This window comes from Heterocephalus glaber, unplaced genomic scaffold (genome assembly GCF_053883595.1).
Source record: "Heterocephalus glaber isolate CG9 unplaced genomic scaffold, H.glaber_assembly_v1.0 deba00001561, whole genome shotgun sequence".
Lineage (NCBI taxonomy): Eukaryota > Metazoa > Chordata > Mammalia > Rodentia > Bathyergidae > Heterocephalus > Heterocephalus glaber.
In genome coordinates this window covers 12030259-12091206 of record NW_028258349.1, presented here as the reverse complement: position 1 = coordinate 12091206, position 60948 = coordinate 12030259, and the positions used below count along the sequence as shown (strand labels likewise).

Genomic DNA, 60948 nt, shown 5'->3' with positions numbered 1-60948 from the left:
AGCAGTGCATTGTTCACTGCACCATTGTTATGCAGTGCATGGCTGTATATAAATAGAGAAGATAGGTGACTGAGGCAGGAGAATTGCAAGTTTGAGCCCACCCTGGGCAACTTAATGACGTAGTGAGACCCTGTCTAAAAATTAAAATTAAAAATCGCTGAGGATGTAGCTTAGTGTGAAAGCCCTGGGTTCAATCCCCAGTACCACAAAAAACAAACAAATAACTCCCCCCACCACACACACAAAAAGAATAGAGAAGAAGTATGTACCAAGCTCAGATGGGATTAGGGAAGGAGGAGAAGGGGATAAGGCAGGACTCCCCAGAGGTGGCATCTGATTCCAAGGAAATTGGAATGCCCAATGGGACTTTTTCCTCACAGGCCATGGCTTCTGCATGGGACATGAGATGGGAGACAGGACAAGAGAACAGGCTAGCTTTCTAGGGGCAGCTGAGCCACGCTCTGTTATCTGCTTCAACCCAGTGAGTGAACATCTGCTGACAGCTTCTACATCAGTGCGGGCAAAGCTGCCCTAGGTGGTGGGCAGGTACAAGGTAGGTTAGCACCTCTAGGCAGGATGACATTGGTAGCCATTAAAATGAGCTTGTAAATTAAAAGAGGATGATGTATGCAGCCCCAGATACCTGTTCATGGTACAGAGGCAGCAACAAGGAAGGATAGCTGCACTGAGTTTTCCCAGAGGGGACAGTCCAACCACAGCTAGTATTTATAGAGGGCTTACTCTGTGCCAGTACTGTTAGGAGTACTTTATAGGTTTGTGTGTTTGTTTGTTTTGGTACCGGGGATTGAACTCTGGACCTTGTGCCTATGAGGCAGGTGTCAGAACCACTGAGCTAAATCCCCAGCCCCTCCTTATAGGTTTTAAATCTTTTAGTTCTTGCCACAACTTATTGACATTGGTATCATCATGTGTTATCTACTGACATTTTATATGCCTGGGCACACACATTTATGTGCTCATGATTCTCTTTTAGTGCTTATTCTGTTGAGGAGGAAGTCCCCATTTTTTGGAAAGGCCAATTATTTTATTTTATTTTTATTGCTGCATATTAATATTAGTTATATTCCTGCTGGCATATTTCTGAAGGAATTAAGGACTGCACACTATAGTGATACATGCATACCTATATGTACAGTAGTACAATTCACAATAGCTAAGTGTGGATACAGCCTAGATGCCCCTCAATAGATGAATGGGTAAAGAAAATGTAAATAATGAAATAGAGTACTACTCAGCCATAAAGAAGAATTAAATTGTTATTTGCAGGAAAATAAAACTAGAAATCATAATGAAATTAGCCAGACTCGGAAAGTTAAATATTGCATGATTTCTCTTATATGAGAAAGCTAAAAATATAAATTAATAAATAAAGAAATAAAATAAAGAAAAGAGGGCAGGAAGTCTCCATTTTAATATTAGTTTGTCTCAAATGCTCTAGGTGACTTCCGAAATCTCCTTGAAGACTGGTGGGGGAGGGAGTGTGGTGAGAGAGACAGAAACAGAGAGAAAGAGACAATACGAGGCAATACAAGGTACAGTCTTTTGTTTGGGGCATGACTATATGGTTACTGGCCTGGTTTTATATTAAAGATAATACATAAAACTTCCCTCTGAAATAGAAATATTTAAATTTTAAAGAGTCAATTTTTTTTTTTTGGTACTGGAGATCGAACTCGGATCCTTCTGCTTGCAAGGCAGGCGGCAGAACCACTGAGCTAAATCCCTGGCCCTTTTTTTTTTTTAAGGCAGGATCTTGCCAGGTAGTCTTGGTTGGCTTTGAACTCGCTATGTAGCCTAGGCTGGCCTCGAACTCGTGACAATCCTCCTGCCTCAGCCTCCTGAGTGCTGAGATTACAGGCATGCACCACCATGGCAAAAGAGTTAATTTAAGTACAACTCAAGTGCGTAATGCAGACTGGCTGTCTGTGCTGGTGGAGGGGCTCTCTGAGCCCTGTGTGTGGGCAGTGTTAGCCAAGCCCCATCATGTCCCCTCAGGAGTCCCAGGGACTCTAAGGGCACTGGCAGTTTCACTCCAGATGCCTGGAGTCTTGCAAAAGTTGAATTCATCTCTCACCAGTGCTGAAACTCAGCCTGGCACAGCTCTCCCCACCCCCATGTCCCGGGGCGGGGCTCATTCTCACTGCTTCCTAATCCACCCTTCCAGCCTTGGATTCCCTTGTGTCTCTGGACTCCAGCTCTCTCCAGTGTCACCTTTATTCCTGTGGTAGCAACAGGATTAAAGAACAACCTTATCTGTTAGCCTGCCTGGGGGGTTCTGATGTACCTTGCTCCATTAATAATTTAGTGAGGTGCACTCAATTGCCTTGATTCTCCACCAAATCAATACAGCAATGATTATTGTTTCACGAAAGTTCCAGCAAGGCTGATGGGAGCTTTCTTGATTGGAAACTTGAAGGTGTACTCACCACTCAGTTACAGCAAGTCAGGGTTATGTAAACCAAAGGGCTCCCTCATGCCAACATTTTTATGACAATAAAAGCCCCCTTTTTTTGTTTGTCTGTGTGAATAGTGCTTTTATGATATACTTACTGTCATTGTTCCAGGCCCTTAATTTTAAAACTGCTGCTCAGTATTAAAGGTGAAATGATCTTACTGCCTCTGGTCTGCTGAAGCTGTAAGAGCCAGAAATGGCTTAGAGAACGTCTATGGCTCGAGGCTTGGCCGGGCAGAGCCCAGTGTCGCATGTGTGCCTGCACATGCGACAGGGTGCATGTGTGGCCTGTGGCTGATTGTGCTTGGAGTCTCACATGGAGGAGTAGCCAACTCAGCTCTGAGCCTTGCTCTGCCCACTCTGGAAGACCAGTGCTCCAGGGGACAGAGACAAGAGGAAATCACAATAAGTCCCATGTCACAGCCCAAGTAGTTACCCCACCTCACCTAGAAATGCACTAAAACCATAAATCTTACCAGTTTATTTTATTTACTTCTGCTGTACTGGGGATTGAACCCAGGGCCTTGGCACTGAGCTATATCCTCAGGTTTTTGGATTTTGAGACAGGGTCTTGCTGAGTTATTAAGTTGCCCGAGCTGAACTCAGACTTGCAATCTTCCTGCCTCAGCCTCCTGAATGGATGGACAGACATGCACCTGGCTTATTTTTAATTCTTTTTTTTTATTGTGGTAAAAAGCACATAGCATGAAATTTTACCCCTTTAACCATTTTTAAATGCACAGTTTGGTAATGTTAAATAGATTCACATAGTGGTGCAAACGTATCACCACTATCTGCCTCCAGAACTCTCCATTTTCCCCAACTGAAACTCTGTATCCATTAAATAAATTTTTTATCTGCTCCTCCTCTCAGCCCCTGAGAGCTATTTTCTAATTTCTGTCTGTATGAATTTGACTACCCTCTGTACTTCATTTAAGTGGAATCATACATTATTTGTCCTTTTACAAGTGGCTTAGTTGACTTAGTATAATGTCATCAAGGTGTACCCATGTTGTTAGCATGTGTCAGAATTTCCTTCCTGTTTAAGACTGAAAAGATTCCATGGTATGATTATATCACACTTTGTTTATCCATTCCTCTGTCAGTAGAGGCCTGGGTTTCTTCCACCTTTTGGGTACTATGAAAATAATGTGGCTACGAACATGGGTGTGCAAGTAGATACTCAAGTCCCTACTTTCAGAGCTTTTGGGTATATACCCAGGAATGGAATTGCTGGGTCATATGGTAATTCTATTTTTGTTTTGGGGGGATCTACCACACTATTTTCGATAGCAGCAGTGCCATTTTATCTTCCTATCAGCAATGCACAAGCAGTCCAGTTTCTCCACACCCTTGAAAACAATTGTTATTATCTGTATTTCTCCCCTTAGTCATCCTAGTAGGTACAATGTGGTATCTCATGGTGGCTTTCCTAATTTTAATTTGAATAAACTGTAGTTCCTTCTTCTCTAAAGCTGTTTTTCCTCTCCTTACTTCTCTTTCCTATCCTCAAACCATCTTACCTCAACATCATACAGCGTTAGCCCCCATTCAGAAATCCTACATCACAGGTTTTCATGGTAATTTCTACCTAAATGACTTCAATTTAAATGTATCATTAGAGGGTTTTGAAGTGAAGCTTAATGGTAGAATGTTTTCTTAGTGTGTACAAAGCTCTGGGTTCAATCCCTAACACTGCAAAAAAAAAAAGGAGAACATGGATTTTAGTGTATATGAGAGCAAAACAGCCATTTAGAACACACTGGTCTCATAAGAATGGATCTTATGAGAATGGGCTGGGGGTTTAGCTCAGTGGTTCTGCTGTCTGCCTCGCAAGTGCAAGGTCCCGAGTTCGATCCCTGGTACCAAAAAAAAAAAAAAGAATGGATCTTATAAAGCATCCAAAAATGGTTTCTGCCCAAGAAAAATGACCTTATAGGTGTGGACCTTCCTTTCTCACTGCTGGCTCGAGTGAGAAGCTGGCTCTGGGTGCCTAAAATTCTTCTCTCCCAGGGGACCCTGGAGACCTGGGGGCCCATCAGTATATCCACATGCTGGAGGGGCTGCTCATGAGGCTGAGAACTTTCCTCTGAATGCTCTCTGACTCCGGCCTCTTGTTTGTTTTTCAGGTGAAAAAGAGGAAGAATTAAAATGAACTCTGGGAAGAGTGAAAACATTTGGAAGCCAGGACAAGTTGATGGGGAGGGCAGTTTAGGCAAGGTAGCAGGCAGAGCTAGTTTCACAAGGCTAAAATATTTGAAGTCTGCTCTGGAGCATTTCCTGCAAGTTACATGATCTAGTGTGATTGGGAGGCAGGGACTTCTGCAAAGGGCCAGGAGAGAGGAGATGGTGGCAGGGACCAGGAACATGGCCCCAGTGATGGAGGGAGGAGAGCAGATGTTACATTATGGGGACTAGGAGATCTTAGTGATGGATTGAATGCAGGGAGATTGGAGTAAAAGTTGTTGAGCCAGTAAATGATGTGGCCATGAACCGAGAGGGACACAACAAGGGCAGGTGCAGACCATGGGAGCGAGAGGTGTCCTTCTCCCCTTGCTTCTAGGCCTCCGTGGGATACAGTCCATATTGTGTGAGGTGCATGGGAGGCAGAGTAGGGCTTTGCTTTCTTCTAACTAGTACGGCCAGCTTCCTCCCAGGAGGACCTGGTTCCATGTCTGGCTCCTTCCTGTTGCAATTTCCTTATCTGCCCTAGCTACTCTGCATGTTGCAAATCTTTTATTCCCACCACTCTCTTCCCAGTCCCAAGTTCTCCACTAGTTGCAAGTTTTGTTTTGTTTTTGTTTGTACCAAGGATTGAACTCAGGACTTTGCGTTTGCCAGGCAGGTGCGGTGCCACCGAGGTAAATCCCTGACCCTTTGGGGTTTTAATGGATAAAAGCCTCCTGGATAATACTTGATTTGACTCAAGACATTTACCACAGAGGTAAAGGGACCCAGGTGATTGCAGGCAGGAGAGGACCCTGCAGCAGAGGTAGGGCTACCAGGAGCCCTTCTTGAAATGGTGAGTGTGATGGGGGGTGGACTGGGCCTAGCTACACCACTGACCCCTAGTAAGGCCTCTGCTTGGCGAGGTAGCCTCTAGAGGGCACTAGACCACGGTCAGACTAACAGAAATGGGGTGTCAGCCAAGGTCTCAGCAAGGGCAGGGACTAGGGTAGGTGAGCATAACACTCACATTGGGCACAAAATAGAAAGAAGCCAAAAATCTCAGCACTCAGGACAAATCAAAAAAAAAATTTTTTAAGGATAAATCAAATTTTAATGCAACATTTAAAATCTCCAAATAAACATCCAAAATCCGTTATGAACACAGTATCAAGAGTTGACCCAAAGATAGGTATTTTTTGTTTTTTTGTTTTGTGACACTCAACAGGGAAAGTGACTTCTATTCAGGTTGTGGTTCCTGGGTATCTTGACTGTCCCCTGGTGCACAGTTTATATGGGTTGACAATGGGGTGTAGGTAGGTGGGGGAACATGGAGTTTAAATATAGTCATGTTTTGTGATTACGGAGTGCTTTTGATCTTTCCCACTCAATCCAGAATATGATAAGTAACTTGATAAGTGTACATAGAGGCTCACATTCTTCCTTTGGCCTCATGCTCCAATAGTATGGCATTGTTCTCAACTCTTGATTCCTTGTCTAACTTGCAAAATGTACATTGACATAGATAGGATCCTCCAGCAGGGACAAAACTCCAGAGCCTCCCTGCAGGGACCCCTGCTGCTGTTAAACATTTAAGAAGTGCTTGGTCATGGCAGTCAGCAAGTGGAGGAAATTGTGAAAGCAAATTACACGTAGGCTAGCTCTCCATAATCTAAGTGAGAAATGTGTCTCATTATTTGACTTTAAGCCCTTCGCTTAAGAAAAAGTATCTTAAGAAAAAGTCACCTTTGGAAAAATCACCCAAGAAATTAGAAGAGAGAGAGAACAAGAAAAACCAGAAAAACTAAGCCCCTTCCCAACTTTTCATTAAAATCCGGGTGGTCTGCATAGTAAAAGTGAAGTAGTTACTCTGTGTACAACTTTCACATGTAATAGACCATCCATTCCTCTCAGATGTCCCTCCAGAACGTCAAGTGAGTGTGAGGAGTGTGAGTGTGAGGGTCAGTGTAAAGTGAGTATGTGAGCTCAGGCTGGTGGGGTCTCCATGCCTGAGAATCTTGGGGAACCTCTGATTTGGCATCAGTCTTAAAGAAGGAGGATTAACCCGGCTTGACTCTAAATGGCCCCCTCAACCCTTTCCCTGTCTCATCTGCTTTCTGCCTCTTCTGGAGACAACCCCTTGGTTGACAGCTCTGGGGGGTGGCAGCCCCAAGCCTGAAAAGCGGGCCTTCTGCCCTTCCTGGATGCTGAGAGGAAGATGAGCGCAGGGATCCCTGGGAAGGAGGGAAATCTCCAGAGATGCTCACCAGTGTCCCCCTCACAGGCCTTTCTTTTCAGAGGGGGATTGTCTCAGAGATGTCAGGCACTTGAACTGTGACAAATGAGGGCAGACACATTAGGAGTTAGACAGGCCTTACCCTTCGGGTCCCCTAAGCAGCCCTTTCGGTGCCACCTCACCTGCGAAGCCCCTCTTTCCCTCCCTTCCCCAGCACAGCTCCAGAGAGACCAGCTCGTGGGCCGGGAGGCCGGGCGAGCGCTGCCCGGGACAGTGGGGGCACCGCCAGCCTGGAGCGCGGGCCGGGCCAGGCCAGGGCTGCGCGCGCGTAGCTGTCTAGCACCCCGAGGCGGGGCGCGCGCCCCCGGCCCGCCCTAGCCGCCTCCGCCCGCCCTGTCAGCGACACTGCGGCTCGGCGGGAGCGTCACGTGGCTGGCGCGGCGCGGCCTCCAGGCTCGGGGCGCAGGCGAGGGACCGGGCAGGAGCACAGACAGACCCATCGACGCACCGCCCGCGGCACCGGCCGGGCGGCCCGGGGTCGGCGGGGCCGGGCAGGCTGCGTGCGGCGGGGCATGGGCGCGCCGGGGAGCCCCGGCACGGGCCGGCCTCGGCGCTGCACCCGGGGCTCGGGGGCAGCGGCGCGCGGGGGTCCTCCCTAGCGCCGCCGCTGAGCCCCCGTGGGGCCCGTGACGCCGTGGCCGATGTGGCCCGCCGCGCTGCGGGCCTGCACCGCCGCCGCACAAAGACCTCGCGGGAGCCGCAGCCGCGCGCGCGCCGCCCGGAGCCGGGGCCCCAGGCCGAGCCCGAGCGCAGGAGGCGGTGTCCGCGCGCGGCCGGCCCCGGCATGGAAAAACGGGCGGCCTCCGGGCCGGAAGGGGCTCCGGGCGCCCGAGCGCAGCTCGCCGTAGTCTGTCTGGGTGAGTGGGCCGCGAAGGTCGGGCGGGTCCGGGTCCCCCGTCTCGGGCTGCCCCTCGCCCTCCTCCTCGGCCAGGGCTCCCCGAAGCTCTTGGGGAGGCTGCAGGGAACGCAGCTCCGCGGCACCCCCGGCTTGCTAGGGCCTTAGTCCTGGGAGGGCGACTCCAGCGTCTGGCGCCCGGGGTGAGCGGCGCGCTGGCGGCCGAATCGCTCAGGAGGCTGGGGTCCTCCAGCGACGAGGTCGGCAGGGGCGGCTTCCAGTCCTGCCTGCCCGCCTGCGCTCAGCTTGCCCATCGCGGCCTCGGGAGCTGGAGACAAAGGCTCGGCCTGCTGCCCTCTAAAGAAGGAACGGTTTCCTGTTCGATTTGGGACGGGGGTGGGTGCTCTCTGAAGAAAGAACAAGGAGGAGGGAGCTGTGAAAATGACTCATTTTCCCCCTTGTGTCTTCTCAGATCCAGCGGGTGGGCCTGCTCAGCACCGGGTGGTGTGTTTGTGGAGGGCCAGGGACCTGTCCAGGCCTGGCACCTGGGCGGGAGGGCTCCTTCCTTCCCCAGGAGTTTCTCTGTCCACTTTTCCATGGCCTGTGTGGGGACGAGGGGAAGGAACGAGTTAAATCCTGAACCCACATGGCTCCTTTATTTACCTTGTTGAAGGAGGGAGGCTCTTAGAAGAGCTGGGGGTCACTAGGGGACAACCTGTGATGTCACCGTTGGGGGCTCTGAAACCTCATAGGTTTGCTGAAGCCACTGAAATGACTGAGTGAAGAAGAACCCCATTCCTTTTAAGCTCTGTTCTCCTTGGCCCCCTAAGAAGCAGGGAGCTCTGAGGCTGGGGAAAGGTTCCTGTCCCAGCTGCATGAGCTGATCCAAATAAGGGACCTACCCCCAGAGTGCCACCCTCCAATCTGGTGGGGTCATGGGCTCTGGGTTCTGAGCTATTGTGTTCGTGGTGAGCAGGGCAGACAGACCAGCCCTCTGTGCTCAGGAGATGCGGGCGTCCCAGTTCTGCCAGCAGACCCTAGGTGTGCTGAGTGAGGGGCAGTGGCCCTTCTTCTCCAGGTGGGGAATGACGCCCCTAAAGATGCTCCTTTGGTATCCCTGATAGAGGAAGAGGGGTATGCTGAACCCCAGGAAGTCGTTTGCCCTCCTGCTCTGTCTGTTCCCTTTCTGGGCCTGAATCCCCAGGAAGAGCAGTAGGTGGAAGCAAAAGACCCCATACCAGGGTGTAGTGACACATACTTATAATCCCAGTGCTCTAGGAAGCCGAGACAGGATGACTGCAATTTCTAGCCCAGCCCAGGCAATTTCGTGACTTAGTGAGGCCCTGTTTCAAAACAGAAAACAAAAAAGGGCTGAGGAGTAGCTCAGTGCAGAGGTCCTGGGTTCAATCTCCAGTACCAGAAAAAAAAAGTTGGTGGTGGTGGGAATAATCAGAACTTTTTTCTCTCCCTCCTGGCTGTTGGGACTAGGTGGCTGGCAAAGTCTCTTGGAGCAAGGAAGCCCTTCAGAGTAATAGGAGCCCTCTTGACAGGCAGGACCTGACCTGGGCTGAGCCAGGGCCCTTCTGGGATGGATGGCCCCAGGACTGACAGGAAACCCCTGAACTCCAGGGCAGGAGTCACGTGATGTGGCCTGATGCAGCCACGCACAGGCTTAGGCTATTAGTGTGCCGCGGTGGGTCCTGAGAACCTCTGGGGTCCTCATCTCTGCCCACCTGCAGGACCAGTGACGGGAAGAACTCTGGTAGCTCTCTGGGCCTCACCCTGTGAAATGAAGGGGACTAGCCTTGAGTTCAGCTATGTTGTCCTGTCCCCTGCCCCCAGCAAGGCTGTCTCCTGAGACCCCGAGAGCCAGCGTCCCCTACTGACTCCCTTTGTGTCTCCCACAGTGAACCTCTTTCTCACTGGCAGGCTCAGCAGTGCAGTCCCCGCCTTCGGTAAGTCAGCCCCTCCCTACTCTGGCCCTTCTGGGTTAGGGACCTCTGAGGTCAGCCTTTAGGGGCTGGCTCCACCCTAGGGTCCCCTGGCTTCTTGTTGGGAAAACCAGTTCTTGAGTATCTTTTCTGCACAAAGGAGTTGTTTGGCATTGGGCAAGTTTAAACTTCCTGAGCCTCAGTTTTCTCTTTTGTAAAGTGGCTAAAATACCAGGCTCTACCTCATCAGTATCCAGTGAACCAATGAGGTAAGATGCTGAACGTGACACCTGGCATGTGGTGGTTTAATACTCCTGGCAAACTACCCAGGGCCCTGCATAATTGCCATATTGTGCCCCTTGTACGTCATGGGGTTCCCGAGAACCATGGGATGCCCCCCTGTGTTAAAATAATACCTGGGATTTCGTTTGCAGAGGTAGGACTGAGTGATGGCATGAGGAGGATAATACCACTGAGAGAAGAATTTATGACTTTTCTTGATAGAAAGGGACACATCATGCCATGCAGGACATGGAAGAATTACTAGGTTTAGCTGGGCAGGAGCAGGAATGAGGAGAAGGCGGAGGCCAGAGCCTTTATTGGGGTGTCCACAGGAAAATCAAGGCAGGCAGAATGAATAGCTTAGGACTGACTAGTTTGAATGGGTCTGAGGGGTACAGAGTGGGCTCTAGTTGCCCGGTACCCAGTCCTGGGAAACTGAAGTCGAGTAGGGGGAGGAGATCATTGGCTTGGTGTATGAGCATCATACAGAAGGTCAGTGAGGGGACAGCCTTGGATTGGCTGCTTTGCACATGAAAGGTAGTTCTAGGGGAGCCAATCTGCAGGACAGAGGTACACGTTGGCTGGTAGGACACTTGGGATGTTATAAAGCACAGTGAGGACTCAGGGCCAGCCTCCTGGTCAGAGTGGGCTGCTTGTCAGAGTGGGCTGGCCATCCAATGGCCATCTTTGGGCTTTGACCTGACTACCAAAGCTGTCAGAAGTGGGAGAGATGGCCAAGAACATTGATCTGCTAAAGGGCTGCTGGGGGTTGGAAAATGCATAGGTCCAGGCTGCCTGGCCCTCACTGCCACCAAGAGACTTCTGAGAAGGGACACTAGGGGAGCCTGTCCTATGATTGATACACCCTGATAAACTCCACCACCTCTCTCTAATGCAGTCTATATATATATAGCAATCCTCAGCAAACTCTAAAAAGGTATTAAAGTAAGCATGAGTGTTTGCATAAAAATGCTGGGCCAAGGTGTAGTCAGGGAGGATGTGTGGTCCCCAGCTTGGGGACCATGAACGTATTTTTTGTGTGCTGTACCACATAGTGGGGCAGAAACTCCCTGGGGATTCTAGTTCTGCTCAGGGACTGACTGGCTGCAGAAACCCAGAGGCAGACCCAAGTATAGGACCAGAGGCTGTCAGTCAGAGGGACCTCTGCTGGCTGTGGGGGGAGTGTGTGTGTGTGTGTGTGTGTGGATGGAGCCCAGGGTCCACAGAGGCTGGTCTCCTTGCTAACCTCAAAGACTCGGCTTCTGTCCCCCTCTTGATTTTCTCTGCACCTGAGCAATATGCTCTGTGCAGCCTGGCCTCCTCTGTCTGGCCCAGGGGTTTGCCTGATGGCACATTGCCCCGAACATATATGCCACATGCACATTCCCCAGGTCTAGAAAAGTGATACTTCAGGGACAAGGTCACTCATGTAGTCTGGGAGAGAGAAGGACACCCATACGGGTGCTCATGTCTGGCTGTTCTTAGCTGTCAAGACCTCAGGCCCTGGCAGGGTCCATGACACTCAAATCTAGGAGCTGTTGCTGTCACCTTGTGCCCATGCACTGCACCCTTGGTGTCGTGAGCTGCATGCACAGCTTGCACAGTGATGAGTGGTATTGTGGGGCCCTGGGTCTCCTGAACTCCAGCCTTGATCCCTGTAGCTTCTGGCTGCATGAGGCACCCCTCCCACCATGGCTCCATGACTCTGCCTTTCCAGGGCTTTGTCTGAGATTCCTGCTGTGAAACAGCCTGGATCAGGAACTGTTCTCTCAGCCCCTTGTCACTGGGCCACCTGGAGACCTCACAGGTTTTTGCCTCAGCTCCTGCCCTGTTCCAGCCTGTCAGGCACCACCTCCCTCGGCTTCAGGGAGGCCCCAGGGTGTGAGCTGGCGAGAGCTTGTGCTGTCCTCTCCACTCGGCCGGCAGCTTCCCCAAGGGCTGGGTGGAACTCCTGGCTCCCCATCCTCGGGTTACACCAGGCAGGTTGTCCAGATAATCGATCGCCTCTGGAAACTGGATCTGCAAATTGTGCTTCCTCAGGCCTTGTTCTTGTTTTCTCAGGAGTATTTGACGACTTTTGGACAAGGAAAGGAGGACACTGCCCATAAAGTGCCCAGTCATCTCTTTTTCACTTGAGTAGGCCACGGAGGACCAAGGCAAACTTCTGCCAATATGAAACCAGGTCCCCTCCAGCCGAAGCTGAGAGACCTCTCTGATTGCCCCTAAACCCCACAAATCACTCGCACTCCAAACACAGTCTCCCTGCAAATTGCTGTCCTGCATCAGTACCCCTCAAATGCACAGTTCTCCCATCTCTCCTCCGCTCACCCTTCCTTTCATATCCTATCACACCCCTCCTTTCCTATGGGTGTTGTTGGAGAGTCCCCTGCTCCCCCACTTCCCCATCACCTTGAGATCACAGCTTTCTTCAGATCTCTCAACCAGCCATCCCTCGGACAAAAGCAATATGCATACTGACTTCATTTTTTGGGTGGACAAGCTGAGGCCCATGGACAATGGGGTGCCTGGCAGTGTGGCCCTAGGATTGGTTACATTCATGAGCCTTATCCCTGTGTAGGCCAGTGCCATCCTGTCACAGAGAGCTGGGGGGCTGACTGGCTGAACTGGGGCCATGCTCCAGGCCCATGTTCAAGTGGCGTCAGTCAAGAGCCCAGGGTGCAGCTTCCAGCCCCTGGAACAGCCCCCAGCCTGCCTTCTGCTCCACCTTCCCTCTGTGTGAGGCTGTGCCAGCAGCTGCAGAGCTCAGTTTCTGCAAAGCCTGGTCTCCTGGCCCCCTTTGGAGAAGAGCAAACACTCAACTAAGGCCCAGTCCCTTTGAGGCACCTGATGGGGGAATTTCAGGGGCAGCGTTGGGGGACCTCAGTAGTTTGTGGAGAGACAGAGCTGGGCTGGCAGTGGTGCAGGCATCTGGAGTGTCAGGTCTCCCACCCTCTGAACAGGGGCCAGACATAGGGGCAGGAGGGAGAAGTCTTCTGGCTGAGCAGGTAGGTTGGAAGAGCAAGGTGGCCTGAGGGATGGCCTGTGACCAGCGTAGGTCAGACATCTGACCTCTGCCACAGCCCAGACAAGATGTGCAGGGCTGTGTTCATCCTCTAGGGAAGGTATAGTCGGGCAGGCATAGTCCTGTCCTTTGGACTGAGGACACAGGTGACCCAGGGCTGGTCCCAACCCTCACCAGCCATGGGTCAGGCACTGTGCAAGTTTCTGGGGACAGAGTGTTGGACCAGAGCATTACGGCACTGCCCCTCTGTGGGAGCCTGTCATCAAACAATGCCAGGCACTGCAGAGACTGAGAAGGACAGGAAGGGGTTGGGATGGAAACTCCACTGGGAGTCTGAGGGCTGAGGCTAAGCAGGAGTCAGAGTGGCATAGGAGGGCAGGGGAGCACCCACCAGGGCTCTGCAACAGCAAAGTCTCCCTCCCATGCAAGAGACTATGGGGACTTGGGAGGCGAGGGAGTTATGGGAGGGGTGAGATGGGTGGCTGGGGTGGGTGGGCAGTTTGTGTGTTTGTCCTAAAAGCACAGATGGCTGCCAGAGGGCTTTTCTCCCTTCTTCCCCTGCCCTATTTGGGGTCCCAGAGAGTTTTTCTGAGAGCCAAAGAAATGCAGCTTCTGGGTCCTCAGAGCAAAGTGGCAGCTGTGGAAGGGGAGGAGGTGATGTCACTGGGCCTGGGGAAAGGGATCATCACTTGCCTTGCTGGGCCTCAGTTTCTCCATCTGTAAAATGGACCCCGCCTTCAGGGTGTAGGCTTGAGGGAGCTGTGGGAGCAGTGCAGAAAAATACAAGGGCCACTGCTTGGTTCAGGGGACACCAGAGCGGCCCCTTCAGGCTGGGTGGGAAGCACAGGGTATGGATAATGGATTGGTTGGAAGCCAGTGGTTTGGTGGGGCTCCTCACCTGCTCTGGCTGATGGAATGCTCTGTGCTCGCTGCCCACATCATACAGTAGACACTCCACAAATGCTTGTTGGTGAAGGGCCAGCAGTGAGAGACTGAGCCCACCAGAAGACCAGGGTGAATCCTGATTCTGCTCCCGACTGGCTCTGTGGTCCTGGGCAAGTCACTTAGCTTCTCTGAGCCTCAGTTTCTTTATCCGGTTCCAACAACCATCTCCAGTGGCTTCCTATGTACATTCAGGATAAAACCCCAATTCCACATGAGGGGTTTCAGACCTAGCCTGCATTTCCAGCCACTTCTGGACATTGCTACCTCCCTTAAGGCCTGTTTCATAATCTTCACTCCATCAGGGGTTCTGCCTAAAGGCTATCTGCTCCCATGGGTGCCACAGGCAGGGCTTTTGCCTGGCTTACTCAGCATGCCTATTACTTTTGCTTGGTGCATAGTAGGTGCTCAGTAAATAAATATCAGGTCACAAAGCCCCTGTCCTTCTGGGGCTGAGATCTGAATTTGACAAGCCCTAGGAAGGGCAGGCAGGAATAGTAGTGAGATGGCCTAGGCAGTCCTGGTGGGCCTAAGGTGCAGAAGGCCCCGGGGCCATGGTGTTGCATCTTGGAGTTGCTGGTGGCTCACTCTTAGCTCTGCCAGAGATGGGAGGCACATTGCATGAAATGGGGGCTACACTGCCCTGAGTTCAAGTGACTTCCCTGACCTCCCCACATACACTACCATGAAATCTCTTGCCCCTGGTCATGGCTACCTTTGGCTGGACTTGATCTCACTATGGGGAAGGCCTGTGCTTAAGCCATGGGGACGGGGTCAAGCAGTACCACCCTCAACCTGCTTCCCACCTGAAGGTGGGGCATGCATTTCTCAGCCTCCTCTCTTAACAGCTGCCTGCAGTGGGAAGCTGGAGCAGCACACAGAACGGCGTGGTGTTATCTATAGCCCAGCCTGGCCCCTCAACTACCCACCAGGCACCAACTGCAGCTGGTACATCCAGGGGGACCGTGGGGACATGATCACCATCAGGTAAACGGGTCTCTGAGAGCATTACATGTGCTAGGTGAGTGAGCGTGTATATGGATGTGTGTCTGATGGTTGTGGAGGGCATACATATGGGTATGCACAGGTTTGTGAGTGTGCATGCATGTGTGAGCACATGTATGCTTGTGGACTTGCACAGTCCTATGCCTGAACAGCCATAAAGAGCACATGTGTGAGCACACATCTGTGTAGGTGCATAGGGCACAGGTGAGAGCAGATGTCTGAGGACGTGTGGAACCATGTGGGAGCTATAAACGTGTATACATGAGTCTACCCAGCTCCCCAGCTCTCCATGGCTGGGGGTCCTGAGCTGGACCTCTTCCTGTCCTGAGCCTCCTTTGTGGGGTGTAAGGAAGGGAGCCCTAGGAACTAGCAGGCATAGTCTGGCTGTGTCGGAAATATCCTCTGTCCTGCGAGGGAGGCTTAAGGCCGGGCTGACACTGAGCCCATATCAGAGTTTCCCCAAGGGGCCTCAGGTGGTCTCAGTAGGGACAGGAGTCAGCATGGAGCCTCTAGCTGTAGTGCTGTGCAGAGGGAAATGGCATGAGGCAGCCTGGGTGGGCAGGCTGGAAGCCCTGTCTGGGGTGGTCATGGGAACATTTGGCTAGGGTTCCATCTGCTGTAGTTCTCCTAGATGCCCACATCCAGAAGCCTGCTAGGCCCAGTTACTCCATAGCCCCAGAGGATATGGAAGTGGTTTTTGGGTGCAGCTCAGTGCTAGAGCGCTTGGCTAGTACATGTGAGGCCCAGGGCTCCATCCCAGCACTGCAAAACTGATGAAAAACCAAAGAATATGGATTGACAGTTTTGAGCAGGGGCTGTCCTGGTTTCTGTGTCTCAGTTTCCCCAGGACCAGAAGGCCATGGCTCTGGGACAGGGACCGGGGCTAGTGTTTGTAGTGACTGTCCCCCAGCTGCAGTATTGGCCAGCTCTGTGGGCACAGCCTTACCTTCAGTGTCCATGCTTGGGAGCTTGTGCTGAGTCTGTCCCAGCTGACCCAGTATGGGAGGGATCTGGGTACTTGGGGAAATGTATCAGGGAGGCTTCTGGTATTCCCCACTCTGGCTCTGGGTTGTGGGTGCTGTATGTGTGCTGATGAAGGGGGAGAACTACAGCAGAGCTAAGTGTGATGGTAACTGTCCATGGATGTCCCGGATGTCCTGATTCTTTGTGGCACTGCCCTTGGACTCCCTGGGAATGGAGGAATCAGGCATCATGGGAGACATGGAACAGGGTGATAGGTGAAGGTGTGGCTGGCCATCCTTGCCTAGAGCTCTGGCTTGACCATCCTCTGCCTGTCCTGGGCAGCTCACTCACCCCTTTCCATGGTCCTCTCTGCCTCTGCAGTTTCCGCAACTTTGATGTGGAGGAGTCCCACCAGTGCTCCCTGGACTGGCTCCTGCTGGGCCCTGCAGCCCCACCTCGCCAGGAGGCCTTCCGCCTCTGTGGCTCTGCCATCCCTCCTGCCTTCATTTCTGCCCGTGACCACGTCTGGATCTTCTTCCACTCAGATGCCTCCAGCTCTGGCCAGGCCCAGGGCTTCCGCCTCTCCTACATCCGAGGTGATACTGGTCACAGGGCAGGGCAGAGACACCATGGAGCATTCAGTACATGGGCTCCCAGCCAAGGCAGCATTGTTCACAGTCCACTGCTCCCTCAGGGTCTCCCCTGACCAACCCAGTCAATCTTAAGATGGGGGTGGGGCTGTCAAGCTGCTGCCTCTGCACATCACCGATCCCCTTCACAGGTTGGCTGTTGTAGAAGGGGAATTCACAAGCCCTCACCCTATGGTCAGGTCAGGGATTGAGCCCACCCTGGGATCCCAGGAGTCTCTCCCTGTTGTCAGATGGTCCTTCCTCTTTTGGGCTCTGCAGAGGCCCAGCTGAGATGCTGACCTGCCCACTCCTGGCCCCAGATCTTGGTGCTGGAGGGGGGAATCTTCTCTCCTCTGACTGCCTCCTACTACCCATTTGTCCACAGGGAAGCTGGGCCAAGTGTCCTGCCAGGCAGACGAGTTCCGGTGTGACAACGGCAAGTGCCTGCCGGGCCCATGGCAGTGTAACACTGTGGATGAGTGTGGCGATGGCTCTGATGAAGGCAACTGCTCAGCACCTGCCTCTGAACCTCCTGGCAGCCTGTGCCCAGGGGGCACCTTCCCCTGCAGTGGGGCACGCTCCACGCGCTGTCTGCCAGTGGAGCGGCGTTGTGATGGCACCCAGGACTGTGGTGATGGCTCTGATGAGGCTGGCTGTCCTGACCTGGCATGTGGCCGGCGGCTGGGCAGCTTCTATGGCTCTTTCGCTTCTCCAGACCTGTTTGGCGCAGCCCGTGGGCCCTCGGACCTTCACTGCACATGGCTGGTGGACACGCAGGACCCTCGGCGCGTGCTGCTGCAGCTGGAGCTACGGCTGGGTTACGATGACTATGTTCAGGTGTATGAGGGCCTGGGCGAGCGTGGGGACCGCCTGCTGCAGACTCTGTCCTACCACAGCAACCACCGGCCAGTGAGCCTCGAGGCTGCACAGGGCCGCCTCACTGTGGCCTACCATGCCCGTGCCCGCAGCGCTGGCCATGGCTTCAACGCCACCTACCAGGTGAAGGGCTACTGCCTCCCATGGGAGCAGCCATGCGGGAGCAGCAGTGAAGGGGACAGTGGCAGCTCAGGGGACCAAGGCTGCTTCTCAGAGCCACAGCGTTGCGATGGTTGGTGGCACTGTGCCAGTGGCCGGGATGAGCAGGGCTGCCCTGCCTGTCCACCTGACCAGTACCCCTGTGAGGGAGGCAGTGGCCTGTGCTATGCACCTGCCGACCGCTGCAACAACCAGAAAAGCTGCCCAGATGGCGCTGATGAGAAGAACTGCTTCTCCTGCCAGCCTGGAACCTTCCACTGTGGCACCAACCTGTGCATCTTTGAGACGTGGCGCTGTGACGGCCAGGAGGACTGCCAGGATGGCAGCGATGAGCACGGCTGCCTGGCTGCTGTGCCGCGCAAGGTCATCACTGCTGCACTCATTGGCAGCCTGGTGTGTGGCCTGCTGCTGGTCATCGCGCTGGGCTGTGCCTTCAAGCTCTACTCCCTGCGCACGCAGGAGTACAGGTGGGCACTACATTGAGGCTGGAACCCTCGGGCCCAGCATTTCCTTGAGAGAGGTCCAGGGCTCACTGTGTGCTCAGCTGTGGGTTTGCAGGTGGAGGCTTGGGCCCTCCACTTGGGGACAGCTCTTGCGGATGCCAGGTCTAGGTGTCTCTCGATGTCTGGTAGAGGCTGAGTCTCCAAGTCCTGTTGCTGTGGCAAGTCCCACTAACCCCACCAACTTCCCTTCTGCCCACTGCTTTCAGGGCCTTTGAGACCCAGATGACACGCCTGGAGGCCGAGTTTGTGCGGCGGGAGGCGCCCCCGTCCTACGGCCAGCTCATCGCACAGGGCCTCATCCCACCTGTGGAGGACTTCCCTGTGTACAGCGCATCCCAGGTGAGCCCAAGGGGGTTTGATGCCTCCCAGGGCCCAGGCTTCCCTCGGGACCCCAGACAGCACCCAAGAGCAGGAGGCAGAGGGGCCAGGTGGGACTGTATGCAGGCTAGGCTGGCTTAGGGGTCACGGGAAGGGGAGGTGAGGCCCGGGCAGGGTGACCTGGCGGGCCACAGCCAGGTGGAGAGGCACGGTTGGTCTCATGGGGTCTCAGCTCTCTTGAGGGTTTGCTGACCTCTTGCCCCTCAGTGGCCTGGGCACCTCCTTAGCTGTGGCCCCATCCTCCAGGTGTCTGTGCTACAGAACCTTCGCACAGCCATGCGAAGGCAGATGAGGCGACATGCCTCCCGCCGGGGCCCCTCCCGTCGAAGGCTCGGCCGTCTCTGGAACCGGCTATTTCACCGGCCACGGGCACCTCGAGGCCAGATCCCGCTTCTGACTGCTGCTCGAACCTCACAGACAGTGCTGGGCGATGGGCTCCTCCAGCCTGGACCAGGGGCCACCCCAGGCCCCTCAGCCCCCCCCACGGACGCAGGCAGCCCCAGAGCACCTGGGGATGGGCCTCCCAGTGCCCCTGGCCATACACTAGAGTTGGGACCTTCAGTGCCCTTGCCCTCAGGCCTCCAAGACCCAGAATACAGGCCCATGGACAGGGACAGAAAAGCCTGCAGGGACCCTCTGGTGGACAACTTGGCCACTGTGGACACAGCTCCTGAGCCTCGCTCAGCCCAGGATCCTCAGCCCCAGGTTCCCACTGCCAGCAGCACCCAAGGCCCCCACTCAGCAGAGCCACTGGGGGGCTGCCGGAGCCCCCTGCCACCCTGCTCCCCAATGTTGGAAGCCAGCGACGATGAGGCCCTGCTGGTCTGCTGACCCACAGGACACATTGGTGACCGCCACAGCCCCGCTTTGTAACCAGGGAATACACAGTCGTTTCTACCCTGCCTCTGTGTCCTTTCTTACAGAGAGAGGCCAGCCCACGGCCCCAGGGGAGGAGCAGGGCCCTCAGCCAGCAGCAGCAGCAGCAGCAGCAGCAGCACACTGTACCCCTTGGTGCACATGGCAGGCAGGGAACGTGGGGCGGGGCTGTCTAGAGGAAGACGGTGATGTGATGAGCACGTCTTTGGGTCCCAGTGTACACAGGCATCTTGGGGTCTTACTCCTACCCCCTCCCCAGCTCCAACCTGGGAATCCACTTCCAGAAAAGTGAGTGGGGGACAGACAGGGCTCCATGGAGTGTTGTGTGTGGCTTCTTGCTTCATTCACACCATGGCGGCACCAGCTGCCTCCCCCTCCCCTATCTGTGCCAGGAGCTGTAGTAAGCAATGAAAGGGGCCATGGGGAGTGTAGGGCCTTGGCCATGGTGCGTGCTATATCCACACTGATCCCTCCTCCTGGCCTTCCCAGCAGCCCCCCACCCCAGGAGCTGGGCTAGGAGGCTTTTACCCCATCCTCATGCCTATGGTGGCAGCATGGGCCTGGTGCCCTTTGCCCTCTGGCTGCAGGGTCAGTCTTCCGGGCACTATGGCTGGAAATGAGGGTGTGGGTTAGAGGACCCCAGGACATGCAGTTCTGTGCTTTCTCAGGAGACAGGCCAAGGCTTCAACCATCAATGGTCAAACCCATGCCATCCTGCCTTAGGATCTCAGTTTCCACACTGCAGACCAAGGAGAGGCTGTGAACTTTGACGCTGTGACATTCAGTCTGTGGTTATTTCACGGAAGAATGATAATCCTAGCCAGGAATCCCTGAACTTTCCCAGTTGGCTGAGCCTAGGTTGGCAGGGACAGATCTGGGTGCGGAGCTACTTCCCATCTCCACTGTCCCTTTAGGGCAGGGTGGCTTGGGGCCCCATGGAGCCAGCCCTGGTTCAAGAAGCAAAGTCCCACAATGCTGAGGGCCTCCTTGGCTATGGCACCTTCTGAACTAGCAATGCGTGTACCCCCCACCAAGGTATGCCACCACCTCCCCCATCTGGGTCCACCAGGGACTCCCCTGAGCACAAACAAACAACCAGCCCTGTTTATTCATAGGCCTTTTCAGGAAAAGCTAGCAGGGCAGCGCTAAGATAGGAAGCCGTGTTCACATCACCAGGGCTTCCTTATGACAGGCCTCTAAGAGTCCTATCTCTTTTTTCCAGAAAAAAGTTTTTGCAAAACACCTCCTCAATAAACAACATGTAAACAAAACAGCTGCTTCGATGTCTACAAATGTCTCATTGTGACTTCAAGGGCTTGTCCATGTCGGGCAGTGGGGAGGGCTGGCAGGGGCCATTTTCTTCCTCCTCAGGGGAGCCCTGAGGATAAACCACGAAACACAGCTTCTGGCCCCAGCGTGTCATGGACTCTGAGGACAGACAGACAGATGGATCTTGAGGCCTGATCCCTGGGGACAGACACCCACTTTCAGATACCACTCCTGGGCAGGGGCCTTCAGGGAGCTGCTCCCTCTGCAGGTGGGCTGTGGCCACATCCTGAGATGTGTGGAAATAGCTGGGCTCTGTATTATCCACCCTGCTGGTACTGCAAGACCCTGCTCTGGGGCATGACTCCAACCCCCGGGGACCTCAGCAAGGCCGCACGGCTCACCTGTGAGTCTGTGCACACACTTTGGTTTGCTTCTCCAGAACACTCCCAGGAAGAAAATGGGGACCCCTGTCAGGATGATGATGATGCCGACCCCACAGACCATGGGCTCCGAGATGAAGCTGAAGACCAGCAGGAATGCCCAAAACACCAAGTATGCCACAGGGATGAGAAGGTTCACCTGGGGGAGGATGGATGGGAGAGCAATGGTGCAAGATCCCCAGCTCTCCTACCCTGCCCCACCCTCAAAGGTCTGAGGAGCTTCCTCCCTTTTCCAGGAGCTGGGGGCTGCCAGGTCCCCCATTTTGGCAGCAGCTGGGTGTGCTGGAAGTTAATTCATGGGTTGACCTGTTGGTCAAACTGTTAAGGCTTTGTGAGAGTTTCAGCAGCTCTGAGCTGTACAAGGCAGTTGTATGCAGACTCGCTTGTGCTTGACTGGAGGCCAAGTATTTTTTTTTGTGTTTCACATTTCAGGCACTGAGCACTTCTCCACTTAAGGATTTATACACAAATAGAAGTTTTTATTTTTATTCTTTTCTTTCTGGTACTGGGGGTTGAACCCAATGCCTTTGCATTGAACTACAAGCCAGCCCTTTTTTATTTTTTACTTAGAGACAGGGTCTTGCTAAATCATTAAGTCCAGGCTGGGCTTGGTTTATGGGTTTCTGATTTCCTGTGTGATCTGGAATGCTGGCTCTGTCACTGGCAGCCTGTGTGACCTTGAGCAAATGCCTTGGCCTCATTTTCCCTATCTCTAGACTGGGAATAGTAAAGGGACTGTCCTGCTGAGGTTGTTGGGGGGAGTGAATATGTCAGTGTCTATAAAGCCCACTACTTGGCAAAAGCTGCAATCACTGTCACTGTTGCCACCTGCCCCTGTCCCTGGTGCCTGGAATAGATGAAGCAGTGACACATGAGCCAACCTGTCTTGCCTGGGGCCTCACCTTGATGGATCTGTGGAGTGCCGGCCGCCTCCAGCGCAGCACCAGCAGGCCCAGGATGGTGACGCCGTAGCAGAGGTAGTTGATGAAGGACACGTAGTTGATGAGTGTGTATGTGTCTCCCACAAGCATGATGACCGCTGTGGCCCCACACTGGGAGAGGACCTGGGGCTGACAGCTGGCCTCACACCAGGAGGTCAGGCAGGTCCCAGCTGCTTCCCCACCCTCTGTGGGCCTCCCGCCCTAGCCAGGGACTCATTCCTGCCATTACCCAGAATGTCCCACATTACTGAGTGACCCTGGATCCATGTCCTGCTTGGCTTGGCCCCCCCAACTTACACAGACGAGGAGGGCAGGGATAGGGGTGCAGTGTCTGACATGGATCATGGCCAGCAGGCTGGGAAGGTGCCCCTCTCGGGCTCCAGAGAAGCACAGCCTGGGGGTAGGGACAGAGATAGGTACCAGTAGAAGCCAGAGCCTCCTTGCCAGCTAGATCCTGGATCCCAGCTCTGGATCTGACATCCCTCTCAAGCGGTCACCACTGACCTGCTCCAGGCCTAGCAGTCCTATTGGACAGTTCTTTCCTTCATCTAGCCTGCTTCCCTCTTGCTTTCTTTACCAGAGGGTTGGGATCAGACCTTTGTTACCGGGAGGTTCATCAACCCATTTTCCCCTTTCTGTGGTCTGAAGCACAGCTTGGGCACACCAGGGCACCTGCCTGGCTGCATCACACCACCCTTACCCATCCAGTCACCTGGAAGAGGTGAACAGGTAGCCATTGATCCCTCCAAAAGTGGAAAGTGCCACGGAGACAGGCATGACCCATGAAAAGTAGCCCAGCAGCTTCTCCCCGAAGGTCTGAGTGAGCACAGAAGAGAGTGAGGCCGAGGTGGGAGCCAGGGCAGGGGCTGGGGACTGGGCAGGGGCCTCCCACTCACCACAGCCACTGCGTTGGAGGCCAGCAGCTCCTGTGGGGACATGGCTGTGAAGTAGGCAACATTGGTGAACGTGTACACAAAGGTCACCAGAGGGATAGAGATGAAGATGGCACGAGGTAGGTTCCTGGGGACAGTCAGAGCATGTCAATGTGGGCCCCAGGTGGGAGGGATAGGATTTGGGGAGGGGCTAGGGGACCCAGCGACAGGAGCAATTTTGAGTATCTCCTGTGCTGGGCTCTCTCTTGGGGTGCTGGGGCAGAAAAGGGGGCACCATTGCTGCTCAGGACATGGTGACACTGCTGCCTACCTTTCCCCCACTCCTGCCTGAACACAGGCTGGCAGAAGGAAGGGCAGATGAGAGAGGAGGGGACACTCTATCCTGAGAGGAAGATCTAATTAATGTCTACATGAAGAGAAAACTGTGTAAAGCCAAAATCAGCCTGGAAAATCCCCTAAGAGATCTGCAGGTCTAGGGTCTCCCCTGGGACTCCCCATCCATTCAGCTCACTTGGCTGCAATAGTTTCCTGTCCAGACCCCTGGCTGAGCATCAGATGGAGTCACTGGCTTCAGCTGTAGGGACCATGTTGCATGCATATGTGTAAGTTTGGGCCAAATGCAAATCACTGGATCTGTTTACAGAAGGACAATGATACTCAGGCTTTCTGGGGTCCAGAAAGGGGCCCTGATGCCTTTATGGCCACCCAGACCAAGGCCAGGCTTGCATACCAGCATTCATCTTCCTCTCCAAAGCCGTTCCCACAGGCAGCAAGGGAGGCCTGCTGAGGGTCAGTTGGAGTCACAGGTGACTCTTGTCTGTGCAGACTGGCTGCTTCCCCCACCAATGGGCCCGAGCCTTCCCAGTGCTTGGCCAGGTGCCCCACTCACTTTCGAGGGTCCACCAGCTCCTCAGTGACATAGTTGAGGAAGTTCCAGCCACTGAAGGCAAAGGAGCCCTGGAGGAAGGCCAGGGCCAGGTGACCCACAGAAGGTGTCATCCAGAAGGCAAAGGCATTGCTGGGTCTCAGCTCCTCAAAGTGTCCTGGAGGTCCAGACATCAGGGGTCAGTACAGTCTTGCCAGCCCTGGCCTGCCCACACTCCCGCCCTGGCCCTACCTTGGAAGATCTGAACAAAGCCGACACCGATGATGATTGACAGGGCCAGCAGCTTCCCGCCTGTGAAGATGTCCTGGATGCGTGTGGCCCACCGCACACTGGAGCTGTTGACCCATGTCAAGAGCACTAGGGAGGGAAGGCCACCTGAGGTTGAGACCCTCACAGTGAATCACAGTCAAGTCCAGCCCAGGTGGCAAGAGAAGGACATCTCCTGTAGCAGCCTGATTTGGGAACCCCAGGTTCTGGGGCTCATGTCCCATGTAGGTGGTGGGCAGCTGGGGGGTCCCACCCAACTGTCCCTGCACCCAGGGCTGAGAGCAGGGTGGGGTGGGGCAGTTGGCTGCTCTGGGGACAGAGGTCTAGCCAGGGGCCTCCCGGGGACTCACTCAGGCAGGCCATGGAGAGCGCACGGGAGGCTGTGGCTGGGGGGATGCAGTTGGGAAACACAGGCTGCAGCACATAGTTGGAGAAGGTCATGGAGATGACGGCCAGGCTGGTGGGGTACATGATGAGCACAGCACTCCAGAGCAGTAGAAATCTGGAAGGAGCAAGGGTCAGAGTGGCACAGGCATTCCCAGCCCTCCCAGTGACCTGGCCTAGGTATGCAGAGCTGAGCTGTGCTGGGACTGTCTGGCACTCAAGGCTAAGGAGGCAGGGATGACCTTGGGCAGGTATTAGGAAGGGTGTGGGGACCAAAACACCTTCCCTCATGACCCCCTACACCCCTTGACCATGGGATGTATCCAGAGCCGAGGTGGGCTGTCCTGGACCTATAGTCATGGTTTCAGTTCAAGATGGCTGATTCCGAGCAGTGGCTGCTCCAAAGGCATGGAGTCCTTTGGCCTGCAGAGTGGACCCTGCAAAGGGCCCTGGCTATGGGAGGGTCATGATTTATGCCCTCAGTACCAGAATTTCAACTATGCAGAGAACCCACGGGGGTTTCGGGCTCCGTGCTGTTCCCAGGGAGGGACTATCCTCAGGGAGGGTCTATCCTCAGGGTGGTTCTAGCTCCTGGCCCTCCCTCGAGGATGAGACTTGCTATAGGGACACCAGCAGCTTCTGGCTGACTGACTTCAGTGGGCTCCTGTTGATCCTCAATCTTCGTGGCAGCCAAATCCCTTGCCCCTTATTTGTACCTCCTCCCCAAGCCCCTTGGCTTGTGGGACATTCTGGGCCAATAATCTTCCTCCCTTGTGGGTGTGCATGGGTTAGGGGCTTGGTCTCCTCTCTCTCTCTCACCTTCTCCCCAAGCGGCCTCTCCAGGTCCACAGCATGATTTCTCTGCCTCCTTGAGAACCAGCCTCTCCTCAGAGAAGAGCAGCCATGGACCACACACGGGGCTGCCCTGTTCAGGGTGCTTGGCCCAAGTCCCTCACAACCAACTCCGTGCACGTTGGCCTGGGCCTTTCCTCTGAACTTCAGACCTTCCATCCAACCCCTCACCAAGCACCTCTCCAGACATGCTGCAGACACCACAAACATGAGAATCCCTACCTGAGGTCTGTCCCTCCCCACTGCAGGTACACATTCTATGGTGCCTCTGAAATGGGCCAGCAGGTGTCACCCCCACTGCACCCACCTAACCCTCATGACATGCTTCCTACCATGTTTTGAACGAGGCTCCTGAGTGATTCTGGAATCTGTCTGGACCTTTGAGGCCCTTGACGGAATATAAGAATGTCAAATCTCCTGTCTCCTCCAAGCCCTACTGCCTGCAGGGAACCTGACCCTACCTGTAGCTGCAGGCAGATTGTGCTGGCCCCAGCCATCACACCCTCTGTCTATGCTCCTGTCAACCTGGGAGGAAAATCTTATCCTTTTTGCAAGGCTTGGTGCAAACACAGTTTTTCTGGGGGCCTTCCTTAGGCAGTGGACACCAGGTTCTCTGCTGTGTGGCTGCTGCCTCTTGTACACGTCCTCAAAGCAAGGGTCTGCTAGGTCACATCATGTTTGGGGAGCTGCTCCTCTCTGCTCTATGAGCAACTTGTGGACAGGGACAGATCTTGTTATCATAGCATCCCTAGCCTTTAGCCGGGAGTGGGTGCCCAGCAAACATTCACAGGTGAATTAAGAAGGCCATGTTCATATGGGAAGGGGAACAAGGGGGGAGGGGGAAGGGAAGGAAGGGATGAGGGATTAGGAAAAAAAGAGATTGGAAGGGAAAAAACGGAAACAAAGCTTTTGTAAATTGGGAGGGGAAGAGGGGTTGAAGGGAGGGAAGGGAAATGGGAAAACAAAAAGAAGACACATTAAGTACAGGTACAAATTCCCTATGATGAATGTATCATTATGTATGGCAAATATGTACTAATAAAAAATTAAAAAAATAAAGAAGGTTTGCTACATCAAGAGTCTCCTTACCTAGGTGCTAGCTCCTCTAATGGCTTCAGATAGTAAAAGCCTCCCTCCTTCATAAGCACCCAGGTGGTCAGGGGGCTTAAAAAGAGCTCTGTTTTAAAGAGGATATGGAGAGGTTGAGGGGTCAGCAGATACCAGTAGAGGGGGACAGGCATTGGTGCCACCCACCATGGCCTTGCTGGGCACCCTGCTCCCTTCTTTCCATTCACTCTCATGACCTCCTTGTGATGTGGGAAGCAGAAGAGGAAACTGAGGCCCACTGCTCAATAGCCATCCTGTTGCAGAGAAACTGTCCCCTGCCCCACCGGAGCCCCACACTCACCCAGCCAGGCCCCCGAAGATCTCTGTGACGTAGGCGTAGTCCCCGCCGGACTTGGGGATGGCAACTCCCAGCTCTGCATAGCAGAGGGAGCCCAGAGCTGTCACGCCCCCACCCAGGACCCAGACGAAGAGGGCCAGACCCACGGAGCCTGAGTGCTCCAGGACACCCTTGGGCGAGATGAAGATGCCCGAGCCAATGATGTTCCCTGCAGGGGAGAGATGGGAGGCATCAGGCCTGGGGTCCTCTGCAGCAGCCCAGCCTTCTCTGTGGGCCCCGGATGCTGCCGTGAGGAAGGAAGCCTGGGCACTTTCTGGGAGAAGAGAGGGCGGCAGGCCTAGAAGTGTATGGTTGGCACTGTGCTTCTCAAACCTGGCACGGCCCATTCTGGGTTCATCATCAGCCCCACCATCACTCCCTGGCATGGGAAATGGCAGCTTGTCGGGGCAGCCAGAAATGGGTTGTGAGTTTCTCTGATCTCCTACCTCCTCCTCTGGATGAGGTGGAGCCAGCAAGGTGAGGTGGCCCAGTCACCTGAACAATGGCAGAGGGCAGCCATTCCTGTGCTTCACCATGTCGCCCAGGCTCAGGCCCCAGTCTTGTCAGCCTCCAGTTGTCTGCTCTCCCTGAAATCTGCTGTGCAGAGCTGGCCTCCTAAAGTGAGAGCTTGACCCCCCTTCTGCCTGCCACTCTCCTATGGCCAGAGTCCAGACTCATGGGGCAGCTTGGGAGTAGCACCTCCTCCGTAGAACCCTCCTTGATTTCGCCCGGTGTGGACTCCTCTGCCTTGGTCCCAGCTCTGCTCTGTACTTGATCTCTTTGTCTTCTGACTCTCCTTCCCTGTCAGGAGGCCTTCCTCTCACCTGAAACCCAGGCTGTGGACAGACTCTAAAGTGCTTTTAAAATGTCTCAAGTCCTGGGCAAAGGCAAGTGAGGTTAGTGAGAGAGATTAGTGCATTTTCAGGGCTGGATGTTGTCAGAAGCCATGAAAGCAGGGGCAGGGTAGGTAATGGCAGTCTGGCAGAGATTCCAGCCAGCCTGGAGTCTGGACAGACTGTCACTCTCCTTGGGATGCTCCTGACTGCACAATGTGAAATTCAGGCTGGGCTCAGAAGGCCCGGGGCCTGCTCCTGCTCACCTCTCCAGTTCTGTCTGTAAAGTGGGGTTGTTGTGAGGGCCCAGTGAGATACAGGTGCGAAGCCCTCTGCTCATTCTCAGCTGTCCTGGAGATGGGAGGGGAGCTTCTTTGGGGGACACTGCAGATACTGCCTGCACCTCACCAGCAGGTGGCGACTACAACAGCTTGCTGTCACCTCAGTGCCCAGCACTCCACAGGGCCTCAGTAAGCATCTGTTGAGTAAACTAATAGATAACTAAGCCCACTGCCCGAAGTGGCACCCGTGCTTGATGAAGGACTCATTTTCTTGCCTGTGAGGTGAAGGGAGCAGGCTCTGCTCAGGCCTTCTGTTGGGGGAACAGAGATGAGGAGTGGAGGGGAGGCAGGCGCTGAGGTTCCATGCATGTGGAATATGCTGTGGTTCTGGAAGGCCTGTCCTATTTCTAGGGAAAAAACTCATCCTTCTGAGTCCTCAAAGGATGGAGGCCAAGGGGTGCCCTTGTAGACCCAAGGTGTCTGGAGTGGAAAGGGGATGTGCCCCTCTGCTCCCCAACACAATGGGAAATATCCAGGAGGTCAAGCCATGATCTGCAGGTGCCTATGATGAGCAGGGACCTTAGGACCATTCAGCCCTGAGCTCTCCAGCAGTTACAGCAGAGCAGGGCTGTGACTAGGTTATATGGCTCTCACTGTCTGGGCAAACTAATCAGGTACCCACACAGGGGATTTGCACTGGGGTCTGATGGCGGGGGGGGGGGGGGGACAGCATCCCAGACCCACAAGCTATGTGGACAAAAGAGCCAGCACTGGTGGGACCAGGACAAGAATTATCCCCACCTGACAGAACCCTGGGATGAGGTCACACCGCCATCAGAGCAAGGGCTGCCTACTCCACCTGCTAGGCCACAGGCGGGGCTGGACGAGGACAAAACTGTGGCTGCCAATCTGCATTCACTCCTTGTTCATGGTGCTGCCCACCCCCGGCCGACACAGATTTTCAGTCTGGATGGTCACTTGGCTTTCTGGTCACATCCCAGGAGCCCTAAATACATCCAGATAAGGATGAAATAAGTCCTGTGCTCCAGTCCTCAGGGGTAAGCTTTGTCCTCAGTCCACTCCTGGGAGGGGGGGTAGGAACTGCCTTCTGCTTCTACCACAAGGGATCCAGGGCCTGGGTGGGCTGTTGGGTTTCCAAGGGCCTTTGAGTTCGCTCCATCCTGCAGCAGTTCTCAGGACCTGGCGGAGCAGGATTTGCCAAAAGCCAGTGAGGTTGGAAGCCAGCGGGGGCTGGGTGGCCTTGGAAGGAGCTGAACATGTTGGAGTGGGGGACACCCAGGGCCCCAAGCCACTCACCCTGTGGAGATCCCACCCTCTACACAACTCAGCCTGGTGAGGTCACACAGATATTGCCCTTGGGGAAGCATGCCTGGCACCCTGTCTTCTGGGGCTGGGGTCTGAAAGGGACATCACTAGCCCTGTGCCAAGTGGCTGAGGCCTGGATGCTGGGTTCTGGGGGGCAGGGAGCACCCTTATTGTTTTGGACATGTGGCCTCTGGCTGCCATTCAGCACTTCTCCCCATGTGGCTCCAAGGACACCTCGTGTGCTAGCCAGTGTCTGAGGTCCTCAAGGGCCTCTCCCTCTGGGCCTGTCTGACCTCCAGCACCTGTCCTCAGTTCATGCTTAAAGGAAGCAGAAAAATCTCATTCTAGTCCACTACATGCCACTCTGGGCACCATGTGGGTGGGACTCTGCAGGGAGCCTCAGGGGTGAGGGGCTTGGCAGGAGGAAGAGGATGAGAGGAAGGAGGGAGGATGCTGAGAACAGAGCTGGGTCCTGAGAGATTCGGGTCCTTCGGCCTCCACATTCCCGTCTATCTAATGGGACAGGTGTTATCTGGTCCCTGTAGGTTGTTCCAGGTGGCCAGTGAGGAGAGGATATGAGTTCCCCCACTTGTAGGCCTCTGGCGAGTCTTTCCCTTTTGCTCCTTTTCCTTGAGCCTTCACCGGGTGGTTTTTATCACATTAAGATGTTTGGCCTGATGGGGCTTACCCTGGCTCCTTGGAGGAATGAAGAAAGGGCCATTGTTCCCTATGCCTGCTGCAGTGCATGCTGACCTATTTTTGGAGGCAGTAGCAGACTACAGAGGTCATAGGGGTAGACCATGTATGTCGAGTTGGCAGAATGAGCCACCTGCCGGTGCTGTGTGCTGGGGTTGTGCCTGTCTTATTTGGGGAGAATCAGGGAGGTTCAGGTAAGTCCGAACACTGGCACCCTCCCCATCCCTAGAAACATATTTGGGAGTTGGCTCTGTGACCTCAGGCCAATGCTGCCCTTTTGGGCCTCAGTTCCCCTTTTGCCAGGTGGAGTTATTTGGCAAGAGGGCAGCAGAGAGCTGGTCTGAGTGTGACTGTGGCAGATAGGATGGGACACAGTCTGCTCAGGATCCCCTGTCCCCTACTGTGGTGGGCCTCTCCTGGCCTCCCTGAAGCAAAAGCTCTAAAAGCTCTCCCTGCCCACCCACCTTGGAATCTATATCCTGGACCCTGCCTCCCTCCAATGGTACCTGGAGGATGGCCAGGAGGGGATTCCTTTGGTTGGAGCTGGCATGCTTTGACCCTGTCTAGCACATCATAGGCCACAGGAGGCTCTTACGGACCTCACTAATGTTTTCACCTTCATCATAGGTCACCAGATCTTGCTTTGCAGACTTGATTTTCATAGGATCCCAACACCCTGGGGTGAGCAACCAGAACCCTGCTCAGACCTGGGTGAAGCCTCCCCCAAGCACAAGAATGTCCTCATGTCCCCTCAGTAAGCCTGGGTAAGGTACCACCCTGGAAGGACAGGGAGTGCCCACTAAGGTCTTGGCAGAACCCCCCAGAGGTGAGTGGGGACACCCAGGACATGGCTGCAATTGCTAAATGGCTGGTATGCACCTTCTGATTCACTAGCTTTCCTTTGGAGAGAGGGGTTGAGCAGAAGTGGGGTGCACTCTCTGCCTGGCTCTCTCAAACACATCCTGCCCAGCCCAGCAAGAATGACCTGCGCCCCATCCCCTGGTTGTCTTGTCATGGTTGCCATGAGCTCCACTTGCTGAATCCAACCGTCAAGCCCCAGTCAAGCCCTAGCTTGCATCTTTTGTGACTCATGTGGCATGCAGCAGGTTGGTCAATCCCTCCTCCCTCAGCCTCCTGCCCTTCCTTTGACCTTGCTGGTGGCTCCTTGGAATTTTTTGTTCATCCCTTTTCTTGCTTGACTTCTAAATGTTGGGTGTCTTGGATTCTGTCCTGAGGCATCTTTGCCTTTCTTTCTCCAGTCATTCCTTTTGAGGATTCTGCTGGCAACTCCTAAATTTATATCCCTAGCATAGACAGCTCCATCTAACTCATTAACTACCCAGCAAATAAGCACTGCACACTTAACATGTTCAAACAGAATTCCTGCTTCTGCTCCTGTCCCCCTGATTGCTGCTCTGCCAGTCTTCCTGGATCAGTCAATGTCAAACCATCCTTCCCACTGCTCGGGCCATGACTCTGTGTCCCCTGGACCCCTCTTTCTCTCACAGCCCACATCCAGCTCATCACACATCCTCTGGCTCTACATCCCAAACATGTCTAGAACCAAACCCCTCTCAGCACCTCCTGCTGCTAGCCCGGCCCAAGCCATCTCTGCTTCATGTCCAGGGGCTTCCTACCTGGTCTTCCTGCTCTCAACTCTGCCCACACAGCCTCTTCATAGTGAGCACAGTAAATCCTGTCCTAGCCCTCCTTTGATCGAAGCCTCACATGGGCTCCCACTTTGTAAAGAGAAAAAGGCACAGTTCCCTTGCAAAACCCCATACAAGCCAAACTTCCTCCCTTCCCTGACTCATCTCTGACCTACAGACCCCCGTCCTCAGCATTCTGGGTCCTTCTTCTGGCTCCATTTTCTGGTCTCAGCACTTATCATGACCTGTTGATTGACACACTAGGCTTGTTTGTCCTGTTCATTATTCAGCTCCTGTGCTGTGACTCAGCTCTAGGGGAAGAGGGACTTATCTGCCTTGTCCCCTGTGGGGTGACCAGCACCTAGATCAGTGCTCAGCACTGTTGAATAGATGAATGTATCCAGGGCTGTCAAGTCCCTATCATGGTAACTTGAGCTGCCCTGACCTCCAGTGGCATCCCACAGCACCCCGAGGGCATCTGGCCCTAAGCAGGTTGCAGCTTAGGGTCCTCAGTTTCCACATCTAGAGATGGAACAGGCTCTGGTATAGTTTTATGCCTCCTTGGAGTCCTGTGGAGAAGGGCTGGAGTTTTACAGAGGCCAAATCTCTCCAGGATGCCTAGCCACCTCCAGCCCTGGAGGCCACAGACAGGGACCTGGCTGAAGCTGGATGAGCAGCCATTGGTTCCTAGAAAGATGGGTTCATAAAGGAACCAACTGAGTCCCTCGCCAATCTGTAAAGCTGGAGACTTGAGTCACATGGAGAGATGAAGGAAGAGCCTGGCCAGCATGCCCAGGGTGACCCCACTCTGCAGACCTAGGCCCATCCCTTCCTTGGTTTTGGACTGTGTGAGGGAGATGGCCAAGGTCCCCAAGAGAGGCTGTGTGTCCAGCCACTGGGGAGGGCTGACTTCCTTGTCCATCTCTTTGTACCTTTACAGTGGAGTAGGGATCCCAGTCTGCCCTGGTTGGCTGAGTTTCCAGCTCAATCCCTATCCTTCTCCCATCAAAGGTTCTGAGTCTGGCCCTAGTTCTGCCCAGCATCTGAGCAGTATGAAAGGCACTATACAGAGCTGAATCCAAATCTGGTACCAAATTCCAAGCCCATCACTTGCAGCAGTTTCACTGAACTTCCAACCTTGAGTTGTACATCTGCATAATGTGCACAAAAATTCCCATCCTCCAGAGTGAGCATGAGAATCAAAGGAAGAAAGAACCTGTTTTCATAAGGTAATAAGGTGTTTTCCTGAACAGACGTTGGAGTGGGTGGTGCTGTCCTGCACAGCCCTGCCCCAGCTGCCTCTGCTTCCTCCAGCCTGGCCTAGTCTGCTCCAGCTTTGCACTCTAGCAAGCACTGTCCTAAACACATTTTAGGTGGAATCTCAGTCCTGCCTATAGCCAGCCTTTCCATCTCTGTCCATTCCTGAAAGCTCACTCCTCAGCCTGGGAGGGGGCAGACATTATAATGAGTAGCAAATGATAAGATCTTCTGGGAGTATTTATTTAGAAATTCTGGTACCAGCCCAGTAACTGGTACCAAACAAGGGTAGATTATGGGGCCGGATGTAAAGTTCTCAAGATCTGTCATGCTAAAATATGATACTTTGCAGGCTTTTGCTTTTGAGCAGGTTTCCCAGGATGGAAAGGAAATGAGCTCATCCAGGAGCAGAAGCTGGGTGGTTCCCCAGAGCAGTGGGTGGAGAGGGTTGAGTCCCTGAGGGGGTCAGGTGGGGAGGGCAGAGACAATCTGGCCCTCAGTTTCAGTCACATTCTCGATGAGGGTGATTTGTCCCTTGTCCACTGCCCAGTTCAGCCTCTTGCCAGCTGTAACCCTTCAAAGTTCCACAAGCTGGGCTCAAAGGACTAGCATTAAGTGCTATGCACTGGGTGTTAGGTCATCTGGGTTCTGTTCCCAAATTCACCATCCTCGGTTGCCCAAATTACCTTTCACCCTAGCTCAGACTTCAAGATTTGGAGGCCAGGGGGAAGTGATGACGCAAGAATGGACTGAAGGGTGAGGAGCTGACATGTCGCACTTGGGCTGGAAGAGAAAACTCTTCCAGGGCCTGTCCTGGAGAAGAAGCATGATGGTGGAGCTAGCCTCCTCCCTTCTCACCACCTCCAGGACCTTCTGGAGGGCTGGAAGCCTGGCAGCCTCTGCCTGACCTGAGGTGGATGGGTTATGGGGAGGGCACAGGGTAGGGCATAGCTCAGGAATGCTGAGCTTCATTGAGGCAGCCCAGGAGGAGCTGTGTCTCCATGCTCCTGGCTTGCATGCAGTCTGTCTCTTGACTCCCTGGCCCACCAATGATGTGTGGGCTTCCTCTTCCAGGGACACAGCTCCTGGAGAGGGTATGGACCATGGCAGAGCAGCCCCAAATTAGCCCTTCCTTCCAGTAACAGCCAGGCAGGGCACCCAGGCCTGGAAGGTCCCAGGACCAGATCAGCTCCTGAAAGATGCCATTCTAGAAAGAATGGGGAGGAAGTACAGCCACCTATCCGGGGCTGGATTCCTGGGCCATTCTCAGTGTGAAGGCAGAGCATGGCCGAGAACCAGACAATAGCTTTGGCCCAGGAGCTTCTAATGTGGGATCAGAGCAGGAGAAGGCAGAGACTCTGGGTCTGCCCTGCGGAGCCCCTAAGTGGCCTGTGTCCAGGGCTCTGAGGGTGGGAAGGTGATAGTGTGTGTACAGGCAGCTCCTACTAGCTGGGGAAGGCGAGGAACAGTCAGGGCCCCAGTTATTCATCCCCCAGGCCCCCACCTCCTGGGCACAGGGGAGAAAATGTCACTCCCAGGAGGGCTCAGAGGTACTTGGTCTGGGTTAGCCCAGCTCCCCAGGAATCACTATTCCTGACTCTGGGGCAGAGGAAGAAAAATCTCACTATCATGTCCCTGAATTCTCTCTCCCTACCCAGAAGCCCTTAGGTGGAGGCTGGACACACAGACCCCGTCTCAAGGAGAAAGCTGGGATCGGAGACCCAGGCCCGCTGAGATCTCAGCCAGGGGACAGGTGGCCCTCCTACAGGCTTGGCCTGCCTATCACTGCCACCAAGTTACTGACTATTCTCCCTCTCCTGGACCTGCTGCCACGTCTGGCAATAATCACAGGCTCTGAACCTGTTTCCCCTCTGTGCAGGCTCCACCTGCCAGTCAGTCAACCCATAGTCCTTCCTGCTTCCTAAGAACAGATCATCCAAGTGCATGTCACCTAGGCCAGCACAGAGTAGGGACTCACGCCCACCCATAGCCCAGCATCTGTTGGGTTCCTGCCCTACTATCAGGACCATCATCATTATCTCCATTTCCTAGGGGAGGACACAGGGCTCCTGCCTTATCAAAGCCCCAAGGGGAAGTAAAGGAGGAAGTAGTCAGAGGTGGAGGACCAGAATTCACCACGGAGCAAATGCTCAGGTGGCTGGGACATGAGCGAGAGAGGCCCTGCAGCTGGTGCCTGTCCAGGTTGGGTCTGCACGCGGTCCAGGAGGCACAGCAGGTGCTCGCCAGCCACCTGCAGCCCCACCGCCGCCGCACAGTGGCAGGAGCACCGGGGCGCTTCTTACCCTCAGCCTTCAGCCCCGCCACCGCGAGGCCCGTCCACCCGTCTGCCCCGGGCCGTGCTCACCGATGATGATGGTGCAGGCGCTCACGAGTCCGATCTCTTTCTTGAGCGCCACCCTCTCCGAGGCGCCGGGGCCCGGGCCCGGGCCGGGGGAAGGCGAGGGAGCAGGGCCAGGGTTCCTGCACCCGCTCGGCTGCTGGAAGTGGCCCGTCGTCATCTTGCCGTCCCGCCGTGCCCCCGCTCCCTGCGCTGCCGCGTCTGTCCCGCCGGCCTCTAGACCGTCCATCCGTCAGTCTGTCGGTGCGGTCGCCGCGCACGCAGTCCGGACAGCGCCCAAAACGGGCGCATGCGCTGGCGCCAGGCCCGGGCCCCCGGCCCCCGGGCAGTGAGGGCCGGGGAGGAGGAAGGAGGCCGGGCCGGCGCCCCTCCCCCACAGCCCTTAAAGGAGACGCCCCCATCCCCCAGTCCCGCCTGGAAAGGAAGGAGAGGACTCCGGGCAGACCCGGGAAGAACTTCCCAGTTGAGCGAGGGAAGGGGCCTCCCCTGGTCGGAGTTGTCTGCATTACCTCCAATGGGGCGGGAGAGGACAGAGCTCAAAGACAAAACGGTCCTTCCCCTTAAGGAGGCTGAGGAAGGAGGCAGTAACAGTTGTCCGGGTATTGGGTACCCACTATGCGCCAGCGTATCCAGAAACCTTAAATCTCGGCAAGGGACGCAAACTTTTTTTAAACCCTTGGTATTGAGCTACATCCCAGACCCTTCCTCCCCACCCCCTTCAAATTTTGATACAGAGTCTCACTAAGTCACACAGGCTAGACTAGAACTTTCGATTTCTCCTGTCTCAGTCTCCCACAGTGCTGGGATTACAAGCGTGGACCACCACGTGGACCACCATGCTCCACTGCCACAAACTTTCTGATGCCTCCTTGGCCTCCAGTCACCACTTGGCTGCTTGTGAGAGACAGCTGTGGTCAGGATGGTGCACCCCAGAGCGCAGGTGGTGGTGCTGATCAGGAGCCCTTAGGCACCTGTGATCAAAGGCTGCCGTGTGAGAGAGGGAGAGAGGGGGGGGGAGTGAGAGTCGGGGTGAAGCCCTGCAGTCCCTGATCCTCGTCTAGAGGGAACCGAAGGTCAAGTGAGAGTTTGGGGCAGCACCCCCCCCCCCCCAGCTCTGGCTTGTGTCTGGCCTCAGGTCTCAGGGGGACCAGCACCTAGGCTGAGGCTCCGTGCGCCCCGGCTCAGCCTCAGCTCGAGGTGGCCAGGACCCGGGAAGCACCAGGGAGACTCCGAGAAGAGAGCTGTACAGATCGGGAAGAGGCCGCCAGGATTGTGTGACCAGGCCCGCGGGGCAGATGAGGGGGGCCGCATCGGGGCCACCGGGGCGGCGGGCGGGGTGAGGCTGGCACGGTGCTGACGGCGGCGGAACAGCCTTTGTCTCTTCCTGGCGGCCGCCGCGACGCGTCGTCTCCTGCATGTGGATGAGGCCCGGGTCTTCCCCCGGAGCGCGGCCTCTGGGTTTGCTGGGGCCGGGCCGGGGATGCGACTGCCGCGGGGCGGATCGGGGCTAGGGCGAGGGGCTGGGGTGGGATCCTGGGCCGGGGAGGAGCGAAGAGATGGGCGCGTGGAGGGGAGGAGGGTACAGGGTGTTTTGCTGGCAGCTGGGAACCTCGAAGTTGGGGCGGGAACCTGAGCGTAGGAGTGGAGTTGGGAGGACCAGGGTGGATGTGCTGGGGGAACGGGGAGGAGGAGGGCACCGGGAGAAGCTTCATCCTCCGCGCTCGGGTCCGCTCGTTGGAATCCGACATTCTTGGCGACCTGCGCCTCCAGTCCCAGAAACGCTTTCAGCTGCAGACTCTTAAAGGAGCTTGGCGCAGGGTGGGGTGGGGAAGCAGCCTTAGCTCCCAGCTGAATGATGGTCGCAAGTGGTAGGGATCTGGGGGTCCTTGACCTTTTCTGTTTTAACTCTCCACTCGGTTGCCCGTGCAACGCGTGGGTGTGGTGAGTGAGGGTCCAGCCAGAGGCAGTGCACCCAGGGGCTGGTTGCTATGGCACAGGGACTGGCAAGAGTGGGCAGGCCAGAAGCCTGTGGTCTTCAAGGATGGACCTGGAGTGTGGAGTTTATGTTTGAGGGAAGGGAATGCACTGACTCTGCTCAGGATGGAGTTTGCATGTGGTTGTCCGGGATCCTAGCTCAGAAAGGAGGTCGTTTTAGTACAATGGAAGTGGAACTTCAATGGGAATAAAAGGTTAGCAAGACTGATTTATCATCCAAAAATCACCAAGATGCCCCACATTAAGATAGTAAGAGGGCAAACTATGAGACCTTCTTAGTAGATACAAAAATAGTCACCCATGATTTAAATAAAACTCTCAGCAAATTAAAATAGAAGAGGACTTCCTTTGTCTGGTAAAGGTATCTACCTAAAAACAAATCTCCAAGATAGAAAAAAACAAAAAACTACACAAAAAACAAAAAACTAAAAAAGCTCGCAAATATGATCATGCTTAAAAGTGAAATACTGAATGCGTTCCCACTGATATTGGAAGTAATAAAGTACTCATAAATTCTATCAAATATTGTACTGGCGGTTTTAGCCAGTGTAATAAAACAAGAAAAATAATTAAGAGTGTGAAGATTAGAAAGGAAGACAACATAAAATTGTAATTCACAAATGACAATTGGGTATGTAAAATAAAAATGTGTAGACAAACTTTAATAAGTTCATTTAGTAAAGTCACTGGATACAAGTTCAACACAAAAAAACTAATTGCATTTCTATATACCAGCAACAATTAGAAAATGAAATTTGTAATAGCATAAAAATAAAATACCTAAGAATAATCCTAATGAGGGGCTGGGGGTTTAGCTCAGTGGTTCTACCTCATGCCTTGCAAGCGCAAGGTCCCAACTTTAATCCCAAGTACCAAAAAACCCCCCAAAACCTAATAAGTGATGAGTACAATTTCTACACAGGAAACTACAGCACATTACTGAAAGAAATTGTTAAAGATATAAGCCATGGAGGGATATACCATGTTCATGGATTGGAATTTTAAATGTTTCTCCAACTTGAGTTATAGAATTCATCAATAGATGATACAATTGCAAGCTGGAGAGTTGTTATTTACTTGGATTTTGTGGGGGAGTTGAGGGGTGAAACTTAGCAAGCTGATATATGAGCAAATTGGAGGACTTACAGTATAGTAAGGAAAACAGTGTGGTATTGGTGCATCAATAAATCTACTAGTGAAACAAAAGAGGAAATGCAGAAGGAGACTTGTCCTGGGTTTATTGCAACAAAGTTGACATTGCAGAGCAGTGGAGAAAGGACAGACTTTTCAATAAATGATGGTGTATTAGAGTACTTGTATTGGGGGGAGGGGCTTGCTCAAACCTCTGTCTTACACCATACCCTAAAATCAATGTCTTAGTTTCCATTACTGTAAAAAATACCTCAGATAATCAACTTAGAAGGAAAAAAGTTTTATTTTAGCTCCTAATTTTGAGAGTCCGGGGCCATGACTGACTGGCCCCATTGCTTTTTGTCCTGTGGTAAGTCAGTGTATCATGATGGGGAGTGCATGGTAGAGCCTGCCTTATGGTGGCCAGGAAGCAAGAATTGGTGGTGGTGGGGGGGGGCTGGATTCTTACTATCTCTTTGGGGGCCTGATACCAATGACCTAAGAGCTCACACTAGGGTTCACCTCTTAAAGGTTCCATCTTTAATAGCACCAAGCTGGGCCCTTGACACATGGGCCTTGGGCGGCACTCCAGGTCCAAACTATAGCACAACTCTGGGCGAATATAAATGTGAAAGGGAAAGTCTGGGTTTGGTCCGCGCGGCTGTCAGAACTTCCTCTGGCCTTCTGGCTTGGTTCCCCCAGGGAGGTGTCTCCCTGGTACTGGGCTTGCTCGGTCGCAGTCTTGGGGGGGCCCCCAGGGCATTTTTCAGTCTCCTAGCAACAGGGGCACGGAGCTGCAGTCTGAGGGAGTGCGGTGGCAGTCTCGAAGCTGCGGCCCTGGCCAGAACCTCCTGTCTGGCCCAAAGGAGAGCTGAAACCAGGAGCGCGGAAGAATAGGCGGAAATGGCGTACCATCCGAGGCGTTGTTTTTGCTGCTGCATAACGGAGATGGTGTCTGGAGTGTACAAATCCGCGGAGCAGGGGGAGGTGGAAAATGGGCGATGTATTACTGAGCTGGAAAACATGGGGTTTCGAGTGGGACAAGGACTGATAGAAAGGTTTACAAAAGATACTGCAGGGTTCAAGGATGAGTTAGACATCATGAAAGTTCTTTTGTAAAGATTTTTGGACTACAGTATTCAAGAGACAAATCCACAATCTAAGGACAAATCATCAGGGGGTCTATGTACTTCAGGACAACGAATTTCGTCTGCTTACTCAGAGGTCTGCGGGAAAACAGTATTTAGAACATGCATCTAAGTATCTAGCATTGACATATGGCTTAATCAGAGGTGGTTTATCAAACTTGGGGATAAAAAGCATTGTAACTGCCGAAGTATCTTCAATGCCTGCTTGCAAATTTCAGGTGATGATACAGAAGCTGTAAACATACTGAAATGCAAGTCTTCTACAGTGTAAAGACAAATTATTCCCGTGTAAGCATTTCAAATAATAATGATGTAACTACATTGCTGGGTGTTTATACAGGAGTAAGGGTGTATTTTATCAATTTAATGCAGACTAAGTTAAAGCAGATAAAGGGTCATTCTACCATGGCATAAACTTTAATGAAACTGTCAAAATGGAAACTTGATTTCAAATAACTGGACACCAAAATGCATTTTAAATATTTTTATTTACTTAGAGTGATAACCACAGATGGAACTTAGGGTCTATTGAAGTGGCATAAAGAAAAGTATGCCCCAGTCAGGATCATTTATGTTAAGAATGACTGATGTTAAGGGCCAGGGATTTAGCTCAGTGGTTCCAGTGCCTGCCTTGCAAGTGCAAGGTCCTGAGTTCAATCCCTGGGACCAAAAAAACAAAACCAAAACAAAAAAAAGAATGATTGATGTTAGATAAAGTGTGACTCTATTTTAGTTATTTTTAAAAAGCAAACAATACACTAAATTAAGTTTAACTTTTTATTTTGTTGCTTGTAATTTATTTTTATGACTGTATAAGGATTTGATATATACATTGTGTGTACATGTGTGGATACAGATATAAATACAAAATGACCTTAAATTGTTTGAAAACTTTAAAAAAAATGTGAAAGGGGAAACAGCAAAGCTGCTAGAAGATATAGAGGAGATAATAATTCATTTTCTTCAACAGGACAGGGGAAGCACCAGCAGTAAAATAGGTGACACGTTGGTCTACATGAAAATTAGAAATACCTGTGAATCAAAAGACACACGAGAGAAATGACTTCAATGCATATGTCTTGATAAAGGCCTCATACCTGGAAATATAAAAAATATGACTTGTATCCAAAAATGTATGTATTAGATCAGCAGGAAAACATTTTAAATAGCGTACTTCCCAAAAGAGAACATCCAGTGGTTGATAAACTCCTGAACAGGTGCTCAACCTCCTTAGTCATCAGGGAAATGCAAATTAAAGCCAGAGTGAGACACCACCATGGCACAGCCACTGGAATGGTTAATACTGAATACCCAGTGTTGGCAAGGGTGTAGAGCCAACTGGGATTCTTGTGCAGTATTGGGCTAGGCAAACATTGGCGTTCTCTCCTAAATCCCCCTGGGCCAGCATCTCCACGCTAGAGTAGACACTTCTAGTTTACCCATCTCAGATCCTTTAGCCTCACCATCTTTTCTTCCACATAAACTATAATCCACTAGAGCCTCCCATCATCCCTTGGGGATGCTCTGCTCTAGAGACCAACCTGGTGCCCATAAGCCTGTAAGGAGAATTGTAGGAGCGTTAACACACTTGAGCCTATCTTTTAACAATGGCAGACAGGAGCCAGTGGACACATACTTCCCTTTCCTCAACCCAGAGGAATTGTTATGAGTCACATTCCTCACAAAGCCTCTTGGGGGGGCCCAGTAGCACTGCGCTTCTTGGGCTGTCAAATGCCACAAGGTTTCAGCTCACTCCTGTGATTGGGACCCTGATCTCCAGGCTCAGGACCCTGACAGCCCCCACCTGGCCCTTTGCCCTGGCCTTCTCCGCCCCATGCTCTCCATCCCCCACCGTTTCCCTGAGGCTGACAGCAGTTTCTTTCCCACCCCAGGGCTGCACCAAAGTGCAAAAGTAATCCTCTTCCCCACCCCATGCTGTCCTTGTCCAATGCAGCTATGGGTGAGGAGCAGTGCCCCCCACCCTGAGATTTTGGCAATAAGACCATTCAACTCATGGCCCCAGTGGGTGTGCTTTTGAAAATCAAAGGAGGCACTCTTAGTAATTGTGCTTAGGCAACAGGTGTAAAGCAGGGTGTCTAAGCAAACTGGCAATTGTGGTCACTTTTGTGAAAGCTCTGTCCCCTACTGTCCCTCCATAGAGGCAGTGGACTCTTGGTCACTTCATTAGCTCATCCTGCTTCCTGGCCCAGTATCTCCTCAGCCCTTTAAGCTCATTGGCCCCTGGTGAGTCAGACAGGAAATCACCTTCTCCGGCAAGCCCTCTGGACTCCAAAATGGACAACATGCTCATTCTGTGCCCACACTGCCACATCCCCTTGGTGCTCCTTTTCCTGCTGGGCTGCTCCCAGGCGGGGAGCTTGTTTTACTCCCTGCATGGGATGGGTCCTCGGTGAAGATTCCAGGTGTCTGACCCATCAACCAACAGATTCAAGTTCTTGTCCCACCCCAGCTACTGACTTATAAACTGGATGTAGGCAGATGTGATGCTGCACACTTATAACCCCAGCACTTTGGGAGGCCGAAGCAGAAAATCCCAAATTCTAGTGTATTGAGTCTCTGTCTCAAAATTTAAAAAAAATTAAAGGGGCTGGGGATATAGGTCTGTGTGAAGGTCCTGTGTTCAGTATCCAGCACCACAAAATATTTAAATATAAACTGTATATTAACTTCTGGGGTCCCAGTTCTTCTCCGTGAGGCAGCTCATGACATTGCTTGCCCACATCTGTTGTGAGGGGTAGTTTGCTTGAACTTGGCTTCTTGCTTCTCAGAGTCCTGGCCTCAGTGGCTCTCAGAGGGAAATACAAGAGGGAGTGACCTGTTGGGGAGGTCAGGGCTCCTTGTCTTCCTGTGTTACCCCCTGCTCTCCCAGCAGTTTCCAATTGCTGGGAGCAGTGTAGACCTCTCTTGGTGTTGTGGGGCTGAGTCACCAGCAGGGAGATCGAGGAGCAGTTGGAGCTTGGCCCTGTATTTGGAAATGAGCTCTTCTCTCTCTCCAGGTGGTCCCAGCCTTGAATTCTGCAGGACCAGCCTCCTGGACCAGGACACCCTCCTTAGCCACCTCCGCTCAGGGACATCTGCCATTCCAAATGTTGCCACCAGAGGGCAGCCTGCCTTTCAGAAAGAGCTGAGGTTTCTGGCTGGACCCCAGTGGCCTGGCCCTCTGGATGTCAAAGAATCTAGGCCTCTCCGGATTTGGGAGAGGGCTGAGACGAGCAGGCCAGGATCCCTGGGACCAGGACCGAGACTCTCTTGGAGCCACCAGAATCAGGGAAGTCCTTGCTGAGGGCTACCCAGGTCTATCCTGTTACAGCTGAGTGGGGAGGTTTGTCTGCTGGCCTGAGAGGGGTAAGGGAGGGCCCTGGTCTGTGGGTGCTCGTGTGGGTCAGAAAACTCATAGTGAAACCGGAAAGATCTCGCAGTGAGATTCATTCGGTGCAGCACACCTGCCTTGAGGCGGGGCTGGAGGGACCAGGAGGCAATCGAGCCTACTGCGGTGACAGTGGCTGTGGGCAGGACCTTATCTGATGGGCCCCCCGGCCTTTCTCACAGCGGAGTGGAGACGCCTGGCTAGGCTGACAGGCTAGTGGGCAGGGGCTCTGCATGCCCGTGGGTTCAGATTCCCGCCAGCCTAGCAGGCAGGGAGACAGCATGGGAAAGGCGCGGGTGGGGAGTGGGCTGCCACTGGAGGGGAGCTGGCTCCGCGGGGCTGACACCAAGAGAGGCCCCTCCAAGGCACCAAGAATTGTCAAACCTGGGTGAAAAAAATTTTTTGAGGGAATTCAGCTGGGCATGGTAGTACACGCCTGTAATCCCAGCATTCTAGAAGGCTGAGTCAGGAAGATGGGAAGTTGGAGTCTAGCTTGAGCAATTTAGTGACTTAGTGAGATCCTGTCTCAAAATAAGTAATTAAAAAAGGTCCAGAGATACAGCTCAGTGTAAAGGCCCCGGGTCCAACCCTTAGTAATTAAAAAACCCCCAAACAAGAAAGGAAATTCTAGGTGCTTACTTCTAATAAAGCAGTGCTTCTGATGTGCACCTGATTCAGGCAAACATTGGTTCATGGGCCACTGAGGCAGGACAGACATGAGCTGGAGGTTGTCCCATGGACAAGGACTGTCTCAGTCTGGCTGGTGGCTTGAGGACTGTGTGAAAGAAACATCAATGGAGACCACATGGAGAGTCAGATGATGGGGCCCTCTGGGGTCCCCCACCACCCTCTCTTACCTGGATCCCCCTCCAGTGAGAGGTGGGGATATGGCTTCCCTGGGTGAAGGAGGTGAACCACCCTGGAGAAACAGAGGCCCACCGAGTACTTCACCAGGGACCCTTTCTGGATGTGGCTTGTAGGGCCTTGAGCAGGGTCTGAGGAAAAACAGTCTCAGCATCTGAAGCAACCCTCACCCTGCCCTGACACCCTGCCCGGTGGACTGCTCTGTAAGCACACGGCACCAGCAGCTCAGGGGGACTGGGCTGAACTGGCCACTCAGGAAGATCTGAATTGGACCTTGTCACCTCCTGAGCCACAGTAGGCCTCCCAGCATGGACACCAGGAACAGGTCTGTTGGAAGCCTTTCTGAGAACAACAGTGTGGTCTCTCAGGCCATGCTAAGTAGAGGCAGGAACGAGGGGGAGGACCCCAAGGCTGGGCAGCCATGCTGCTGATGGGAGGGCCCGAGTCACCCTGGGTCTGCAGTCTCCACATCCTGTGGTCCCCTCCTACACCCTACTTCCGACTTCAGAGCCCCCTGCCTGGCTCTCCTCAAGCTGAGGGTTTCATTGGCAGTGTCCAAGCATGGACCTTCCTTCAAACTCAGGCCCCCTCTGGCGGGCCTTAGCCGGTGACACCCTCTTCTGCTGCCTGTGATTTCAAAGACAAGAAGGGCGGGGGCGGGGGGATCTTTCTGTTTCCTCCCCACCTCCAACTCCCGTGAGCACAATCACACTCTGCCCCTTCTACAAAGAGTCCTACAATGTCTTTTTACCTCCCCAAATAAAATTCATAGATAATATAACCTGCAGTTGTGTTTAAAAAGAAAAATCAATGTAGTGTCCTAACTTTAAGGGAGAAATAAAAGGAAAGCAATACTAAATTGCTGTCATGTATTGGATTTGAGAGATTCTCTGATATGGGAGAACTCAGAGGGCGGCCAGATGGAATGGGCGAGGCCGTAACTGTGGCAGACACAGGCAGGAATAGGAGCACCCTTCCAGGCCCAGGTATCTGCTGGAGCCACCATACTATCTCCAGGAGGTGTTTTTCCCAAAGGGCAAATATTTCTCTGTAAATTTCCAAACTAAACACACCTCAAGCTGGGCATGGTGGTGCATCCTAGTACTCTGGGAGGCTGAGGCAGAAGAATCACAAATTCAAGTCTAGTTTGGGCAACTTAATAACATAGTAAGAAATTGTCTCTAAATAAATGAATTAAATAAATAAATAAACAGTCTGAGGATGTAGCACAGTACCATGGCCCTGGGTTCAATCCCTGGTGCTATAAAGTAAACAAACAAATCTTTCAAACAGGGCTCCATCCTGCTTTGATTTTTGTGTTTGTTGAAGTCCTAGGAGGTTCTGTAACTGGAACTCATGTGAAACAGAAATAGGTTCTGGCTATAGTTTGGGTGAATGTCTCTCCCAGGACCCATGAGTTGGTCCCCTGCCTGTGGCACTATTGGGAGGAGGTGGAACCTTTAGGGGGTGGGGCCTAGTGAAAGGAACTTAGGTCACTGGGTTTGTGGCCTTGAAGGAGACATTGGGACCCAGTCCCCCCAACCTCTCTCTCCCTCTCTGTCTTTCTCTCTCTTTCTTTCTGCTTCCAGGTTACCATGAGGTGAACAAGCCTCCTTTGCCATGTGCTCCTGCTACTATGTAAGGTCTACCAGAGGCCCCAAGCAACTGGACCAGGGGACAATGGATGGAAACCTCTGAAACCATGAGCCAAAATAAATCTTGCCACCTTTTAAAGTTGGTTATTTCAGGTATTTTGTCACCGTGACAGACTCAGTTCCTGACCCTATTACCAATAGGGTTTTCACTCACTCAGACTTCCTCATCCTCAGCACAATGGACACATTGGGCTAAGTAACTGTTGTGCACTGGGGCATGTCTGGCAGCATCACTGGCCTCTGTCTACTAAGTGTCATTAACACTCCTCAGGTCGTGACAACCAAGTGTTTCTAGCTCTTGCTAAATGTCTCCTGAGGGGAAAAACTGACCTCAGTTGGGAATCACTGACCCAAAAAATTGTCACTGGAATATTTGGAGCCCATGTGAGATGCAGAACAAATTGCTGCTGGGAAAGATAGCCCTCACATCCCAGGCCCAAACCACCCAGTGCCTGTAGAGTCCTGCTCTGGCTCAAATATGTCCTCTAAAAGCTCATGTGTTGGAAATAGTCCCCCAGATACTATGTTAATAGTCTTTGAGAGATGGGACCTCAAAGTGACGGCAGTGAGTGGGCCATGAAGGTTCTGTCCTTGTGAAAGGATTAACCCCATGGATTAAAGATTAATGAGTTATTTTAGGAGTGACTTTATTCTAAGAGCAAGCTCTCTGGTTCCTTACCCTCTCCTTACCGTGCCATGCGTTCTGCCATCTTGCAATGTAGTAAGAAGGCCCTCACCAGATTCTGGCACCTTGATGCTGGACTTCCCAGCCCCCAGAACCATTAGCTAATCAGATCTCTATTCAGATCTCTAAATCATCCACTCTCCGGTGTTTTGTTATAGCAGTAGAAAATGGAGTCCATGGGAGAAGCACAGCCACAGTTGGAGGATTCTGACCTATCTGATTCTCTAATGCAGGTGGGTAGGGTGAGGGCAGCAAAGCCTCTTTCCTCTACATGTGGTGAGACCTACTCTTCTCATTTCTTGCTTGAGTCACTTTGTTTCAGCTGCTTCTTCCCTAGCCCCTGCAGGGCCATCTGACTCATCCCTGCTATGGCTCCCATTGCTTCCTCTGTGCTGGGCTTTCTATTTCCTCCTGGAGTTGTCCGGCAGGTATGGTGGAATTCCATCTGTAAACTTGGTTGGAGTTCTCAGTCCAGGTCTCCTCACCCCCACCTCCAGGAAGCCCACCTCCCAGACTTCCCTAGGCCCCTGGGGGCAGCACACATCAAATATTTCCCATCTGCCTTCCCTTTTACCCTGCTGATCCCAACCTTCCCTCCAGCCAGGGACTTTCCTCTGTGCAGCATCTCTGTCCTGGCTCAGAAACTGCCCCTGAAAAGGCCCCATAAATATTGATGGTAAAGTTGAGGCTTTGACTCAGTTAATTCTATCTTCCTTCCTGGAGGGCTTCCGATGCCCCTCCCCAAATGGAAGGAAGTAGGTGCATTCTGAAGGCCAGATCTGGAGAGCCGGGGGCAGAGGTGGACAGGGTTACCATGCTGGAGGGGACCCATTTGTGAGTCATCTGGAATCTCACCTCCTTGCCCAGAGCTTCTGTTCTTCCTCCAACTGGAATTGGGGAAAGCATGTCCTGTGCCTTAGTTGGAAGTGTTCTGGACACCGTTGCCTGCTGCACCCTTCCTCCAGTTCCTTCAGGTGGCCATTGGAATTTCTGCATCTGAAAGTGCCCACCGGGAAAGAACTGCTCTAAACCAAATTGGAGCTGGGGCTGAGCAAGAGTGCTGAGGATGCAAGGTTGGAGAGCACTAATTCCCACTTGGGGAGGTAGATCCCCAAGGGAATCCAGGCCTGCAGTCCAGCTCCCTGTGGAGCTCCTAAGGGAGGTCCCGGGGCACTGAACACTGGGCTTGAGCAGAGGCAAGGAATGTCTGCTTCCTTTAGCCTTCCCCCAAGCCTGTCCACCCTGGATTGAAGTTCATGCCAGGCAAGCAGCCTCCGGCCATGGACAGGAGCAGAAAAGGCTGCTGCCACCCCTACCTGACCATTCCTCAGCCCACTGGCCTACCCCAGGCAGACTCTTGTCCTGTCCTGCTTTGCCCTGCTCTGTGGGTGCTGATTTCCTGGGACTTCTCTGCATAATACAGAGACAGAGGCCAAGTAGGGAGATGTGGGGAGGAGGCGCCTTAGTGGATGAAGCCACTTCCAGGTTGGCTGGGCTGTGTGTACATAAGTGAGGGGGCCCTGCAGGGCCCTGTGGGCCCCCGCCAGGCTTAGTGCCTTCACCTGGGAAATGGAGCAAGTAACTGTCACCCTCCTCTCCTGGTGACAACTAAAGTTGAAAAGTCAGCAGTCCTCCCAAGATTCACCCCTGCAGGCCAGCTGGGCCCAGGGTTTCAGGGACTCAGCACTGCTGTGTGCTGCTGGTCCTGGTTGGCCCGTGCCTCAGTTGGCAGGGATCTGGGCATCGTTGCCTACCAGGCCTTTCCCCCAGTGCCTTGGGCTCCTCTCTCTCTGTGACTCAGGCAGCCTGGCCCTGGCTCAGCAGGAAGCTGCTCTTGGCCCACGTGGATGTGGCACTCCTGGGGCTGGCCATGCGGGAGATGGGCCCTGGTCCATGGCGGCCTCTCTTTGAGCTAGCTCCTCCTTGGTCTGGTGAGGCTGGTGACCTCCTTCCTACTTGGGCTTTTGCTGGTTCTCAACCTGAGTCTCATGGCTTTGGCCAGGGTTTGTTTTCAGCAGCAGTGAGGCCTGGCTTGGGGGATGGGTGGGAGATCCACGGGCAGTGTGCCTCCTTGCTAGGCCTTCCTCCCGGAGCGGTTAGCTGGTCATGGGGTGCCCTGGGCAGGCCCCTCTGACCCTGAGCTGGCTAGCTGGAGGGGTACAGCTGGCCTGGTGGGCCCTGGAGAAGACCCTCTGACTGGAGGCCTGAAGACACCCCTGGGGTCCCATGTGGCTCTGTCACTTGTGTGTGGGAGGGATGAACCAAAACAGGGTGTGAGAGCTGTGAGCGTGTAGGTGCAGGTGCCTGAGAGCCCGCGGGGGAGGGAGAGCGTGAGAATAGGGCCGTGGGAGGAGACCTGCGGCAGGGGGTGGCCTTGCCGTCTGGGGACATCCCCAGAAGCCAGTTTGGGGAATAGGAACAGGGAGTGCAGAAGGAAATCCTGGCCACTAGGTGTCACCAGGAGCCCATGGGACAGAAAAAGGGCCCCCAGGCGAAGGGGGGAGAATCCCTTATCACCCGTGTATTCCCACTCCTACAGGTAGGGGGCGCTCCCTGGTCTGGCAACTTCCTGACCCACTAGGAGGACACATTCTCTGTGGAGGCCGCTCCATCCCCACCTCCTCCCACCCAGCCCCTCACGTGTCCAGGTGACCTGCGGGGGGGCGGGGGGCGCCCTTCCAGCACCCTCTGGGCAGGGCCTTGGCTCTGTGCCTCCCCTACCGGCCTGCCTGAAGGAGGAAGGGCTCCTGTCACACCTCCCACCTGTCCCCACCCAGCTGCAGCTTGGCTTAGGTCCCAACTGTGGGCCTGTGTGGGTGGCTGCAGGGTTGAAGTCGGCAGTCCAGAGGAAGCAGAGGGCCTTGAGCCATGTTGTCTTCTCTGCAGGCCCTTCTGGCTGGCATGTGACCATGGGGCCTGTCCTACTTGGGGCTGGTGGTGCCTGGTGAGCAGAAGATGCTATGGCTTGGGCATAAAGGAAGACCCAAGCCTGACATCCCCGGTGCTGAGGAGCAGCTAAAACCCCAAGAGGTGGCCTTCCCTAGCTGATGGAGGAGGCTCAGGCAGCGGGGCTGGCCTGTTCAGTTCCCAGGTGCCTAGGTACCATCTTCTTGTCCAGGAGTGAGGCTGGCCAGACTAAAGGAAGCAGAAAGGATGACAGGTTTCCTGTACCTGAGTCCCTGTGAGTCCCGGCAGTGTCTCTGTATCCCCTCCGTATCCAGAGACCATATCGTGGTGGCGACCTTACATGCATCCCCCATAACCTTGCCCACCTCCTCAGCCACCCTCCCTGACACCGACTTGGTTCTAGTCCACTGCTCTTTAAGTAGGCATAACCCTGCCTCAGGACCTTTGTATGTGCTGCTCTTCCTGCCTAGAATGCTCTTCCTATAGATATCTCCAGGGACTCATTTCCTCACTTGCTCCAGGTCTTTGCCAAAGGTCATTCTCAGGTCATTTTCCCTGGCCATTCCATGGAAAAATCACACCTCACCTCAGTGCTTTCTTTCTTCTTTGTCTTGCTTTTCTCTCTGATCTAGATTTTCTTTTTTTTCATACTGGAGATCGAACTCAGGACCTAGCACTTGCAAGGCAGGCACGGTGCCGCTGAGCTAAATCCCCAACCTCAAAATTTTGGATATTTTACTCATTTTATTACTCGTCTCTCCCATGACCCACATGAATCTGTAAGCTGAACGATCGGTTTTATTTTCAGAGGTGATCATGCTTCCAGCACAGTGCCAGCGCATAGCAATAAATACTTGAATGAATGAACTTACACATGGGGATGCATGGGAGAAGGCTACCTCCATCCTGCCAGATTTCACTTGGCCATGGCAGGACTAGGGTTTAGGCCATAGCATCCACCCATCTCCAATAGAGCTGTCTGCCTCTAAGGTCCCCAGCTCTGTCATCCTCGGCTTGAGATGGCCTCCCAGAGGAACGTCCGCGGGCCACTCTAACCAGGAGGTGGGGGCAGTGTGGCAGGGCACCATCCAGGCACATTTACCTTGCTTGATACTCCATGAAGATCCAGCAAATTGTTGAGTGATTGCTGGCAGACACTGCGAAGTGTGGGATGCAGGCAATGTGCTGTGCAGCCCAGCCATGTGACATGGAGGCACTGGGGACATGGCAAAGTGCAGGAACCCACATGGAAGGGAGGAGGTGACACTTGGGGAGAGATGGCCCTTAAGGGCCCTGCCCCATCTGAGGGAGGAACCAGTGGGCCATGGAGTGGAGATGCACTGTTATTAAGGTCCCCTGTGCCACGGCCTGAGCAGTGAGGCAGCACCTCCCCCGGGGCCCCCCTTTTATTGGAAGCTGCCCAGCCCTGGGGGAGACCCTCTCTCTCCTTATTGCCTCTTCTGTCTCTAAGAGGTTTTTAAATTAGAACTTCCAGCTGGCCTCGGTGGTGCATGACTATAATCCCAGCACTCTGGGAGGTTGAGACAGGAAGACAGTTCAAGTCCTGTCTGGGAAACTGGATGCCTTAATGAGGCCCTATGTCAAAATTTAAAAAGGACTGGGGATATAGCTCAGTGCAAAGACCTGGTTCAATCCCCAGTACTGCAAAACAAAATAAAAAACAAAGAAACAAAAATCTCCCCCTGCTTTTGGCTTACCCAGTTTCCCCAAAGCAGTTTGTACACCTTGTAGGAGATGATTAGGTTATTAATGCAATAAAACCTGCTTAATCATTCTGCAAAAAGATCTGACAAAAGTATACTTATAAACAAGCTCCTAGAGCTAAGAGGTTAAAAACTAGCCTACAGACTTCAAAACATTTTGAGGGAAATGTCTTTGAAAATCTCAATTTGAAAAATCAGTGCCCTTCTTGAGGAAACAGATGGGGAGCCATGAGGCTCAAGTTTGGGCTGTCATTGGAAAGACTCGAGGGAACACTAGAGGTTCTTTGGAGCATAGCTGGAAAACCTGGGATGACACTTACCTCACTGTAGGGAAGAATCTCATTCCAGTGAAGGGACCCCATTGGCTCGGCAAGGGCTAGTAAAGTCCTACTTGACATCCCTGGAGTTACTGTAGAGGGATGTCCCAGCCTGGCCCTGGCCAAATCAAGCAGTGCTCCAGACCCAAGTGGGCCCACGTGCCTCTGCCTCAGTGCCAGTGACCTCCAGCCCGGGTCTGCTTTGAGTCAGGGCCACCACATGTTCTCCCAGTGGACAGAGCTGCCCTCTGGCCATGCTGCCATCTGGCCAGCACCTGTCAGAAGTCCTCAACTCCAGGAGAGTTGCCAGGGCCAGTGCCACAGGGACTGGTAAGGGTTTCTGGCTAAGTCCTGGCCAACCTACTCAAGGGACAGCAGCAGTGTCTCTCTAGTTTGTGGCAGGAAGGGGGCCAGCCTACCTGCTGGCCTCCAGACCTGGGCCAAATGCACGCCAGTACATGCAAACACAGGCATGGGCCCACATGTGCACATAAATGCACGTGTGTATACACAAACACACATGCACACAACTGTGCTTATGCATATAGTCAGTGTATATGAATGCTAATATGTGCATACACAAATAACATGTGCACAGGCAAACATACACACCAAGAAGTACATGGATTACACAAGTGCAAAAACATATGTGCACATGTACAAAAATACATACTTGCACACATTCACTCATAAACCTTTCCACTCTCTCTCCCAGCAGGCTGGAGGATGGATGGAGAAACACTTCTGGGACCAGTCTGTTCAGGTGAATTCAGTTGGGGGAGAGAGCCTCTTCCACCCGCCTGCCCCAGTAGTGGCAGCTCCTCTCCTCCAGGCCAGCTTCTCCCCCATCTGGCCTGGTGAGTATGTGTGTAGGAGTAAGGGGAAGCTGCAGTGCCCGCCATGCCTGGAGCTGCTCCAGGCAGAAGCAGGGGCAGGAGGCTTCCCATACTCACGCACTGTAGCTTTCTGGACAGGGGCACTGGAATTGCTCCTGCGTGCCATGGAAGCGAGCTGGGGTGAGGGCCAAGGTGAGTGCTTTGGTCACTGTCAGGTGATGGGAGACACCACGTCATCCCTGGAGTAGGCAAGTCCGGGAGACCATCAAGATTTGCTACCCTGTGTACCTGTGTCCCAGGAGGCCAGCTGAGCCCCCAGCCTGCTGTCCTCTTGAAAATTTCTCAGCCTGGCCACAGTCCCCACTAGATCTTGGGGCCTTTTGATCTCTCAGTTCCTCGGGTGTCTATGAAAGCCTCAGACAAAGGAGGACATGGCTTCATGGTTCCTGTTGTCCCCTGGCCAGGCAGGCCTAGGCACCCCTGAGCATCATCCCATGGGTGACAGTGACATCACCTTGGAGGGGCCATCAGTCCCCTACAGTTGAGGGACCGGGGCCTTGGGAGAAGCCTGTTCCAGGTGGGTCCAGCTTACTGACCAGCAGCTCATGCCCACAGTCCTTGGCAGGGAACAGAGTTCTGTTACCTCCCCCACCAGATCAATACTCACCAGGCTGCTGTCAGCAAATCTCTGACCTCTGGCCTGGCCACACATTGTGACCCCTGAACCTATGGGCCTTTCCACCAATCCTTGCCCTGGTCTCTGGGGTGGGTGAGGGGTGACCCCAGGTGTCAAGGGGAAAGGCGAGTGTGTAGCTGTTGGTCACCAAGGGCCCCGTCTCTTCCCTTTCCCCAGACTCAGGACTGCAGTGTGGCTGGGCGCCCACCCAGCTAGGTGTCTTGGAAGAGGGGGTCTGTGAGTGGGCTGTTTCCTGGTAGAGGAAGAGGCAGGGCCCTGGAGCTCAGTATGCTAAGCAAGCTGTGAATGAAAGATTTGGAGGTCTCTTCTGGGGGCTCCACCTGTCAGGGAAGCGACTGTCCTTCTTGGCTTCCCTCTACAGTCCACAAAGGTGCCCAACCACCCCAAACTGCTGTGCCACGGGCTGGGGTCTGGAGGCTCAAAATCTTCACCCTCAGTGTGGTCCTGGCTGATAAGGACACACTCCAGCACAGGAAAGGAATGTAGCCTGTCCCAGTGCCAGGGTGAGAGACAAAGGGCTGTCAGGGATGGAGAGACACTGTCTTCCTCCTCCAACAGGGCCCTTTCCTGCCACAAGTCCCCTGGTCAACCTGGGACCCAGAAGCCCTGAGCTGGGAATGAGGGAGGGGCTGCTCAGCGGGCCCCAGTGTGTTTCCTGGGGCCTGTCTCTGGCCCACCACTGCCCTGGCCACCCCTGTCCTGCTTGCTCATGCTATTCCAATCAGGGGCTTTAACCCACTGTCCTGCTAAAACCCTAGAGGGCCCCCAAAGATGTTCTGGGACCCTCATCTCCTGAGCCACCTGGGTGTGATCTGGGGAGTCCTGGGCTCCACAGAGGACACCACTGACCTGAGACTTCCTCCTGAGGGTCTGGCTAGGACAACAGGCACCACATGACCTTTACCCGGCTGCCTTCCTCTGCTCCTGTGAGGAGACATCCCCCCCCGCCACACACCATGAGGTGCTAGCAGCAATCTGTCCTGGTCCATTGGGGAGTGCAGTGGGGAGAGGAGAAATGTCCCAGAGACTCAGCAGTGACAAACCTCTCCCTCCTGGAGGGGAAGAAGAGAACCAGAGGAGGAAGGACAGAGGACCAGGGAGGGCAGGGGGATCCACCAGGATGGAGATGGAAGTGAGGGTGCTTGATGGAAAGCACACTGTGGATGAGGAAACATGCTCAGCCGAGGGGGTAAGTGTGATGAAGCCCAAGTGGGCCTGACCCCAGAGTTAAAGTGTCCTCACTTCTCCCCTGACCTCGTCAGCCTTGACCTTGATTGACCCCCAGGAATGCTGGCCCCAGATACAGACCTGACCCCTGGCAAGGACCCCTCAGGTCCTTCCTAACTGCTCCCCTGGGCACTCTCAGGGACAGGAGGCACCAGGCTAGGCCAGGTGGAGGACTGCTACCATGGCACCTTGCCATTCTGAGGCCCACACCCCACACCTGAGCTTGGCCATGTCTTTGGCCGTGGGCGTCTGACCTAGAGTGCTGGGCTTCTGCGGTGGGCTAAGACTTGTGCCTGGTGCCCCACCCAGGCCTACTCAGCGCCGGTTCTACTGAGCAGGAACCGAATCTCAGAGAAAGGAGGTGACTGACGTAGGGGGCCCTGTAGATGGAGCTTGTCTTGGAGCCAGTGCTGGGGACTCCAGGCCACTCAGAGGAAGATCTTCCTGTCAGGATGAACTGTGCAACATGGACCCCAGCCATGGTGGGTCTGGACCAAGCTCCTTTGCTCACTCAGGTGCTATGGCCCTGCTGGGCCACCAGAAAGGGAATATGTGTCTCAGGTTTGCCGAGCCCCGTGACTGCTGGGCAACAATGGAGAAAGTGAGGTGCAGATAGCTCCAGAGCCCTGGTCCTCAGGTATGCTTGCCCTGCCCTGCACCCCTCAGAGGGCCTGAGGATTTGGTGGTGGTCCAGGGGATCCCAGGCTCTTCCTAGTCCTAATGACATTATAACATACACAGCTACACACAATAGTGATAATGCACACAGATGTTGCACACCACACACCCATACACACACGTCACACTGCCACAGCCCCAGATCTCACACAACAAAACAGAGACACACACGCCCCACTGACACAGACCATGCCCTGCCCCCACTGGCTGCCGGGAGCCTCCTGGAGCAGCCAGGAGCCAGCACAGTCAGCCAGCTGGGGCCCTGGGGCCATGGCCCTTCCCCCATCCCAGAAGTTCTGGAGCCACACTTGGCAGGGCCTGGAGCTCAGGGAGGGCTGGGCCTGGGGGAGAAATTTTAGAGGGAACTGGAGGACTGGGGGAGGAGGGGTAGGTGCACTTTTTGGGTGTGGAGCCGGACGCTGAAACTTGGGGCTGGAGGAAATCCCCTCACCCCTGCATCCTTCAGAGTGGGGTTATCAACTCCTTGGCACTGCTTCAAGGACCTCTTGTCTCCATCAGAGCAAGCACCACGGTCTACCCACTAGGGCCTGGTAGGTACTGAGCAGGGCCTGTCTGTGACTCCCTGCTTACCTTTTCAGGTGACTAGGATGGCTGGCAGGCCTCCACTCTGCTGACCACAGGACTTCAGATGAGGGTACTCCCCACATCTTGTGCCCAGGACAAGGGGCCTAGCCCACAGATACCTCAGGCCTGGTCCAAGGCCCATCATGTTCCCCAAGCCATGCAGAAGGCCTTTCCTAGACCCTTGGGGCAGGCCAGCCTCAGGTCTCTGATTGAGCAGCAGGTCTGGGCAGAAGGCCTCTCTTGGAGATCAGAGCCCTGGAGACCTCTGATCCAGTGTCTTGGACTGACATTTTACCCTGGAGTCAGATTCTTCTGAGGTAAAGTGCCCCAGGCCCCAGCTGGAGAGGCTGGGGCAGCAGAAGAAAGTCTGGCTCCTTGTAGGCTCAGGGAGGAGACAGTTTTCACTAGGTCTCTGAGCTCTTCTTTGAGGCCAGGCTGCTGCTCCTCCTGGTGGTGGCCCCAAGTGGGAGCAGCAGGATTGCAAAAGGAGTAGGTGCAAGGCCCCCAGCTCAGACCACCCTTCAGGGGTCATATGCTTACTGCCAAGATCACCATCACCAGTGACCTTCCCTCATGACTTGTCACTGCCCACTGAGAGCCACAACTTTCAGCCACTCACTAGGCTTCTTTGCCAGAGAAGAGTTACCCATGGCAGGTAGCAGCCATTAGGTCATGGGAGGAACGACTTGGACAAGGAAAGCAAAAGACACTGGACTCCTAAGAGGATCCTCCTGCTTAGTGCAGGGTCTGTGGAAGGATGCAGCCCCAGGGGACCTTGAGGGTGAGGGTCACCTCTCTTAGGAGGTCCCCATGCCTGGTCTGGCAGAGAGCACAATGCCATGGCTGGCTCTGCTTGGATTCTGGGCCTCGTCCTGGTCAGCTGCAAGTCACTGTCCCCCACCCTGTAGCTCTGGCTCTCCTGGAGGGTGTTGATCCGGCCTGTCTGGGCAGGAGTCATGCTCACAGCCAGGATGGGATGAAACTAGGAAGTGGCCCTCAGTGCCAGTCAGGTGCCCGCCTGCCATTCTTCCCAGTTGTGGGGGTGGCTGCACCCGGGAAGGGCCTTAGTCACTCAGTACTGGCTGCCAGGAACCTTGTGCCTGGTGTTTGAGAAACGCCACAAGTCTCTTCAACTGGACCTCCTGAGGATGACCCAAAAGTCACGCTCAAGCTACCTGCTGGGGACAGGTCAGTTTCACCCCTCCAGTGTCCTTGCTGGGCTGGTTCCATGGGAACCCAGGCTGGCTGGAGTTGCCTACTGCCTCTGCCTGCTCTTGGCTCTGTCACAGTCTCCGATGTGGAGCCTGAAACTTCAACCTGCTCTGCCCCAACTCATAGGCCTTCCTGGCTTCCACTGGACCCAGGAGAAAGTCTGACACTCTGGGCCATTTTGGGACTTCAAAATGCCACCAACCTCTGTGGCCTTACCCTTTCCTGGCTTCAGTCCCAGGGTATCTTCCCCTGAAATCTACACAGGGCCAGGATCCAGCACTGCTGCCTGGCCTGCAAGCCCTGACTCTGGGCCCTGTGGATATCCTCTCTCCCTAGGGCACCCCCATCATCAAGGTGAGCTACAGATGATAAGCACCAGCAGGGTTGGAAATCTCCTGTGAGTTCACATGCAAAGCGCCTGCTCAATAGATGTAGATGGTCCACAACTTATAATGGTTTGACTTAGGACTTTTTAACTTTATGATGGGGTGAAAGTGACACACACCCAGTGGAAGCCATACTCCAAATTTTGAAATTAGAGTCAGGTATGGTGGAGCACGCCTGTAATCTCAGCACTCTGGGAGGCTGAGGCAGGAAGATCGAAAGTTCCAGTAGAGGCTGGGCAACTTAGTGACTTAGGGAGACATTGTCTCAAAATTAAAAAAAAAACAAAAAGCCTGGGCATGTAGCTCAGTGAGAAGGCCCTGGTTTCAATCCCCAGTACTGCAAAAAAAAAAAAAAAAAAAAGATTTTTTTTTTTCTCAGGCTTGCAATGTGCAGTATGATCCTCTCTTATGATGCTGGGCAGTGGCAGCAATGAGGCACAGCTCCTGGCCAGCCATGTGATTGTAAGAGGAAACAACCAGGGCTCTATAGTATACTGCAGCTCTCTCCTACTTTTTTTGGCATGAGGGGCCGGTTTTGGGGGAGATGATTTTTCTATGGGCAAGGGGTTGGGGGGTTGGTTTCTGGACAACTTAAGCACATTACATTTATTGTACATTTTATTTCTATTATTATTACATAGCAGTATATAAAGAAATAATTCTGCAACTCACCATAATGCAGACTCAGCAGGAGCCATGAGCTTGTTTTCCTGCAATTAGACAGTCCCATTTGGGGGTGATGGGAAAGAATGACACCCAAAGTGTGTTGCTTATGTCCACTCTGCAATCTTGTTTTGGTTGCTGTTACTGGAGAAAACTCTGCTTCACAAAGATTGGATTTGGAAAGGGAAGCAGGCTTTTCAGTACTTTTGTGGCAATTTTAGAATATTTCACGGGGACTTTAATCCAGAATGTTTGGAGACATTACGTTGTCTCAAACATTCTTTTAAGGCCACCATTATTTGTTATCTCAGTCAGCTGATCTTCTTCTAGCCCAAAGTCAATTCACCTGGCTTATTCATAAAGGGGTTATGGGGCTGGGGATTTAGCTCAGTGGTGCTGCTGCCTGCCTTGAAAGCACAAGGTTCTGAGTTCAATCCCCGGTACAAAAACAAAAGAAAACAGAAAAAGTTCGCTTCCAGTTCAGGGGTCTTTTGTGGTTGGAAAGTCATAAGCTGGGATAAGTGATCATATACCAGCTGGGAGAAAGAAGGTCCTAGCTCTATCTCTTTCAAAATCTCTGTCAGTGTTTGAAATGTGTCAAGAATACCATTGTTCACTCACTGCTACCATAATTCCAGTTTGGCTTCGAATGCAGCCACTTTCCCTACCAACTTGAACACAATTGTTATTCTTCCCTGAAGTGACAGATTGAGTTTATTGAGCAGGTTGAATATGTCACATGAGTAAGCACATTTTGCAACCCATTCTGTGTCACTAAAAAGTGCTGCCAGTGGTGACTTTTTCTAAAAACAAAGCTCTGGAGTGGCTTTCATAACTCAAAAAATGACCAGTGATCTATCTGGAGAAAGCCATTTCCTTTCTGTGTATAAAAGATGTGTGTGCCCTGCATTCAGCTCCTCCCAGAGCTGCACAAATAGACATGAGTTAAGGGCATGCACTTTAATGTGGTCAATCATTTAAATCATATCTTGTAAAATATTGTTAAATTCAGATGACTTTTTTTTTGTCTAGCCAGCATTTCTCTATGGATGACACAATGCATAGACTTACATTCAGAAGCTACTTCTTTGACCCAAGTAGTGAAACCAGAAAGACATCAGTCATAGCAAGCAACCACTCTGCCCATGCATATACCAACAAAAATGACCAATTCAGTTTTCCTAATACAGTGGATCCTTGACTTACAAACTCAATTCGTTTGTGAGGGCTGGCTATAACTCAGGTTAGTCAATTGATGCCTCAGGCTCCTCTACACAGCCTTCAAAGTCTTTCTCTTGTATACAGTAGATCTCAGTGTCCTTAGAGAGACATTGGCCCAGGATTTCTCAATTAACCTTATACAGGAAAGGATGTTGTAATGTTCCTTCCAGAACTCTTTAAGGGTTAAGTCTGTATCTGAGACCATCTGGAAGCACACATGGCCAGCATTCAGGCTGTAACTCAAGACTTTGGTAGTAAGTTAAAATGAAAATTCTGGTCAGGATCCAAGTTGTTCATATCTCAGTCTGGTCGTAATTCAAGGGTCCACTGTATGTAATCATTCAAATAATTGAATGTTCTGCACCTGTGGTGCTGGTTGGCAACCAAAGTACACATAACATATCCTCATACATATCCTCTTGAAAATATCACACAAAAACAAGCATTGTTGCCTGGTTGTCAACACCAGTAGACTCATCAACCTGGATTTTGTACCAGGGTGACTCATTCATCTTCTCTAACAATTGTGCTTTAATATCTTCTGCTATTTCGTCAATTCATCCAGTTGTGGTGCTAGCTGAAAAAAGCAACATATGACACCTTTTGAACTGCATCCTTTCCTAAAAGTTCATGAAAAATAACCTTAGCAGCAGATAGGTCCAGCTCTTCACGTGTAGTAAAGGGCTGCTTTGTTTTAGCAATGCAGTTAGCCACTAAGAATAATGCTCTCAGGGCAGACACATTGGATGAAGTGATGGCCTTCACTAATTACTTCTGTTTTTCTGTGTTCACAGTTTTTCTTTTGAAAAACTCCAGACTATTCTTCTGAGATAGGGTGCTTGGTCTTCATTTGGCAAAGCAGTTTTGAAGCTTTCATGGCTTCATTGGATAGCTGGTTGCCACATATTATACAAAGCAGGCTTGGAGAATGTGAATCACCTGTTACAAAGAACTCATAATTTAAGTAGGACTCTTGATATTTTCTTTTAAATGCAGTTTGTTTTTGTTGGCAGTCATAGAGTTTTCTGCTGTGTCTTCATTGGGCCTTTCCCCCTTTCCAAAGAAGCACTTCCGGTAACTTTTGTTTTTCACACTTTTTGGCTAGGGTTAGCTTGTGGGCTTTTAAAACTGTGACTGAAACAAGTGCGCAGTGCAGGAAAAAGGTGTGGATAGAAGTAGTAAATAAAATAGTGGGTGGCCCATGGATGAACTAAAACAAGTTCATTTGGATTCTGACTTAATGCCTACCACCAATTGGAGCTGAACAATTAAAGTACCTCAACTCACTTGTCACTCTAAAGCCTCCCACTACATGCAGCTTAATTGTCACTTGCCACTCACTGATAGCACCTTGATGTGAGTTTGCAAGCAATTGATTTATTATGGTCAAGCCTCTCTGCTAATCTCTATTTGCCCCTGCTTCCCAGCTCTAGCCTCACTGCCTCAGCTCTACTTCAGATCATCAGGCATTAAGTTCCCCAAAGGAGCATACAACCAGGATTGCTCATATGTACAGTTCCCATTAGAGTTTTTGCTCCTATGAGAATCTAGTGCTTTTGCTGAACTGACAGGAGATGGAGCTCAGGAGGTAATGTGGGGATGGGGTGTGGCTATGAAAACAGATGAAGTTTTGCTAAATCATTTTCTGCTCACTTCCTGCTGTGCAGCCCAGTTCCTAACAGGTCATGGACTGGTCCACGTCTTGGGGTTGGGGACCTCTGGTATACTGTGTTGCTAAGCTATGATGTTTGGGCAAGTTAGGTATATTAAATACATACAATACTGTCTTAACCCATTTTCTATCGCTATAACAAAATTCCTGAGATGGCATACTTTTTAAAGGATAGTTTATGTGGCTCACAGTTCTGGAGAAGGAAGACCAAGAGCATGGCAATGGCTTCTGTTTTGCATCTTGTGAGGGCCTTCTTGCTGTGTTGTAACATGGCAGGACAAAGCAAGCCTTCAGCTCAGGTATCTCTTCCTCTTCCTATAAAGCCACTGATACCATCATGGAGGCCTCACCCTCATGAATTTATCTAATCTTAATTATCTCTCAAGGTTTCACCTCAAAATACCATTAATATAAGAATTTGGGGATGAAGTTTTCAATGTGTGAACTTTTGGGGGACACATTGAGACCATAGCAAATATTTCCAATGTACAGTAGGCTTATCAAGACCCTTAGGCCCCATGGTGAGTCAAGGAACACCTGTATTAGTTATTATTATTGCTATTATTTCTGTCGAGTCCAATACCATCTTTGTATTATTGCTCCTCACTGTCCAGCAGCCATGGCTGAGTGTGAGCTCTCTGTGATGTGTGGCAACTTCCCCATGAAGAAATAGCAGCCTGGAATGGTCAGACACCCTCAGTGAAGGGCATTTCTAGCTAGAGACGTTGGCCATGGTGTTATATAGCCTGTGGGCCTATCTATCTCCCAGGCCCTGTCACCTGGGTGGATCTAGAGAACCACAACAAAAAACCCGAAAATGGCTCATAAGGGAGAGAAGTTGCAT

General features: G+C 53.0%; 2 protein-coding genes, 1 long non-coding RNA gene and 1 pseudogene across 10 annotated transcripts; 2 read left to right on the top strand and 2 right to left on the bottom strand.

Annotated features, from left to right (window-relative positions):
• Positions 1–7660: 7660 nt before the first annotated feature.
• On the top strand, positions 7661–20607 carry Lrp3 (LDL receptor related protein 3). 2 transcript variants are annotated; one of them, XM_004858918.4, is made up of 7 exons: positions 7661–7792; positions 9678–9725; positions 14796–14934; positions 16297–16511; positions 16930–18046; positions 18289–18421; positions 18707–20607. In XM_004858918.4, exons 1-7 carry the CDS (start codon positions 7720–7722, stop codon positions 19289–19291), a joined length of 2310 nt encoding a protein of 769 aa, XP_004858975.1. In that variant the 5' UTR covers positions 7661–7719; the 3' UTR covers positions 19292–20607. The 2 variants fall into 2 exon arrangements, with proteins under 2 accessions (XP_004858975.1, XP_012932989.1); XM_013077535.3 differs by lacking the exons at positions 7661–7792; positions 9678–9725 and having other exon boundaries at positions 13507–14934.
• Positions 20427–35529, bottom strand: Slc7a10 (solute carrier family 7 member 10). 7 transcript variants are annotated; one of them, XM_021239572.2, is made up of 11 exons: positions 35120–35403; positions 26677–26881; positions 24383–24534; positions 23997–24122; positions 23769–23922; positions 22883–23006; positions 22699–22802; positions 22284–22380; positions 21948–22097; positions 21007–21184; positions 20427–20803 (listed from the first exon to the last, which is right to left on the bottom strand). In XM_021239572.2, the coding sequence occupies exons 1-11, from the start codon at positions 35340–35342 to the stop codon at positions 20634–20636; spliced, it is 1683 nt and encodes a 560-aa protein (XP_021095231.1). In that variant the 5' UTR covers positions 35343–35403; the 3' UTR covers positions 20427–20633. The 7 variants fall into 7 exon arrangements, with proteins under 7 accessions (XP_021095231.1, XP_004858976.1, XP_087047221.1 ...); XM_004858919.4 differs by having other exon boundaries at positions 20427–20764; positions 35120–35400; XM_087191095.1 differs by lacking the exon at positions 26677–26881 and having other exon boundaries at positions 35120–35529.
• Positions 35530–39190: 3661 nt separating this feature from the next.
• On the top strand, positions 39191–40469 carry LOC101719543 (trafficking protein particle complex subunit 6B pseudogene; annotated as a pseudogene).
• A 21-nt stretch (positions 40470–40490) lies between these two features.
• On the bottom strand, positions 40491–51523 carry LOC147824004 (uncharacterized). The gene is made up of 4 exons (XR_015443081.1): positions 50931–51523; positions 46835–46975; positions 43633–43770; positions 40491–43550 (listed from the first exon to the last, which is right to left on the bottom strand). It is a non-coding gene; the product is annotated as an uncharacterized LOC147824004 (long non-coding RNA).
• Between the last annotated feature and the right edge of the window lie 9425 nt (positions 51524–60948).

Bases quoted from the DNA above. Each gene is read 5' to 3' on its own strand.
- Lrp3 (XM_013077535.3), top strand. From the start codon at position 14,633: ATGAAATCTCTTGCCCCTGGTCATGGCTACCTTTGGCTGGACTTGATC. The intron at 16,512-16,929 runs GTGATACTGGTC...ATTTGTCCACAG, and splicing joins CCGCCTCTCCTACATCCGAG to GGAAGCTGGGCCAAGTGTCC. The intron at 18,047-18,288 runs GTGGGCACTACA...CACTGCTTTCAG, and splicing joins CTGCGCACGCAGGAGTACAG to GGCCTTTGAGACCCAGATGA.
- Slc7a10 (XM_021239572.2), bottom strand. From the start codon at position 35,342: ATGGACGGTCTAGAGGCCGGCGGGACAGACGCGGCAGCGCAGGGAGCG. The intron at 24,535-26,676 runs GTGAGTGTGGGG...TGCTCCTTCCAG, and splicing joins ATCTTCGGGGGCCTGGCTGG to ATTTCTACTGCTCTGGAGTG. The intron at 23,007-23,768 runs GTGAGTGGGGCA...GACTGTCCCCAG, and splicing joins GAGCTGGTGGACCCTCGAAA to GAACCTACCTCGTGCCATCT.